Raw genomic sequence first — 72,089 nt, 5'->3', positions numbered from 1 at the left:
TATCGTGCTGCTGTTTGTGGCCCTCAGGGTGGGTCCTGGCTTCCTGTTGCAGGTGTCGTACCCCGTCGGGGGCTAAACGCTGATCTCTGCTCTGGTGTTGACCAAGAAGCAGCGTCCCGACTGTTTGTCCCAGACGTACAAGAGGCTGTCCTGGTGGCCTGCCGCCATAGTCATTAGCGGCAGCTGGCCCTGGCAGGGCGGGCGACAACGGCGGGCTTTTGTGCCCCACCGCTGGTGGAAGAAACACTACTGTTCACTGTCCTCCTCACTCCTGCCTCTGTGTTGTGTGCGCTCCCTTGCCGGGCCTGGTCTGGTCTGCTGTTGGGCGCGTGGCCTGGTAATCTGACCGATGGATGCCACGCTCTCCCTCTTGGCTTTCCACAGCATGTCTGCCCGGACTGCCACCTTCCGGGGGTCACTGAAATCTGCGTCGGCCAGCAGCAGATGTATGTCCTCGGGCAGTTGCTCCAGGAACGCTTGCTCGAACATGAGGCAGGGCTTGTGTCCGTCAGCCAGGGCCAGCATCTTGTTCATCAATGCTGACGGCAGTCTGTCTTCCAAACCATCCAGGTGACGCAGGCGGGCACCCCGCTCACGCCGTGAGAGACCCAAGGTCCCAATGAGCAGCGCTTTGAATGCTTCATCTTTGCCTTCTTCCGGGGGTGACTGTATGAAATCCGCAACCTGGGCGGCCGTCTCCTGGTCAAGGGCGCTCACCACGTGGTAGTAACGCATGGAATCAGAGGATATCTGCCGAATCTGGAACTGGGCTTCTGCTTGGCTAAACCACACGCGTGGTCGCTGCGTCCAGAAAGTCGGCAGTTGTAGTGAAACCACGTGAACAGATGAAGAGTCGGTCATCTGTGGTCCAAATCCTGTTTGGTCTGTTGGGGTCACCAATGTAGCGATGTGCTACACACAGCGCTGAAATAACGACACGCAGTCGGTAAGTCGTTTCGAGACTAGTTTATTCAAACTTCGCGATGCTGGTATTTAAATCCCTCACGCCCGCCCTCTCCAGGCGGAAATGACGTCGGAGGTGCATTACCAAAGTCTCCCCCCGCGCGCTGCCTATTTGTGAGCCGGTTTGCCTGCGCAGAAAGTGGGTCGCCACAAGCTCAGACTTTTGCACTGTGCTGGAGGTTTGATTTCTCCTGTGTGGAGAAGTCCACCTTGTGAACACAGCAAACAGAACAGTAAATTGGAAGGGATGCAGATGAAATGCTTCTTCACCTATAAGGAGCACATAGGGTATCTGAATGATGCCAAGGGAAGAAAGAAAACGGGAGGGAGGCGTTGCATCTCCCCCATGGCAAGGGATTTCCAAATTTTCCTAAATCTGATGAAAGACGATGGAATTGAAACGTTAACTCTGCCTCCTTCTTTACAGGTGCTGCCCGGCCCACTGAGAGTTTATATGAAGTACATGAAGACTGATATACTCGTGCAACGGAGAAAAAGAAGATACACTTTTTACACATCTTTCAACAGACTTTGTAGATTGTGTGCTCATTTTCTTCTAACAGAACCATTTAAAAAATAAATTTTATTTGAATGGAGACATTCATGACCTCAACACGTCCCCAAACACTTGGCAGCCAGTAAAATCCTTCTCAGTGGTAATCACTGTTAAAGTGTCAGTACAGCCTGCTCTCTTTTAAACAGAGCCATGGGATTTTTCTCATATCGACCTGAATGGGCAGACAGGCATCAGTTTAATGTCTGAAACAAAAGAGGAATTCAGCATGACCTCACTGAACACCTTTCCAATTAAATAATTTCTTGGATCACTACTTTACTTCCCCTGAGCATGGATTTTCAAAGTGCGAGTTGACCACGTGTCGCTGCAGTTCATCGTAAAGCTTGAGAAAAATAAAGAAATAGGGAACTGCCTTTAAAGGGGGAACCTCATGGGTAGATTTGACATTGGTGCATTTAATCAATTTAAAAAGTTGCAACAGCTGTGACAAGTTACCCTGCTTCTAGTTACTGTATGCACTCGTTAAAGACACAAGGTATTATTAATAAACTGCATCATGTTTGCATCACGTGATTGTTATGTGAAAGTTTTTTTTAAAGAAACAGATATTGAATGACTAGTTTATTTCTTCATCCTCTTGAGCAGTTCCCTTAGGATTAAGAATGACCTGTTTCCACTGAAGTTTTGCGGGTTAAAACCAATGAAGAACCCCAGACTCTTTCTCATATTCATATACAGTACCGTGCAAAAGTCTTAGCCACTTATACATCTGAGACGTTTGCACAGTACTGTAGATTGTCACATGGAGCAGAGAACAAGTTTGTAAATCTGGCCAGAGGAATGGCTGTTGGGAATGGCAAGGGTGGAGCACCGCAGGAGGGGTGTGGGACAGGTGGTAGAGAAGGGAGTGCCAGGGTGGTGGTTTAATTATCATTCAACCATACATGAATATAGCCAAACGAAACAGCATTCCTCTGGGGCCAGAGTGCAAAACACAGTACCAACAATCACACACAGCACAAATAGCACATATAAGACAGCAAGCAAACATCCCTGCCCACGTCCCTGAGTGATATGTCCTGTAAGTTAATGGTGCATGGGTGTTATTGGTAAGAACAAGCAGTTCTTGCAGAGGGACTACATATGCACACATGCAATCCAGCTTCTTTTCATTCCACCGAGCGAACACCGGAGGAAGCACCAGCGGGAAGGGGCAGCCCCCAACCAAGCATGGACACCTTGCCACTCCGTCTCCAGCATCTCCTCTTCTGGACTACTGCAACAGGCAAGCCCGTGGCTTGAGACATAATCCTCACTACAACCGAAACCACGCAACTCCCCCGTTATCTGTCTCACCAAAAACAAGGGAAACGGACTGGCAGCATTTTACATTATCAATGTCCAACCAGGTCAGACGAATGCAAGAGAAACATCCAGAACAATCACTCGCTCTTAGACTGCACACAGCCTTGGCGTCCCGACACCAATGACTTCCTGTAGCAGGCAGTAATATGGTTGATGCACAACAAGCTCAGCTCCTCCAGCTCCTCCACCAATGAGCAGCTCACTGATGGGGTAGAGCTGCAGTACCTGAAGCTCTTAATGTCCTGCGATCACAAAAAGAAGACTTTGCAAAAAGACAAAAACACCTTTGGAGAGAAAATGCCAGTTCTAACTCAACAGCGACACTTTTGCTTCTTTCAGATTAAGGTCCACTCCAGCAACCTCAAAGATTCAAAAGGTTCAAAGATTCATTTTATTGTCAAAGTATGCATGTATATTACAACTCTGATAATTGTCTTCTCCAGCTAGCCATTAAGTACAGAAAGACCATTGGTATTGATGAAAGAAAGACATCAAATCCCCCTAACCGGCATGAAAAGGAAAAGAAACAAAACTCACAGACCCCAAAATCCAGCCCCCTTGCCCACAGCAAAAATAAACAGCCACAATAACAATCAATGACCCCTTACACATAACAATCCCTGACCCCTTCACTTGCAGAATAGAAGTGACAGAAATATCAAACCCCACCTTGCACTCAAAAAAATTAACAGATCTGACAACCCAGAAAGAAAATACTGAAAAACTGAGAGAAACCAATATAAAGTACAGTCCAATGGTCACATCTATCTCGGAATATGAGAAATATCTTTTTGTCTGCATACCAGGAGAGTAGCCGCACAAACTCAGTCCTTCTATAAAGAGTGACCACAGACTCGGGTCCTAACGCTGATCCGGGGCTGAACGCCGATACAGGGCGGAACGCCTCTGACACCTCAACACCTGACGTTCCACTTGATACAGTCCAAAAGAGCATTGACTTGGAGGAAGTCCATTGGTGTTGATGAAAGAAAAGACATCAACTCCCTCCTTTCAGCTGAGATAATAACTGAGACAATGTCAATCCTCTCAAAGTGAAAGAGTAGAAGAATTCTTCAAGTGACAATACATCAAGAACAAATTAGCTGGTTATGTAATTAACCCTCACTCATCGAAATTGGCTATTGTGTCTTCCAAATTGACTTTACTTCAAAATTGACCATATTTTTAGGCAGCTTATGATAAGGAAAAATGGTAAATAATTGTTATGAATGCCTTCCTGTGACTGAAGTACTTACAGTATTTGATAATAAAACTTCATCCATAACTGCACTAGGCCCCTGTAAATACTCCTCGAAATCAAATAGCAGTGAACATACCTTGTTCTATTCTGACCTCTGAGTCTGGATAATTAAAGATTACAGATTAAAGATGATAGCTGATCTTTATTTGCCAGATATATATCGAAACATACAGTGAAATGCATAACTTGCAATCAAGAACGGTTTTCTTAGGCCTGGGAATCAGAGCTGTTCCTTTCTGGCAAATGCTATTATTCATGAAGTGATGACTCCACTTATGTCGGGTCTTCTCAGCGTTTTCAGTGTCTAATGCCGGTGGAATGCATGGAGCTCTGGGAAACTTCACATGCTTAAGTTATCTTAGATGAATTTCTTTCAGGCTGTGATTGGAGAGTGAATTCTGACAAATAAAGCTTTACTCCTTTATCGAACACAGAGTGACTGACTTGCCCCCTTGCCTCCAAATACTGACTCATCTACCGCCCATTACGCCACTGGTGTTTAGAACAGCAATGAAGATTCTGCATCTCTGCCAGTGATCAGGGCTTCCTTCTTCATGCCAGCAGCTTCCTCTCAGTTTTCACTACGGTCAGTCATGCAAGTCCTGGGTGGAGACTCAGGAATACTGTCATACTCGGATGTAGAAGGATTCTTCATTGCTGGTTCCATAACAGTTTTGTTTTACCAGTCAGGGTTGTTAGCCCTGAGCTGAACCCCAGAACCTGGAGGGCCGGTGCACCATTATTCATCTGGCCTCTACTATTAGTATGACTTACTTGGCACAGGTGTCCCTACCAAGCACCAAAGCATAAAGTCCTGGCAACATAACTCTCTGGGACATTGAGGCATGCAGGCCTCCAAACTCAACAACAATGTTGTGGTCCTCTTGGACATTGTCATTAAGTGAACAGAATCAAGCATCGGCTGACTTCCAGAACAGACAAATTAAGAGCCATGATGTGAAGGTGCAAACGACCTTGTAATCAAAATCAGTCGAGTTATCATATTGCAGTCTATCACCAACCAAATTTCCATTCCAATCCAACTCTATAGTCTAAATTATTTTAAATTATTATGTATAGTTTAAATTTGATGTTTCATTTACAAATAAGAAATATGTATGTATTTCCACTGACGTGAAAATAGATACTTAAATCTGACAAAAGATGTTTCCTCCAATTATTCTTTACAGACAAGTGTTCATATCATTATTTCATAGTGAACTGCTTAGCCTGGCTCTCGCTTTTTGCTTCTTAGCAAAACTTCTACAAATAATAAATGTAAACCCTATAGAATTAATTTCCCTTATGTGTTCATATTAAAATCCTACCTGCACTATTTTAATACTCTTATTAACCTGTTTATTTTAAATGGGCTCAAACCTATATTAAAATAGGGCAGGCACAAATTTAATGGCAATTCTTGTAACCATTGTGCTAAACATAGTACATATAGGAAATTGTACGGCCAGAAGGAGCCACAAGTAATGCATCTTGATCTGGTGCAGTTTGGATGCAGGAGCTGTTATCTGACCAGCGTATGGTGGAGAGTTTCATTCTGAATGGAAGCGAAGGCCTGTGGTTTTCACCTGAATAAATACAGCATTTTTTTTTTGCTGCACTCCTAAAATAGAATGGACCTTTGAAAGGGCAATCCACTGGAGCATAATGATTTTGTTTTTATCTTTCTATGTTGACCGTGAATGACAAGGTCTACTTGTGCAAGGTTCAAATGCACTTGAGAAAGTGGGTCAAGTGCACCTACGTGCTATTTGCAATGGATAGTTAGAGGAATGTTTCAGCCGCAGAATGTGTCTGGGTTTAGGAATTATAATAAAAACTGTTTACTGCCACTTTTTGCCTGAGTCATCATCAAAGTTAGCATCTAGGTCAAAGATATCTGATTTTAAAACAAAAGTAACAGGCACAAGAAGGCATAAACAGCACTTTATTGATAGTGCTGTGCATTCTCATCCTTAGCCGATCCTTATGTCTGATTTCCCCAGTGGAATTTACAACGTACAGGATTGGATAGTCCAGTCTCAGCCGTCCACCTATCTGGACAGTTTGTCAATATAAGTTGCAGAATCAGGATGTGAAGTTAGATAGTGCCAGCCAGGTAATAGGCATGGAGGACAGGAATTGACCCCTGTCCCAGAACAGGGGTGGCTGATGCACACAGTATGGGACCTAGGCCTCAGTAATATCTGATTGGGAAGCTACCCAGGCAACTTCCAAGTGTTGTTCTGGAGAAATCAGGAGGGTACACTGAGAGAAGGTGGGGCAATCAGGAGTGTATAGGTAGGAGCCGGTAGTCAGATGCAGGGTGCAAGGCCCTTACAGTATAAGGAGTGATTTTCCAAACTCTACATTATGTTACTATTTTAAAATCCTTTCAACAACGTCTCCTGGTGGCCTCTTTAAGGTTATTGGTTGTCTACAGTTTCAGGTTTATGTATCGCATGTAGCAGACTTGATGGGCTGAATGGCCCTAATCCTTCTCCTATCTCTTATCTACATGTAGCAAGCAGTGAAACACAGGATTTGCATTAGCAATGAACCAAAATGTGCTGGCGGCAACCCACAAGTGTCCTCGTACATTCCAGCACCAGCACAGCACATCCACATGGCTCGGCAGAGCCATACAGAATGCAGTAAGCAACAAAGTATCTGCAAGCTCCTTTCCTCCCTCCTACACAGTCAGTCCTCCAACTCCAGGGCAAGGTGCCGCCAAATCTGTGGATACTAAACACACAAAAGGTACCCACCTGCTGCATTCAGGATATTGACAGAGTTCTCAAATGGTTGTTAGTTACCTCTGCTTAGGGACTTATATCTTATCCAAGCTCTGCATCCGAATGCCTTTACTGTTGTATGTGCCACCCACTATGTTGTATGCTAATATTCCAATTTTCTGCTTATTAAAGAACACAGAAGAGTCAGAAATAGCATTTATTTGACTTCTCAAGATTGTTATAGCCGGGAGATTTAGTGGGGATAAGTTCCCACTATCTATTAAATGTTTCCAATGATGTGTGCCTCAAATAGCCTCTGGCAACCAAGGCCTCATATGTGGCTTATGTGGCTAAGCCCACCAAAACCGTTTCCACTGACAGAAGAGGGGTAATGGGGTTTTATTGCTGCCTTAAAACTAGCCACTTTGGGCAGATGGGGGTCATCAGCCATGGTTGGCAGCTCATCTTGGAGAAGGAAAACCCTGACCTCGAACTGTGACCCCTGACCTTGCATCTATACCTACTCATGGTGAAGGCTTCAGGAATAAGCCCAGAGGGAAAAATCCGGAGCTGGAGTCCCTAAGGCAGTCTTACATTGAGTTCAATGTTGACTGGCAACTCCTTGTGATGCTGCTCGTTCCAAACTGGGTTGGTCTCTGCTGTTCCTTTGGACTCAACAGATGTTTGGAGGTGGGGAGCTTGCTACATGGGGAACAGCTTGCTCTCCATATTGTACTGCTCAGGCTTGCATATCTAAACATCCAGGATGCAACATCCATGGCTGACCCTGACTGATGGAGGCCTAATTGTCAAATCAGCACGTATGAGTTAATATTACTTGCTCCTTCCCAAACCAGCTCCAGGTATTTGCTTCAACCTTCGAGTAACTTAAATGTTTGTCAAAATCTGTCCTAGAACCTGAATGAAAATAATTATAATCTTTGCGTTCAATCTCAGTCATGATATTTATTTGAAGAAGATACTTATAAGAAAAAGAGGATAAAAGATGATAAATTCCTTAATGATAAATAAAAAGTAATTTCCAATAATACTTATCATCTTTTTTTAGGAAGAATAGCTTCTACCCCGCAAAACACTGGAGGACAAAGATGAGAAAATCCTGAAGAAGGATCTCGGCCCAAAACGTCAACTATCTCTTTATTTCCATAGATGCTGTCTGACCTGTTGATCTTCTCCAGCATTTTGTGTGTGAAATACTGGAGAAACTCAGCAGCAGCTATGGAAATGAATAGATAATCGACGTTTTGGGCCAAGAGGTAAAAGTTCAGAGTGGGGTATAGAGGAAGTGGTGGGGGAAACTTTATTTACTGGAGTTTGCTTACTGCTTCACTGAGCACCTCTGCACCATCTAATTTCCGTTCCTGATTTGACATGTTGGTCCATGGCCTCTCCCTCTAGTGCCAAGATGAGTCCTTCCTCAGGGTGGAGAACACCCTATCTTCTGTCTGGGTAGCCTCCAATCTAATGGCATGAATATCAATTTCTCCTTCTGGTAAACAAATTTTACTCCCCCCCCCCACTTCTTCCTGTAATCCCCTTTTCCTCTTCTTCCTCTAATCTGACTTTTTACCTCTTCTCACCTGCCGATTACTTCCCCCAGGTCCCCTCTTCCTTCCCTTTCTCCCATTGTTCACTTTCCTCTCCCATCGGATTCCTTCTTCCTGACCCTTGACCTTTCCTTCACACCTAGCTTCACCTATCACCTTCCAGCTAGTCTCCACCCCCAACTTTTTTATTCAGGCATCTTCCCCCTTCCTTCTTAGTTCTGAAGAAGGGTCTCAGGCTGAAATATCGACCGAGAGTGGATACAGGACCGCAAGAAAATGAGGCTGGAGAAATAATAACGGGGACAAGGAGAAGGCCGATGAACTAAATTGCATCAATCTTCATTGTGGAAGACACAATCAGTATGCCAGATGTTGAAGGGTGTGAGGGAAGAGAAGTGATTTCAAAAATCATTGGACTCTGGCATGGTGCCAGAGGATGGGAAAATTCAAAATGTCGCTCCATCCTTTAAGAAAGGAGGACAGCCGAATGCAATCTCAGTGGTTGGGAAGATATTGGAGTCAATTGTTAAGAATGAGGTGATGGAGTACTTGGTGACACAGGACAAGATAGGACAAAGTCAGCATGGTTTCCTTAAGGGAAAATCTTGCCTGACAAACCTGTTGGAATTCTTTGAAGAGATTACAAGTAGGATAGATAAAGGGGATGCAGTGGATGTTGTATATTTGGAGTTTCTGAAGGCCTTTGACAAGGTGCCATACATGAAGCTCATTACCAAGTTAAGAGCCATGATATTACAGGAAAGTTACTGGCGTGTTTAGAGCATTGGCTAATTGGTAAGGAGGCAGTGAGTGGGAATAAAAGGATCCTTTTCTGGTTTGCTGCTAGTGACTAGTGGTGTTCTGCAGAGGCTGGTGTTGGGACCACTTTCTTTTTATGTGTATTTCAATAATTTAGATGGTGTAATAGATAGCTTTGTTGCCAAGTTTGCAGATGATACTAAGATTTGAGGAGGGGCAGGTAGTGTTGAGGAGACAAGAAGGCTGCAGAAGACTTAAACAGATTAGGAGAATGGGCAAGAAAATGGCAAATGAAATACAATGTTGGAAAATGCATGGTCATGCACTTTGGTGGTAGAAAAAAATGTGCAGACTATTTTCTAAATGGGGAGAAAATCCAAAAATCTGAGATGTAAAGGGACTTCGGAGTTTTTGTGTGAAACACCCTAAAGGTTAACTTGCAGTAGAGCCAGTGGTGAGGAAGGCAAATGCAATGTTAGCATTCATTTCAAGAGGTCTTGAATACAAGAGCAGGGATGTGATGCTGAGGCTTTACAGGCACTAGTGAGGCCTTACCTTGAGTTTTGTGAACTGTTTTGACTCCTCATCTAAGAAAAGATATGCTGGCATTGGACAGGGTTTAGAAGAATTTCACAAGGATGATTCCAGGAATGAAAAGGTTATCATACAAGGAACACTTGATAGCTCTGGGTCTGTACTCGCTGGAAATTAGAAGGATGAGAGGGGATCTCATTGAAGCCTTTCAAATGTTGAAAAGCTTAGACAGTGTAGATGTGGAATGGATGTATCCCATGATGGAGATGTCTAGGACAAGAGGCTACAGCCTTAGGATAGAGGGGCATTAATTTAAAACAGAGATCCAGAGAAATTTCTTTAGCCAAAGGATGGTGAATTTGTGGAATTTATTACTACAGGCAGCTTTGGAGGTTAGGTTGTTGGGTGTATTTAAGGAAGAGTTTGATAGATTCTATATTAGACACAACATCAAAGGCTATGGGGAGAAGGTTGGGGAGTGGGGCTGAGGAGGGGAAAAAAGTATCAGCCATGATTGAGTGGCGGAACAGACTCATGGGTTCACAGACCGATCTGAAATCTTATGGTGGAGGAGAAGAAGCTGTTCCTAAAACATTCAGTGTGTGAGTGCGTGACCTCAGACTCCTCTACCTCCTTCCTGATGGTAGCAATGGGATGAGGGCATGTCCTGGGTGATGGGAATCCTTAATAATGGCTGTGGCCTTATAAGGTATTGTCATTTGAAGATGTCCGCATTGACTCTAATTGATCTTGTTCATGCAATTGAATAGTCAACTGCAAGTACAAAAGCATCAGGACTTGCACATTAGATCAGATTGCAGGTACAATTTGAGGATTTAGTTTCTCTTTTTGTTTTAAATGTTTATTTATTCTGATTCTATCGTGACTGTTACAATCAGTATCTTGAAGTATTATTTCTAGTTCTGTAAAATGATTCAAATTCATATTTAGGATATAAACACTGGTGGCAAGGATATCATTAGTTTCCCTTGAGAGGTTAATGGTGAGCTGTCTCTTTGAATTACCACTGTCCTTCTGGTGAAGGCACTTCCACAGTTCTGACAGGGAGTGAGCTCCCAGCAAAAATGAAGGACTGGTCATATATGTCCCAATCAAGATTGTAGGGACATCAGAGGACACTTGCAGCTGGTGGTGGTAATGAATAATTAGAGTGGCTGATGGTGCAACATTTAAGATAGCTGCTATGTTCTGGAAGGTGTTGAAGATTTTGAGAAAGGTTGAGGCTTCGCTCACCTGGGTAAATGAAGAACAATATATCATACTCTCTATTCGTGCACTGCAGATCGTTTTGGAGTACCAGGAGGGGAGACAGTCACCACAGGGTTCTCACCGTCTGACCAACTCTCATGGTCATGGTACTTATGGAGCTAGTCTAGCTGACTTATTGTTTAATAGTGACCTCCCTGTGCATCCACACAAGTATGTTGAAAGTGCGGGCACAGTCACAAAGCGTATTGATAGCTGGATTCTATTTTAATGTTTTTATTTTGATTATCCTCTTCCAGAGGTTAACTTTGAAAGCTGAATTAACATTTGCCTCACCTAAAGTCAAGCTGTGCATGATTAATGAGTTGTACAATGTAAGCTAATGTTTTCATAGTGTCATGGAGTCATTGGGCACTACAGTACAGAGATAGGCCCTTCAGCCCATCTAGTCCATGTTGAAGCATTATTCTTCCTAGTCCCATTGACCTGTACCTGGACCATAGCCTTCCATACCCCTCCCATCCATGTACTTAACAAAATTTCTCTTAACTGTTGAATTCAAACCCATATCCATCACTTCTGCTGGCAGCCGTTGATACACTCACTATTCTCTGAATGAAGAGATTCCCCTTCAGGTTCCTCGTAAGTATTTCACCTTTCACCCTTAACCTATGACCCTAGTTTTAATCTTACTCGACCTCATGAACATAGCCTGCTTGCATTAACCCTATCTCTACCCCTTATATTAGGGAATTAATAATCATTAATGATGAAAAATATTTCACAAATACATATGAATGCTAGAAATTCTGGAATGAATACAGAAAATCTGGAAACACTCAGTACATCAGACAGCATCTGTGGAGGAAGAAGATTGAGTTATTGCTTCAGGTAGAGGAATGAGCTCTGTTTCTCTTTCCACAGATTTTGCCTGGCTTGCTTAGAGTTTAAAGATTCTCTGTTTCTCAATATGCCAAAGGGCCCTCTGATTTATTGTGTATGTCCTAGTGTTATTAATCCACTTAAAAGTCCATCACTCCCCAATTCCATTTTATGACTATCTGAACTGACAACTTCATTGGAGATATTTTCCATTACTGAAGCTTATGGAAACATTTTAAGAATCACAAAACTATATAAAAACGGAAAGATTATGAGCTAATAAGAAGAGTGTATCATAAGCCAGTTAGTGCACAGGAGTCATTTCTATCTTATTTCTAGTGGGGAGCCTTGCCAAGAATGCAAATTAATGAATACATTTTTGGATCAATTGGTTTACCTAATGATCACAACATCCACAGAGTGCTTCAAAATTGGCCTAACCTGCTCCCAGCAGGAAGCCCAACGTCAAAAATTAATTCATCACAAGGAACACAGATGTAGGCTTTGATTTGTAAGGGATGATTTATTAGTAGCAATTCTAAATTAAGGATTAGCATGCGTAACATTCTCCACTGCTGCCAGACAATTATCAGAAAGTAGGCCAATGAATCTTGAATTGAATCTTGCTGGTCTGTACTAATAATTTTCAAAGTTCAAAGTTCATACTTAAAAGTAAATTTAATATCGAAGTACATGTATGTCTCCATATACGACACAGAGAATCATTTGATAGGACTGGAAGACTATAAGACATTGGAGGACAATTAGGCAAATCTGCTCTGCCATTCCACCATGGCAGATTTATTACCCATGTCAACCCCATAACCCTGCCTTCTCCCCATAACCTTTGCCATACTTACTATCCCATCAGGATACTGGTGTTGGTACACACTAGTGCATAGTGGATAAATTGAGGAATCCGTCCATTTAAGCAAAGACTCTAAACATTGAGAAAGTGGATCAAGCATTACTAGCTCACTTAACATTCCTCTTTCCACTGGAACTGCCTGTGTACTTCCAGCATTTTTTGTTTTCAGTTCAGTTTTTTGTCTGATTACTCTTTCAAGGTGTTTTGTTTCTGCTTCATTCTGATTATGTACTTAAGTGTGCATTCACAATAGAACAGAGAAATACAGCAGAATCAATGAAAATCTACATGCAGACAGAGGTTATAAAGAAGGTTGAAAGAGTACAGAGAGAATTTACAAGGATACTGCCAGGTCTGGAGGATTTGTGTTATAAGGAAAGATTGAATAGGTTAGGGTTTTATTTCTTAGAACATAGAAGATTGAGAGCAGATTTGATAGTGGTATACAAAATTATGAGGAGTATCAATAGGGTAAATGCAAGCAGGTGTTTTCCACTGTGTTTGGGTGAGACTGCAACCAGAGGTCATGGGTTAAGGGTGAAATGTGAAAATTTTTAAGGGAACTTCTTCACTCAGAGGGTTCTGAGAGTGTGGAACAAGTGGTGCTTGCGAACTCAAGTTCACTATTTAAGAGAAGTTTGGATAGGTACGTGGATGGTAGGGGTATGGAGGGCCATGGTCCTGGTGCAGGTTGATAGGAGTAGGTAGCTTGAATGGTTTGGCATGGACTAGATGGACCAAAGGGCCTGTTTCTGTGCTATACTTTTCTATGACTATGACTCTAAAGACTAACAATCAACCAATGTGCAAAAGACGACAAACTAGGATAATATAAATAAATAAACAAAAGATATACAAAAAAGAGTGAACGAATAAATAAATAAATAAATAAATAAATAATGCTGAGATCATGGATTGCAGAGTCTTTGAAAGTAAGTCCATTGGTTGTGGCATCAGTTCAGTGTTGAGGTGAGTGAAGCTATCCACCCTGTTTCATAAGCTTGATAGCTGAAGGGTAATCACTGATCCCGAACCTAGTGGTATTCTTGCCTAAATCAAGAATTAACAATTTCCAAGTGTAATGTTACAGGAGCTTTGTAAAACATTGTTGAGCAGTGTAAAAGAATCATATTCCTTTGCGAATACTTCAAATGTAAATGAATATTTTATAGTTCTTTCACTACTAAAATTAGATTGCCTATTTCAAAAGGATGTATTTTGATGCCAATCGGGCATCAAACCGGGCACATCCATTGTCTACTTAGACAGACGGAGCCATTAATTAATTAATTTTGATGTCACTAGCCTTCCTATTTAAATAAAATACTGTAGTACACCTGACTGTCAATCAACTATTGTGCTCAAGGAAATTTATCTGTAACACAAGCCTCAGCCAGTAATATTAATGGACCCAGACAGACATGCTATCTAACTGAAAATAACATTACCTCTTTATCAGCTGATTGTATTCTGCGTTCCTTTCAGAAGGTTGGCCTCATAGGATTGGTTTAGTAAAATGGGTAATTAGACTTTTTTGTGTTATAAGGTCAGTGACAATTCAGGAGCTTCAATGAACTGCATAGTATTTTAATTCAAAATTTAATAGCCTCGAACTGAAACATGCATGTATGTAAATTTTGCCTGGTGATTACATTTTCACTCCAAATCAAATTTATTGTCAAGTGAGACTATTCTTGCACTGAAAATGGTATGAAACATGACCACACAAGAAAGCAGAAGCAGGAATTGATCAATAATCCAGCCCTGCCATCCAATATGATCATAGCATATCTTCTGCAGCTCTCAACTTTTCTTCAGTGCTAGTTCTACTATCCTTCAGTTTCTCAGCCTGTCAAAATGATCTAACTTCCCTTTCAGTACATCCAGTTTTCTAGCTCCACAACTCTCTAAAATAGAATAGAGAGTTTCGGCACTCTCCTCGACAAGAAATTCTTATGCACCTCAGTTTTAAACGGGCACTGTCACAAGGAAGCAGCGTCTGTCATTAAGGACCCCCACCACCCACCATGCTCCTTTCTTGCTTCTGCTAATCAGAAAAGAGTACAGGAGCCTTAGGACTCATACTACCAGGTTGAGGAACTATTATTACCCTTCCACCATCAGGCAGTTGCACCAGCGTGGACACTTCCATTCACCACAACACTGACCGATCACTGAACACAATCTTTGGACTCACTTTCAAGGCTTCTACAAGTCATGTTCTCAGTATTATTTGTTTGCTTGCTTGCTTGCTTATTTATTTATATATATATATATATATATATATATATATATTTATTAATTATTTGTTCTTTTTTTGTATTTGTATGCTGTCTTTTGCATAATGGTTGCTCATCAGTCCTTGTGCGTAGTTTTTCATTGATTCTACTGTATTCCTTTGTTCTACTGTGAATGCCTGCATGAAAATGAATTTGAGAGTCGTATTTGGTGACATGTTGATATTTGGATAGGAAATTTAGCTTGATCTTTGAACTAATCATGCTACCATATCTCTTTAAATGAGATTTTCCCACCGCCAGAACTATATGGCAATATCTACCTTCTACCACCCCTTAAGTTTTATAAGTTTCAACAAGCTTTTTCCTCATTCTTCCAAATCCTAAAGAACACATTCTAACTTCTTTAACAGATTGTGAAAGGTCAACACACTCATCCTACAAATTAACCTAATGAACCTCTTCTGAGCTGCCTCCAAAGCTACTATATCCATTTGTAAATAGGAAGATCAGAATTGTGCACAGTCCTCCAGGTGTTTCATCTGTACTGTCTACAATTGTGACAATACTTCTCTGTTTTGAAATTCCAACGCATTACTTAGTTAGTTAGCTAGTCAGAGCTTTATTGTCATTGCTGAGGATGAGATTGCAGTGCTGCTCCATTCAGTGCAAATCAGCGTAGTGACAACTCAATTACTAAAAGCACAATGACTACATTTAAAATAACGACAACACACACAAAATGCTGGTGGAACACAGCAGGCCAGGCAGCATCTATAAGGAGAAGCACTGTCGACGTTTCAGGCCGAGACCCTTCGTCAGGACTAACTGAAAGGAAAGATAGTAAGAGATTTGAAAGTAGTGGGGGGAGGGGGAAATGCGAAATGATAGGAGAAGACCGAAGGGGGTGGGATGAAGCTAAGAGCTGGAAAGGTGATTGGCGAAAGTGATACAGAGCTGGAGAAGGGAAAGGATCATGGGATGGGAGGCCTCAGGAGAAAGAAAGGGGGGGGGGGAAGCACCAGAGGGAGATGGAGAACAGGCAAACAACTAAATATGTCAGGGATGGGGTAAGAAGGGGAGGAGGGGCATTAACGGAAGTTAGAGAAGTCAATGTTCATGCCATCAGGTTGGAGGCTACCCAGCCGGTATATAAGGTGTTGTTCCTCCAACCTGAGTTTGGATTCATTTTGACAGTAGAGGAGGTCATGGCCCTTTCTTGATCTTTCTGTCTCCATCTCTGGAGATGGCTTATCTACTGATATCTACTATAAGCTTACAGACTCTCACAGCTACCTGGACTATTCCTCTTCCCACCCTGTCTCTTGCAAAAATGCTATCCCCTTCTCACAATTCCTCCGTCTCCGCCGCATCTGCTCTCAGGATGAGGCTTTTCATTCCAGGACGAAGGAGATGTCTTCCTTTTTTAAACAAAGGGGCTTCCCTTCTTCCACCATCAACTCTGCTCTCAAACGCATCTCTCCCATTCCCCGCACATCTGCCCTCACCCCATCCACCCGCCACTCCACTCAGGATAGGGTTCCCCTTGTCCTCACCTACCACCCCACCAGCCTCCAAGTCCAATGTATAATTCTCCGCAACTTCTGCCACCTCCAACGGGATCCCACTACCAAGCACATCTTTCCCTCCCACCCCCCCTTCTGCTTTCCACAGGGATCGCTCCCTACGCGACTCCCTTGTCCACTCATCCCCCCATCCCTTCCCACCGATCTCCCTCCTGGCACTTATCCTTGTAAACGGAACAAGTGCTACACCTGCCCTTACACTTCCTCCCTCACCACCATTCAGGGCCCCAGACAGTCCTTCCAGGTGAGGCGACACTTCACCTGTGAGTCGGCTGGTGTGGTATACTATGTCCGGTGCTCCCAGTGTGGCCTTTTATATATTGGTGAGACCCGACGCAGACAGGGAGACCGTTTCACTGAACACCTACGCTTGGTCCGCCAGAGAAAGCAGGATCTCCCAGTGGCCACACATTTTAATTCCATGTCCCATTCCATGGCCTCCTCTACTGTCAAAATGAATCCAAACTCAGGGTGGAGGAACAACACCTTATATACCAGCTGGGTAGCCTCCAACCTGATGGCATGAACATTGACTTCTCTAACTTCCGTTAAAGCCCCTCCTCCCCTTCTTACCCCATCCCTGACATATTTAGTTGTTTGCCTGTTCTCCATCTCCCTCTGGTGCTCCCCTCCCCTCCTTTCCTTCTCCCGAGGCCTCCCATCCCATGATCCTTTCCCTTCTCCAGCTCTGTATCACTTTTACCAATCACCTTTCCAGCTCTTAGCTTCATCCCACCCCTTCCGGTCTTCTCCTATCATTTCGCATTGCCCCCTGCCCCCACTACTTTCAAATCTCTTACTATCTTTCCTTTCGGTTAGCCCTGACAAAGGATCTCGGCTCGAAACGTCAACAGTGCTTCTCCTTATAGATGCTGCCTGGCCTGCTGTGTTCCACCAGCATTTTGTGTGTGTGTGTGTTATTTGAATTTCCAGCATCTGCAGATTTCCTCGTGTTTGCTATTTAAAATAATGTCTGAGTTATTTGGAGTGACATCTAAGTTACAACTGAATTAAAAACAAACAACTCTAACATTTAAAAATAAAGGCAAGTATGCCATTTTGCTTTCTTAATTACTTACCTGCTGATGGTTTGTGTTTTAAACCTTCTTTCCTTCACACATTTGCAGTCCCTCTCCATTTAGAAATGCTCTTGTGTTGCAGAAGTGAATGACCTCACACTTTGCTGCATTAAACTCCAATTGCCGTGATTTTGCTCAATCATTCATCTCAGCTGTTTCCTGGTGCAGAGTCCTAATTTGTCATTGCAGTAACTTATTTTTGTGTCATCAGCAAATTTGAGCAACTTAAAATTTGACAAAGATCTCTACGCGTCCCTACACTTCCTCCCTCCCCACTATTCATGGCCCCAAACAATCCTTGCAGGTGAGTCTGTCGGGGCCATCTATTGTATCCAGTGCTCTTGGTGCAGCCTCCTCTACATCAATGAGACCTGACATGGATTGGTGGAATGTTTCATCGACCACCTTTGCTCCATCACCACAAATGTTAGGATTTCCCAGTGGCCACCATTTCAATTCAACTTTCCACTCCCGTCCCTACATGTCAGTCCGTGACTTCCTCTATGGCCACACAAAGGCTGGAAAAGGAATATCTTATACTCCTTCTGGGTAGCTTCCAAACCAATAGCATGAACATCACTTTCTCCCACCTCCCTCTTCTCTCTTTTTTCCATTCCCCACTCTGGTTCTCCTTTCACTACTTCTCAATTCCTCATCTGTTTATCACTTCCCACTGATGTCCCTTCTCCTTCCCTTTCTCCCATTGTTCAATTTCCACTCCTATCAGATTCCTTCTCCTTTAGCCTTTCACATGAATGAATAGAAAGGACCTTATTCCCTGGGATACAGAGATTGAAGGATGGCCTGATAGGGCTACACAAGTTCATAAGGGCCATAACTGACTGAAAAAACATAGTTTCCTAAACACAAAGAATATCATATTTTTATACCCTTATGATCAAAGGTAACAGTTGCTGATTCAAAGCAAATTCAGTAGTTACAATGACATAATTTGCTTCACTAATTTTGGTTGACAGAACTTTCATTGAATTGCATACCTACACCAGTGAACGTTCAAGCATTTTGCTGGGATTCACACAAATGGTTCAGCAGCTTCTGGGGATTCGAGATCCCAAACTTCCAAAATTAAGATGTCAGGACGGTCTCCTTACACACTATCCAAACTTCTGATTAATCAGTTATACCTGTAACCATGCTAAGTGGCATCAGTCTGGTCTTCCAGCTTGAATTCAGTTACAATGACGCAAAATACTTAGCCCATATTGCCTGGATTGATGCAGGCCAATTAGCACAACTCCACTGTTTTCCATTAAGCTGATACATGAGAAAGATTCATGCTCACTTCACTTTGCAAACCATACCTCCGAGCAGTCAGCCCGTGTATTGTAGGAAAAGAATGTGGGACTTGAGAGGTTAAGTGGGGTAGTGGGTTGTTAATGTAGCAGAACGGATGGCGTCGGGCCAGGAAATGTGACAATGCAATCGGTCCCAGCTCGTCAACTGCAACGCGTCCTATATTGTCGCTGTGGTAACTGTACCATTTAGGCATGTAGAGGCATTGTACAGGATGTCATTGTTCTAAGAAGTCAGCATGATTTGCAGAGTGTGGGGGGATATATATAAGGGGCCAGGGGCTGTGAGGTGCAGAAGAAGAAGACAGGGAGAGGACGATATGCAGTCCGTGGAGAAGGACAACAACTAGCAAGACCAGAAGGAACCCCAGGTGGGGACGAAACATCCCAGGTGAAGACCGCGTTCGCTGGCGTGGGTGCTTCCATCACGCCTGTTCCTGGCCCCGTATGAGTCGTGTGGGAGTGGGATTAACCACACGTTGATAAGTATTGCTTGTATCGGGAAAAGGGCAGTTGCACAGCCGTGGATAGTTAAGCTAAGCCGCTTTCCGCAATGAAGTGTCATTTGTGCTACCAATAAACAAGTGTAATCCTGTGATCCGTGGTCTAGTCTCATTCTTGTCGCGGATACATTTTCTCTGATACCACGTTCCTGCTTGGTCGGATAACTTTCCGTCCATAACAGCCCTGTAGTGTGTCAGCAGCCTGTGCTTTGTAGACAATGGTGTTTGCAAAACTGTACTTTAACTTTAAATTGCTTGCAATTTACGTTAAGAGCTCAAGGCAGGTTCTCACTTGAATTAGTATCTGCTATATTTACATAATTTCATAATGAATGTGAATTTTAGTGTCCTTGAAAGTGAGTCCAATGAAGATAGCCTACGGATAGGCAGGGCATAAATCAGCTGGACGAAGCAGTGACAAATAAAATTAAAAATAAGGGTTAAGTAATGCACTTTCGGAGTCAAGTTCTGGTTGGAACTTGGGATGCAAATCCATAGCTCACTGGAAATGGCAAACACATGTAGAAAAGATATTGAATATATTTGCGGTGCTTGCCTTCACAGACCATAAGACCATAGGAGCAGAACTAGGCAATTTCCATCTCAGCCCCAATCTTCTGCCTTCTCCCCGTATCCCTTCATATCCTTACCAATCAAGAACCTATCAACATCTGCTTTAAGTAAGCATAAAGACTTGTTCTCTTCAATAGACAATAGGTGCAGAAGTAGACCATTTGGCCCTTCGAGCCTGCACCGCCATTCTGAGATCATGGCTGATCATCTACTATCAATACCCGGTTCCTGCCTTGTCCCCATATCCCTTGATTCCCCTATCCATAAGATACCTATCTAACTCCTTCTTGAAAGCATCCAGAGAATTGGCCTCCACTGCCTTCTGAGGCAGTGCATTCCACACCCCCACAACTCTCTGGGAGAAGAAGTTTTTCCTTAACTCTGTCCTAAATTACCTACCCCTTATTCTTAAACCATGCCCTCTGGTACTGGACTCTCCCAGCATCTGGAACATATGTCCTGCCTCTATCTTGTCCAATTCCTTAATAATCTTATATGTTGCAATCAGATCCCCTCTCAATCTCCTTAATTCCAGCGTGTACAAGCCCAGTCTCTCTAACCTCTCTGCGTAAGACAGTCCGGACATCCCAGGAATTAACCTTGTGAATCTACGCTGCACTTTCTCTACAGTCAGGATGTCCTTCCTTAACCCTGGAGACCAAAACTGTACACAATACTTCAGGTGTGGTCTCACCAGGGCCCTGTACAAATGCAAAAGGATTTCCTTGCTCTTGTACTCAATTCCCTTTGTAATAAAGGCTAACATTCCATTAGCCTTCTTCACTGCCTGCTGCACTTGCTCATTCACCTTCAGTGACTGATGAACAAGGACTCCTAGATCTCTTTTTATTGCTCCCTTACCTAACTCTACACCATTCAGATAATAATCTGCCTTCCTGTTCTTACTCCCAAAGTGGATAACCTCCCACTTATTCACATTAAACGTCATCTGCCAAGTATCTGCCCACTCACTCAGCCTATCCAAGTCACCCTGAATTCTCCTAACATCCTCATCACATGTCACACTGCCACCCAGCTTAGTATCATCAGCAAACTTGCTGTTGTTATTCTCAATGCCTTCATCTAAATCGTTGATGTAAATCATAAACAGCTGTGGTCCCAATACCGAGCCCTGTGGCACCCAACTAGTCACCACCTGCCATTCCGAGAAACACCCATTCACCGCTACCCTTTGCTTTCTATCTGCCAAACAGTTTTCTATCCATGTCAATGTCTTCCCCCCAATGCCATGAACTCTGATTTTACCCACCAATCTTCTATGTGGGACCTTATCAAATGCCTTCTGAAAATCGAGGTACACTACATCCAACTGCCTGTGGCAGAGAATTCACAAATTCACAACTCTCTGCCTAAAGAAATTCCTGCTCATCTCCATTCTGAAAGGATGCCCTCTATTCTGAGGCTGTGTGCTCTGGCCTTAGACTCTCCTACCAGAGGAAACATCCATTCCACATCCACTCTATCAAGGCCATTCACCATTCGATAGGTTTCAATGAGGTCACCTGTCATTCTTCTGAATTCCAATGAATACAGGTTCAGAGCCATCAAGCTCTCCTCATTATGACAAGCTGTTCAATCCTAGAATCATTTTCAAGAAACTCTTTCAAACCCTCTCCAGTTTTAACACATCATTTCTAAGATAAGAGGTCCAAACCTGCTCACAGTATACAAATGAGGCCTCACCAGTGCTTTATAAAGTTTCAACATTACATCCTTGCTTTAAATGCTAGTCCTTTTAAAAAGAAAGCTCACATTGCATTTGCCTTCCTCCCCACAGACTCAACATGCAAATTTACTTTTAGGGAATCCTGCACAAGGACTCGCAAGTCCCTTTGCACCTCAGTATTTTGTATTTTCTTTCCATTTAGAAAATAGTCAACACTTTCATTTCTTCTACTAAAGTGCATGACCATACACTTCCTGACACAGATTCCATCTGCCATTTCTTTGCCTATTCTCTTAATCTGTCTAAGTCCTTCTGTAGCCTCTTTACTTCCTCAAAACTATGTGCCCCTCTACCTATCTTCATATTGTCTGCAAACTTTGCAACAAAGCTATCATTTGGAGGATCAGAGGGATCTTGGGGTCCAAGTTCATAGGAGACTCAAAGCTGCTGCACAGGTTGATCCTGTGGTTAAGAAAGCATACAGTGCATTGGCCTTCATCATTTGTGGGATTGAGTTTAAGAGCTAAGAGGTAATGTTACAGCTACGTATATAGGACCCTGGTCAGACCCCACTTGAAGTACTGTGCTCAGTTCTGGTCACTTCACTACAGGAAGGATATGGAAGCCATAGAAAGGGTTCAGAGGAGATTTACAAGGATGTTGCCTGGATTGGGGAGCATGCCTTATTAGAATAGGTTGAGTGAACTCGGCTTTTTCTCCTTGGAGGATGAGAGGTGACCTGATAGAGGTGTATAAGATGATGAGAGGAATTGATCGTGTGGATAGTCAGAGGCTAATGGATCAAGGATTAATTTAATGGATCAGACTAATATACTCTTTTACTTTACTTTATTGTCACCAAACAATTGATACTAGAGCGTACAATCATCACAGCGATATTTGATTCTGTGCTTTGCGCTCCCTGAAGTACAAATTGAAGTAAATATAATAAAAATTTTAATTATAAATCATAATTAGAAAATAGAAAAGGGAAAGTAAGGTAGTACAAGTCAGGTCCGGATATTTGGAAGATATGGCCCAGATCCAGGTCAGGATCCGTTCAGCAGTCTTAGCACAGTTGGAAAGAAGCTGTTCCCGAATCTGGCCATATGAATCTTCAAGCTCCTGAACCTTCTCCCAGAGGGAAGAGGGACAAAAAGTGTGTTGGCTAGGTGGGTCGTGTCCTTGATTATCCTGGCAACATTGCTCTGACAGCGTGTGGTGTAAAGTGAGTCCAAGGATGGAAGATTGGTTTGTGTGATGTGCTGGGCTATGTTCACGATCTTCTGCAGCTTCTTCCGGCCTTGGACAGGACAACTTCCATACCAGGTTGTGATGCACCCTAGAAGAATACTTTCTACGGTGCACCTATAAAAATTAGTGAGGGTTTTAGGGGACAGGACAAATTTCTTCAGCTATTTTGGTGTGAATGCTCACTGAAAATCATAGGTTGCACTTTGGAGCTCAAATTCATGTTGAAAATAGAATTGCATATATAGTCATGACATAGAATTGCATATATAGTCTTGACACTAGGAAAGCATGAGGCACATTGATGGGAATAGTAAATATACAGTAAGGTCTCAGTCTCTTGCTGTGGAAATGATTGACTTTATGTGTGATTTGCACATAATAATTGGACATTAATTGACCTGGTTTCTAGGTTGACCTCTCAAAGATCAATTCCAATTTTCATTTTGGGAAGGAATTGTGCAGTGCAAACAGATTATTTCGTTACTTTCAAATTAAGCCACCATTTGAATGAGGTCTGGGAGGTCAGTTACCTGGGTAACTAATTCAGCCATATTTGTCACTTGCTCTGCTGAGCAGATCTCGCTCCTGGACTAAATTATCCCTTCATTTCATGTACGGCACAAAGTGGATGTTTCTGATCCAAGTGAGAATGTAATATGGACAATACTAGATTGGCCACTTTTATGCAACCTCCCAAATTTAAACTGGTAAAGAGAATGTAAAAACAATGACTAACCTTCATAGGATGATTTTGTAAAATTTTAACAGCAAAAGCATTGAGCTATGCAGAAATCAGTCATGATCACTCACCATTGTTCTTCAAGATTACTCTTACTGATGATGCAAATCTCTCCATGGCCCCATGACCATATTTCAGCTTCTCCCTGCTGCAGCATAATTTAGTTTTATTCTATCTCCCATCAAGTAATTAATAAGTTCTATAGACCTTTTAGTGTATTACATACCAAACCCAGCAGTTTATGCAGTGTCAATGGAAATGAATAAACAGTTAATGTTCCGGGCTGAGACCATTCTTGAGGATGGAATAGAGTCATACAGTTATACAGGAAACAGACCCCTCAACTCAACTAGTCAATGCCGACCAAGATTCCTATCGATGCAAGTCACATTTACCTGAGTTTGGTCTGTATCCTTCCAAACCTTTCCTATCCATTTACCTGTCCAATGTTGTTCATGCACCTGCCTCAGCTACTTCCTCTGGCAGCTCGTTCCATCTATGGAAGATGTTGCCCCTCAGGTTCCTATTAAATCTCTCCCCTTTGCATGACAGACCTAAGCACATTAAGTCTTGACTCCCAGTCCTGAAGAAAGACTGTTTTCACCTATCTATGCCTCCCATAGAGTCACAGTCATAGAAAAGTACAGCACAAAAACCAGCCCTTCGGCCCATCTAGTCCATGCCAAAACCATTTAATCTGACTACTCCCAGCAACCTGCATGAGGACCATAGCCCTCCCACGTCCCTATCATCCATGTACCTATCCAAAGTTGACTTAAATGTTGACATTGAGCTCTCACAACCTTTTAAGTGAAGACATTTCCCCTCATGTTCCCCTTAAACTTTTTGCATTTCACCCTTAAGTCATGATCTCTGGTTGTAGTTCCACCCAACCTCAGTGGAAAAAGCCTGCTTGCATTTACCCTATCTATACCCCTCATAATTTTATATACCTCTATTAAATCTCCTCTCAATCTTCAATGTTCTAAGGAATAAAGTCCTAACCTATTTAATCTTTCCTTATAACTCAGGCCCTCCAGACTTGGTAACATCCTTTTAAATTTTCTCTGCACTCTTTCAACCTTATTTACATCCTTTCAGTAGGCGGGTAATGAAAACTTCACACTATTCCCCAAATTAGGCCTCACCAAAGTCTTATACAACTTCAACATGACATCCCATCTCCTGTATTCAGTTCTTTGATTTATGAAGGCCAATGTGCCAGAAGCTTTCTTTATGACCCTATCTACCTGTGATTTTATAATCTCTATAACATCAGTCATTTTGTTACACTCAAATGAATAAAGTTTCAACCTGTTCAGCTTCTTTCCATAGCCCAGTCCTTTTGAGTCCAGGAAACATCCTTGTAAATCTCCTATGTACTCTTTCCAACATAATGATATCGTTCCTACAGCAGTCTATTCCCAGCTGAACACAAGGTGACTCAGCAACTTCCTGTAGAACTGCAACGTGACATCCTGACTTCTGGGCTGAGTGATAACAGACTTGATGCAAAAGCATCATTGAAGAGACCAAGATATCAAACAACCTACTTAACTTTAGGAATAAACCTTTGAGGTTGCTGTGATAGCAGGTTGAATCAAGCAGTTTACCTGTAAAGAAGTGCTTTGAAGCAATAATAATTACAGTAGTCTTCAATTGATCATCTGATCCATTTTCATGTGAATGAAAGTGGTCTTGAAGCATTACTCTGAAGAAGATCAAGGGATATACTTGTGGTGTGCCGGCTAATAATTATCCTTCAATTAGCAAGTAGAGTATTTTCTCACCTTAATGACATTTGTGGGAGTTCAATCTGGATCCTGTGTTTTCTAGATTACAAAGGGGATTGTGCTTCAAGAAGTACTTTATTGGCTGTACACACTTTAGGACCTCTGCATCTACTCCTAATCCCAGCCATTTCCATAGATGTCTGTACTTGATTGCAGTTAAACCTTAGGGACCTTGACAGGGGAGATGTGGAGTTGGTTTCCATTGGCTGGGGTATCTAGCACCTGGGGTGGAGGGAGGGGTTCACATTCCTTACAGAGGTGAAAAATGATTTCTTCACCCAGACAGAATAGAACTTTGTTGTCACTGCTCAAGATAACGAGATTGTAGTGCTACTCCAGTCCATGCAAAAGAGATATTTACAAAGCATGCGGTATAGTTTAATTAAGAAAAATAATGCCCATATTTACATGCAACAAGTGATTTGGACAGTCCATACCACTCAAAGGCCATTCACAAGCCGTGGTGTAACATTATTCATCTGTACACCAGCCCTCAGGAAGAGGCTGTATTTCAATCTAATTGTTTCGGCTAAGATGTTTCTGCATCTCCAACCAGATGGCAGGAGGTTGAATAGACAGTGTTCAGGATGGGATGGGTATTTAATGATGCTACAAACATGCCATAGGCATCGAGAGTTCTAGGTTGTTTCCAGTCTGGTAGATGAGTCCCAATGAAGTGCTGAGCTGTCTAATCACTCGTTGGAGTGCTTTGTGATCTGTCTTGCTGCAGTTAGAGTACCACACTGTCACTCCATAAGAACAAACATTAGAACATAAGAAATAGGAGCAGGAGTAGGCCATCCAGCACATCGAGCCTGCCCCGCCATTCAATAAGATCATGGCTGATCTGTCCGTAAACTCAGCTCCAACTACCTGCTTTTTCCCCATAACCCTTAATTCTCTTACTATGTAAAAATTAACTGTTTCTTAAATATATTTAGTGAGGAAGCCTCAACTGCTTCCCTGGGCAGAGAATTCCACAGATTCACCACTCTCTGGGAAAAACAGTTTCTCCTCATCTCTGTCCGTCCATATATTCCATATGTCAGTATGCTCTCTATCGCATGTTGACCTCCAATTTTTGGGTGAAATGGTAAAACTTATCTAAAATTTTTCACAGATGATCTTTGGAACTCACTATCCAGGGGAGCTATGGGGGCTCATTCACTCAGCATATTTAAGACAGATGAATAGATTCATGGGAAATGGGGTTAATACAGGAGACAGGAGAGTGCTTTTGTGGTTAAAAATAAAATCAGTCACAATCCTATTGATCGATGGACAGGATATGAGGGATTGAATAGAATACTCTTGCTTCTATTTATTATTTATCGTGGCCATGTTACGTTAGCACTTGATTATGAAGTGACACTTGCAGGATGCCCCTGGTTGTATATTAATGCATACACTACATTTCACTGTATGTTTCAACGTACATACGTGCATAGGTTCCTTAAGGTTGCTATAACCAGCGATGGTATTGGGATAAGTGCCCATACCTATTAGAAGTTCCCATGGCGTGCATCTCAAATCGCCTCTGACAACAAAGTCCAGCTCCTGGCCTTTATGTGTGTCTTAGCTACTAAGCCTAGAGGAACCATTTCTACTGACAGCAGAAGGGGCAAAGGCGGGCTACTGGCCACATAAAACCAGTTGCTTCAGGCAGATAGGGCTCATCAGCCATGGTTGGTAGCTCATCTAGGAGAAGGAAAACTCTAATCTCAAACCTCTGCTGCCTTGTGGCTATACCCGCTCACGGGGAAGGCTTTGGGTGTAGACACCGAGTGAAACATCAGGAGCTGGAGTGCCAAAGGCAGTCCTACACTGAGTTCAACACTGACTGGCCACTCCTGCAATGCTGCTGGCACCAAACTGTATTGGTCTCTGCCGTTCCTTTGAGTTCATCAGGTGCATGGAGGCGGGGAGCTTGATACATGGGCAACAGCTTGCTCTCCATATTGTACTGCCCAGACTTGTGTACCTAGACAGCTAGGATGCAACATCCATGGTCAACCCTGACCAATGGAGCCCTGAACAACATATGATTTATAAATAATTATAATCTAATCTACTAGGTAGTCCTGGAAGGCAGATATTTTACCGCTGGTTTGCTTCAGGCTTTCAGAAGCAGTGATAACTATAATTTTATAAACTTTATATTTTTCTCAGTGTCAATGAGAAATCATCACATTGAATATAGAATAAGATTAGTTTTTTAACTTAAGAATATAGGTAAATCCCTTTCGTCAGAAGAGACCATTAGCATGTAATTTTCTGATGCCCTTTAAATGCTGCATGATGAGATTCTTTATGACAGATACAAGTTTGAAATATGTATCCAACTTTATTTGGTCTGTAGCTTATCCTCCTTTGCTGAGAAAACTCTTCCCTATTGCTTTCAGCAGACAGTAGTAAGCACTAATTAATTATTTTATTCGGATCATGGAAAACACTTCTGGAGGTTACATATACTTTACAGCCAATCTAACAATAGTTTAAACATTGTTCAATTTTGCAAATTCTAATACATGCTCCAACCTGAACAGAGCTTTTACATGCTGAAATTAGCTCTTGGATAATTTATTTACAGTATTTGGTTGAGGTTTAACATTAGTATTCAGCGACCACAGAAAAAGACAGATAGCATGTAGTGCATTCACCTTAGTTATCTGTGCTGTCTTATAAAATCTAATACAAAATCCTCTTCCAGTAATTACTAGTTTCTAAAAATATTTGATTCAAAGGCAAAGTACATTGCTGACAATGTTTATTAAAAAAAATAAATAATAGCCACAATAAATAGTACCGATCTATTTAATCGAATGGGCAGACATCTCAATAACCATGCCATTTTCACTTAAGCCACCCTAGCCTTCAAGGCGGAACAGTTTTAAAGGTCAAAATATCTATGTTGTAAATTTGAGGGGCACTGCCATTTCCTCAGGTATGCATTAGCAGGTATGTCAGCCTGCAAAGAGTGGTCTTGTGAAAAGCCAAAACTATTTCCGTATCTGTCAACAGAATCCAGGACCTTGTGAATGTGAACAGGCATTGAGCTGGCTGGTTTCTATCAACTCAGTATCATTAGACACACCAGTATTGTGAATTATATCTTCTTGCTGAGACCTGAACTGAAATCAATAATAAATAAAACTATGTATGTAAAATTTCATTTTAATATCAGTGTAACGAGCAGCCACATGCAGATTTGAAACACTGCAGCTTTTGCTAGTTTGGAGTTATCCACTAGATTAATTAACAAGAGAAAGCACAACCAGGCAGGTCACCATATGTCATCTCCAGCACTGCTTCGGGTGCTGGCTCTTTCCCTGTTCTTGATCCGTAACATTTCCATAATGCTGCGAGCATAAATATCTCGCAAGTTAACGTTGGCAACTGAATCGAATGCTGAATTTTTGGTGAGCTTCTTCAGAGCATCATGGTGTCGCAGGGCTGCCTCTTTCATCTTCTGGGTGATGTAGCAATTAGAAAACCTATCATTTATAATAGCTATGGGCAGTGACAAGACCAGGATACCTGTCAAAATACATAAAAAGGCAATTATCTTCCCACTGGTGGTTTCAGGTCGGATATCTCCATAGCCGACAGTGGTCATGGAGGTTGTTGCCCACCACCACGCACAGGGAACACTAGAGAACGTCGTGCCTGGGACGCTGTGCTCCACAGCATACTCCACTGTCGAGAAGATGGAAATTCCCACAGAGAGGAAAAGTAGAAGAAGGCCAACTTCTTCATAACAGAGAGCAATTGTCATTCCTAGAGATTTCAGACCTGTAAAATGAACAATAATATGCCAGTGAAGATCCAACATTCCATAAATTATGCCAGATAATTCAATAGTACCCATCCGATCGATACCCCACTACATCCCAGATATTTCAATAGCACCCGTCCGATCGATGCCCCACTACATCCCAGATAATTCAATATACCCGTCCGATCGATACCCCACTACACCCCAGATAATTCAATAGTACCCATCCGATCGATACCCCACTACATCCCAGATATTTCAATAGTACACAGCCCATCGATGCCCCACTACACCCCAGATAATTCAATAGTACACAGCCCATCGATGCCCCACTACACCCCAGATAATTCAATAGTACCCTTCCGATCGATACTCCACTACATCCCAGATATTTCAATAGTACACAGCCCATCGATGTCCCACTACACCCCAGATAATTCAATAGCACCCGTCCGATCGATACCCCACTACATCCCAGATGTTTCAATAGTACACAGCCCATCGATACCCCACTACACCCCAGATAATTCAATAGTACACAGCCCATTGATGCCCCACTACACCCCAGATAATTCAATAGTACCCGTCCGATCGATACTCCACTACATCCCAGATATTTCAATAGTACCCGGCCAATCGATGCCCCACTACACCCCAGATAATTCAATTGTACCCATCCGATCGATACTCCACTACATCCCAGATATTTCAATAGTACCCGGCCAATCGATGCCCCACTACACCCCAGATAATTCAATAGTACCCATCCGATCGATACCCCACTACATCCCAGGTATTTCAATAGTACACAGCCCATCGATGCCCCACTACACCCCAGATAATTCAATAGTACCCGTCCGATCGATACTCACTACATCCCAGATAATTCAATATACCCGTCCGATCGATACCCCACTACACCCCAGATAATTCAATAGTACCCGTCCGATCGATACTCCACTACATCCCAGATAATTCAATATACCCGTCCGATCGATACCCCACTACATCCCAGATAATTCAGAAGTTTCTGTCAGATTGATGTCCTACTATATGTTCCAATCTGTAGAGCAGTTTTAGCTGTTCAGAATTTTATCTTTTGTAATGGTATGTACACTGTGAATTTGCTGGATTGTGAATAGATAGGTTTTTTAATACCTTATGTAAATATCCTTAATGTTCCTGGCATTCAGGATTATAAACATACCATTGAGTCATAGAGCACAGAAACAGACCCTTCAGCCCATCTAGTCCATGCTGAAATATTATTCTGCCTTGTCCCATCGACCTACACCTGATCCATACCCCTCTATATAATTGTTATTACAAAATTGTAATACTTGAGTTAATCAATTATATTTATTTACATATAAGTAGTAATTGTGAAACAGAATTGAAAGTCTTTCGAAAATAGCAGCAGTATTCCACTTTGAGGACTGTGGCCGGCTTTGACAGAAATTTTTATAAACAGCTGTTTTGTTCAGATTTCCCTCCACGCTTGCTGTAACTTCTCTTGTAATTACTCATTTTCACCTACAGATTTGGGACAAGACTAACTCCAAGTGAACATTAGTTCTATAACATACCCATTGCCAGTACAGGGAAAATGAAGGAAATCCAAATTAAACCCTGGAGTTATGACTCCCAATACATTTGGGTGCAAGGTACGATTTTCAGTGAGAGTTTCTTTCTAAAAATGAAAGCTAAATGGAGGAGTGCGGTATTAATAAAATGGAGCCAAAGCAGTTGCTGATAGTACTCCATTCTTGCGATTTAGCAGCTGTGCAAATCGAGCAAATAATTCCTCGCAAAATGATTCTCCATGTTTATAATCACCCTCATACATAGTAAAAAAAATCTCTCATATCACTGATATTAATTGGATGCTCTTATACTTGGCTGATGTGTTTAATTATCCAATTAGCCCTGTCTCCTGCCACACACTGCACTCAGTGGAACAGAGGAAGACCATTGCATGATTTGCCATACTATGTAATACATTGGCTAATTACCTTGAGGGCAAGACAAAACATTTAGTCTGCTCTGATATCAAAAAAAGATAGACATTTAAATCTACAAAGTGAACAGCAAAGTATATTTTAATAGTCAATCTGCTGCGTGACTATGCTGCTTTTGATTTGAAGCTCACTTGATGTACAGTATTATTTTAATCAAGATAATCAGAAATATTCTACCTTCAGTACGATCAGATCTGTTACATTATGCTTTTGATTTACCACCACTACAAACACATGACCCAACATCACTTTATGTACATACAATGTCTATCTATCTACAAACCCCATTTCCAGAAAAGTTGGGATATTTTCCAAAATGCAATAAAAACAAAAATCTGTGATATGTTAATTCACGTGAACCTTTATTTAACTGACAAAAGTACAAAGAAAAGATTTTCAATAGTTTTACTGACCAACTTAATTGTATTTTGTAAATATACACGAAGTTAGAATTTGATGGCTGCAACACACTCAACAAAAGTTGGGACAGAGTTAAAATAAGATTGAAAAGTGCACAGAATATTCAAGTAACATCGGTTTGGAAGACTCCACATTAAGCAGGCTAATTGGTAGCAGGTGAGGCATCATGACTGGGTATAAAAGTAGCGTTCATCAAAGGCTCAGTCTTTGCAAGCAAGGATGGGTCTTGGCTCACCCCTTTGTGCCAAAATTCGTGAGAGAATTGTTCGTCAGTTCAAAAGGAACATTTCTCAACGCAAGATTGCAGAGAATTTAGGACTTTCAACATCTACAGTACCGGTACATAATATTGTGAAAAGATTCAGAGAATTCAGAGACATCTCACTGCGTAAAGGGCAAGGTCGGAAACCACTGCTGAATGTACGTGATCTTCGACCCCTCAGGCGGCACTGCCTAAGAAACCGTCATGCTACTGTGACAATTATAGCCACCTGGGCTGGGGAGAACTTCGGAAAACCATTGTCACTTAACACAGTCTGTCGCTGCATCCAGAAATGCAACTTGAAACTGTATTACACAAGGAGGAAGCCATACATCAACTCTATGCAGAAACGCTGGCGAATTCTCTGGGCCTGAGCTCATCTCAGATGGACTGAAAGACTGTGGAACCGTGTGCTGTGGTCAGATGAGCCCACATTTCAGCTAGTTTTTGGAAAAAAACGGCCGTCGAGTTCTCCGTGCCAAAGATGAAAACGACCATCCTGATTGTTATCAGCGAAAGGTGCAAAAGCCAGCATCTGTGATGGTATGGGGGTGCATCAGTGCCCACAGCATGGGTGAGTTGCATGTATGTGAAGGTACCATTGACTCTGAGGCATATATTAGGATTTTAGGGAGACATATGTTGCCATCAAGGCGACGTCTCCTCCCGGGACGTCCATGCTTATTTCAGCAGGACAATGCCAGACCACATTCTGCACGGGCTACAACAGCGTGGCTTTGTAGACACAGTGTGCGTGTGCTTGACTGGCCTGCTTCCAGTCCAGATCTATCTCCCATTGAAAATGTATGGTGCATCATGAGGAGGAGAATCAGACAATGGAGACCACGGACTATTGAGCAGCTGAAGTCTTATATCAAGCAAGAATGGACAAAATTTCCAATTGCAAATCTACTACAATTAGTATCCTCAGTTCCAAAACGATTAACAAGTGTTATTAAAAGGAAAGGTGAAGTAACACAATGGTAAACATGCCTCTGTCCCAACTTTTGTTGAGTGTTTTGCAGCCATCAAATTCTAAATTTGTGTATATTTACAAAATACAATTATGTTGGTCAGTAAAACTATTGAAAATCTTTTCTTTGTACTTTTGTCAGTTAAATAAAGGTTCACGTGGATTAACATATCACAGATTTTTGTTTTTATTGCATTTTGGAAAATATCCCAACTTTTCTGGAAATGGGGTTTGTATATATGTAAGACAGATACTTGTACATTGTATTTTATAGGATTTCTTTCATATTTATATATATTTTTGTATTTTTTGTGTGACTGTATTATTCTGATATCTTATATGTGCTATATGTGCGCTGCACTGTGCTGTGTGTGACTGTTGGTTCTGTGTTTTGCACCTTGGCCCTGGAGTAATGCTGTTTTGTTTAGCTGTATTCATGATATTCATGTATGGTTGAATGACAATTAAACTTCAACTTGATAATAAACAATCTTGAATCTTGAAACTTGAATTTGGTCTCACCCTGTTCGGGATATTTCCCTTTTCTGGCTCATGTGGTACTAAAAACTAACTTGCTTTCCAAACACAAGAAAATCCGGAGATGCTGGAAATGCAAGGCAAAACATACAGAATGCTGGAGAAACTCAGCAGTTCGGGCAGCGTCTATGGAAATGAATAAGCAGTTGAGGTTTTGGGCTGAGACCCTTCATCAGGACTAAACTTCTCACCTACTGTTTCCACACCTGATGAAGGGTCTCAGCCCAAAACATCGACTGTTTATTCATTTCCATAGAAGCTGCCTGACCCACTGAGTTCCTCTACCTTTTCGTTTGTTTTCCCTAAACTGTTTTCTCGTTTCCAGTTCTGATAAATAACCTCAAACCTACGACATTAACTCTTTCCCTTTCTAATGATACTATCTGATATACCGAGAGCTTCCAGCATTTTTCCTTTGGTTAGAAGTTGCGTGAGGATATGATTGGGAAGCTACACAGTCACGTACATCAACATACTTCATGTCTCCCACTGTACTGCTGCTGCAAAATAACAAATCTCATGACATACGGTATGTCAGTGATAATAAAACCATATCGACCCCCAGACGAACCCCTGCTTGCAAGGACATTTGGTCTGAAGGCGCACTTTATTCAATACAATTAGTGCACTTTCTTGCTCCCTACCCATATCTATTGATTTTTTTGATGCAGGAAAATCCATTACTCTTCAATGACTGATCTTCCCCTAACCCTCTGAAGAAGGGAGCTCCAACGATTCCTAATCCTGTGTGAAGAGGTTTCTTCCCTTCAAACTCCAACATAGCTGATCTCTTGTTATAGGAGTCTGACAACTGGTTTTAGAAAGCCTAGTCAACAGAAAGATTCACTCCAGATTTATTTAGTCAAGAAATTTAAAATTGCTGTATATTTTAATGAGTTATGTATCCATATAGCAAAAAATCGATAATTTGTTGAAATGACCCATCACTTTCCCATGTACGCATTAACTTGTAGCAATCTTTGTAAAGGATGAGTACATTGAAACCGTTAATTAAAGGCTCAAATACCTTTTGCTTCCACAAGCGACCGTGCATGTTTTGCCCAAGTGAGCTCTCAGAACAAAGGTTAATATGGAAGTAGATGTGATATGAATTAGTCATGAAGGCTAAGTGACCTCCAGGAACTTTTAGGAGTTTGACCTTGTTTGAAATGAGATTCAGCAAATTGATTTTGGGATTGGAAGTCTTATATGAGGAGTGCTTGATGGCTCTAGGCCTGTACTCACTGGAATTCAGAAAAATGAGAGGGAATCTCATTGAAATTTATTGAATGCAGAAAGGTCTCGATAGAGCGGATGTGGAGAGATGTTTCCTATGGTGGTGGGGTCTAAGACCAGAGGGCACAGCTTCAGAATAGAGGGATGTTTATTTGGAACAGAGATGACGAGAAATTTCCTTAGCCAGAGAGGGTGAATCTGTGGAATTCTTTGCTACAGGCGTCTGTGGAAGTCAAGTCATTGAGTATACTTAAGGCAGAGGTTGGTAGATACTCGGTTAGTCAGAGCAGGAAGAGATACAGGGAGAAGGCAGGAGATTGGGGCTGAGAGGGAAATAGATCAGCCATGATGAAATGGCGGAGCAGACTCGATGGGTCAAATGGCTTAATTCTTCACCTATAGCTTATAGAAATGAGAGGTTTCCTGCTTGCAGAATGTTCAGTTGTTTATTTGTGTAACACTTACCCAACAGGCTGGTATATGTCTAGGGGAAAAGGAGATCCAGCCACTCACCAACCCCACCTCCCGTACACGCAGGGGCTGTGGGAATCAAGGTTATGCCGCGCGTACACACACAATATCAAACTCACACCAGATACCGTTACGGAATACACTTTAAAGAGTTTACTAAAACTAAAAGAGTACTAGACAATACAATATATATGAAAGAAAAAGCAAAAGGCGCCAAACTTATCAAAGTCCAAACCACTTCATGCACAATCGTTGGAGCTCAATTATTGAAGTCTTTTGGCCACCATTCGACCCCCTCTGAACTCCTCAACTCGCAGCTTAGGACCATCCGAAGTGGTCAACCAAACACATCTATCTTCGTCTCCTCTCCTCGGGGTACCTCCTAGCCTCGGACCCCCGCTTGAGGTCCGTTCCTTGCCCAGTTTACAGTATCACGTCCTCTCTCTCTCACCCCCTTGCGCCGATCTCCCAAAAGCCCGCCAACAATAGTTTACAGACTCAGAAGAAAGAACAACATTAATCCCAATTGGTTAACCAAGGAATACAATTCTCCTTATCAGTTAATTTTTAACCCAAACAAGCTTCCAGCACTCTCTCGCAACAAAAAAACATTCCTACTTTTAACAAAACAAAGAAGCCATTCTGAGTAACATACACAGTAACAATGAAAAAGAAGATACCCCCTTTACACTTGCATACTCATTTTCTGTGGTTATTGATTTTACTTCTGTGGAGAAAACTTACATTCTATTCCCTTTCAATTGGAATGTTTCTTATATTGACTACCTTGTAGGTTTTTTAAGACTAGAACACAGAACATATAATACTATAGGCCCACAATACAGTGCTGATCTTTTAACCTACTCTAAGATCAATCTAACCTTTCCCTGCCACAGAGCCCCTCATTTTTCTTTCATTTATGAGCCTATCTCAGAATTTCTTAAGTGCTCCTAATGTATCTGCTTCTAGTCTACCCCGGCAGCATGTTCCACACTCCTACCACTGCCTGTCTAAAAATCCTGCCTGTGACATCCCATAGAGAGAACCATCGAACACTACAGCACAGTACAGGCCCTTCAGCCCTCCATGTTATGCCGACCCATATAGTCCTAAAAAAAAAAGTACTAAACCCACACTACCCCATAACACTCCATTTCTTTTTCACCCATGTGCCTGTCCAAGAGGCTCTTAAGTAGTCCTAATGTTTTAGCCTCCACCACCATCCCTGGCAAGTCATTGCAGGCACTCACAACCCTATGTGTAAAAAACTTACTCCTGATGTCTCCCCTAAACTTCCCTCCCTTAATTTTGTACATATGCTCTCTGGTGTTTGCTATTGGTGCCCTGGGAAACAGGTAGTGACTATCCACCCTATCTATGCCTCTCATAATCTTGTAGACCTCTATCAAGTCCCCTCTCATTCTTCTACGTTCCAAAGAGAAAAGTCCCAGCTCTGCTAACCTTGCTTCATATGACGTGTTCTCCAAACCAGGCAACATCCTGGTAAATCTCCTCTGCACCCTCTCCATAGCTTCCACATCCTTCTTATAATGAGGTGACCAGAACTGAACACAATACTCTAAGTGCGGTCTCACCAGAGATTTGTAGAGTTGCAACATGACCTCTCTACTCTTGAACTCAATTCCCCTGTTAATGAAGCCCAGCATCCCATAGGCCTTCTTAACTACCCTATCAACCTGTGCAGCAACCTTGAGGGCTGTATGGATTTGAACCCCAAGGTCGTTTTGTTTATCCACACTCTTAAGTAACTGACCATTAATCCTGTACTCAGTCTTCTGGTTTGTCCTTCCAAAATGCATCACCTCACACTTGTCCAGATTGAACTCCATCTGCCATTTTTCTGTCCAACTCTGCAGCCTGTCTATATCCTCTTGTAACCTTCAACAACCTACAGCTCCATCCACAACTCTTCCAATCTTCATGTCATCCGCAAACTTACTCACCCATCCTTCCGCCTCTACATTCAGGTCATTTATAAAAATCACAAATAGCAGGGGTCCCAGGACAGATCCCTACGGCACTCCACTAGTCACCGACCTCCAGGCAGAATACTTTCCTTCCACAACTACACTCTGCTTTCTTCCTTTGAGCCAATTTTTTATCCAAACAGCCAAGGTTCCACTTATCCCATGCCTCATGACTTTCTGGATGAGTCTCTCATGAGGGACCTTGTCAAATGCTTTGCTAAAGTCCATGCAGACCACATCCACTGCCCTACTCTCAACAATTTCTTTTGTTACCTTTTCAAAAAACTCAATCAGGCTTGTGAGGTACGATCTTCCCTTCACAAAGCCATGTTGACTATCCATGAGTAGACTGTACTTCTCCAAATGCTCGTAGATCCTATCCTTAAGAATCTTGCCCTATACTTTGCTCTCAAAACCTTAAAAGTATGCCCCTTGTGCCAGCCATTTCTGGACTGGGAAAAGCATCTGGCTGTTCATTTTATCTATGCCTCTTATCATCTTATACACTATCTTCTCAAGTCACTTCTCAGGCCTTTCTCTCCAAAGAGAAACGCCGTAAGTCGCTCAACCTTTCTCCATAAGACATGCTTTCTAATTCCAGCAGCATCCTTGTAGATCTCCTATGTGACCCCTCCAAAGCTTCCACATACTTCCTATAAAGAGATGACCAGACCTAAAGACAATACTCCATGTATGGTCCAACATGATGCAGAGGTACATCCTAGGATGTTCTGGGAGGGATAATCAGTGATGTAACCTGGGGTGATCGAATATTTCAGGACTTCCAGCATCAGACACTCTCACCCAGGTGACCCAGCCAGGTTCTGGCATGTTCCAGCAGCACTGGCCCATGGACAACACCTCTTGATCCATAGCCATCAGGAAACTCTCTCAGCAGCCTCTGTGACGGTCCTGATGGCTATTTTCTTTGCAGGCACCATAATGCCAAGAAGGAAGTAGGTTCTATACAGCAAGCAGCCAGAAAAACCTTTACACTCCACCTCTATGAGCTCACATCATGCCCTCCACCCCTGTCTCTGGCACTGCTCTACCAGCTCCAGGTATCTGGCTTCCTTATGCTCAAACTCCTCCTCAATCCCAAGGAACTGTCAGCTCTACCGTGACCACCTGCTTTGAGGTTTCTGACTGAGTGACCATGTCAGTCTTCTGGGTTGACGATGTGATGAAGTCAGGGAACTTTAATTGCTTGCCAAGATCAACTTTTACCTCACGGCTTGTGATCTCAATCTTCAGACTAACTGGGAGAAAGACTGCATTGGGAGATCTTTCTGAATTGGCAGAAGAAGGATGGGTTGCTGGTTGTAGGATAATAACTGTAGATGAACTTGGTGGTATTGAACCCAAGGCTCCTGCACATGCCCGAAGCTGAAGAAACTTGGCCTGGATAGTGAGGGTCCTTGATGATGGGCACTGCTTTCCTGTCACAGCACTCCTTGTCAATGTGCTCAGTGACAGGGAGGACTTTGCCTATGATGCACTAGGCTTGATCCACCACTTACTGTAGACTTTTCCATCAATAGGCTTAAAGACTGTAAATTATTTCATGAAGCAACTGCATTAATTAAAAAAAAATTAAACGAGTACTTATTAGAAATAGCATTGCACAAAATGGCGGTGTATGAAATGTGGAACTTACCTGTTGAGTGTCTTCCAAGTTTCAACATGCGCAGTGATCGCATTAATCTCAGAATCTGGACAATTTTCCCAACGTTTTCCAGTTCTGTAGAACCTCCATAAAGCTGCTCCACCAGCATGGTGATATAAAATGGGACCACAGCAATGAGGTCAATAACATTCACCAAACACTTAACAAATCTGCACTTGTTCTTCACACATAAGAATCTTAGTAGATACTCTGCAGTGAACCAAGTTATGCAAATATACTCGACTGCATTCAACAAGGGAGGATCCAGTACGTTATATTCAAGAGAAAAGACAGCCATATTTGCAATGGAAATGAGGACAAATGCCACAGAAAGGATTCCAAATGTCTTAGCTAGCTTTGAAGAATCAGGTTTTTCCATTATGACCCACAGTTTCTGTCTCAGTTTTTCGCAAATCACTCCAGAGAAATCTTCCTCTTCATTCTCAATCAATTCCGTATCGCGTTTTATATCTAAGGCTTCATTAATTTCTTTCCGCCTGTAATATCTTTCTCGGCAGCAAATGTCAATGTTAAGTTCATCTATTCCCCAGTACTCAATTTCCTGCAAAAATGACATTGCACAGAGTTCTTCGTTTACATGCAGCTTTCCAGTCTTGTAATAATGTATAATGTACTTAAATGTCTGTGAACTCCGATCAAAGAAATATTCATTGTCCACAAAGTTGGCATCGTCGCATAGATCCAGCACGGAGTCCTGTTCAGATGTAGCCAGCTTCCCCAGGCGTGTTTCAGGATAGCACAACAGAGTTTCATGTGACAGAGTGAATCTGCTGCCGCCAACATTTATTATAAAGGTGTTTAAAGGATTTTTATTCAAGTGCTCTTCACTGCAAAACACACTGGATTCCAGAGAGAAGACAGAAACATGGTCTTCATTCTGCTCAACGAACCAAGAACAGTTGGAAGACTTCATGGTACATGTTCATTGATGATGACCTGAAAATTAAACTGAGTTATCATCATTACTTTCCACTAGAAAATGACTGTTCGTAACATTGGAAGGCAATCACTGAAATTTGCCTTTCACATTTTAATTGGAACATGCTAATAAAGTTAAAATATGTTATGATAGGCACTTCATGCTTCATCACATAGTATAGGTCATTCAAGCTATCAAACCATTTTTCTGTGCAATACTATTTCCTCCCTACAGTATTTCCTTTAACCTATCTTGTCTCACGTGCCCATCAACTCTCTCATCCACAGAATGCTGAGGGAACTCAGCAGGCCAGGCAGTATCTATGGAAAAGAGGAAACCGTTGATGTTTCAGGCTGAGACCCTTCATCAGGACTGGAAGGGAAGGGGAGGTCGGAGTACGAAGGTGGGGGGAGTGGAGGAAGAAGTACACTGTGGGAAGTGATAAGTGAAACCGGGGGGGGGGGGGGGGGGGGAGGGGGGCAGGGTGAAGTAAGGAGCTGGAAAGTTGATTGGTAAAGGGGATAAAGGGCTGGAGAAGGGGAAATCTGATAGGAGTGGACAGAAGACCATGGAAGAAAGGGAAGAAGGAAGAGCACCAGAGGGAGGTGATGAGCAGGTAGGGAAATAAGCAGAGAGAGGAAAACTGGAATGGGGAATGGTGAGGGGGGGGGGGGCAATTACCAGAAATCGATGTTCATGCCATCAGGTTGGAGGCTACCCAGATGGAATATGAGGCATTGTTCCCTGAACCTGAGTGTGCCCATGGACTGACATGTTGCAATGTGAAGGGGATTCCCAGCATCAGCAGATTTTCTCCTGTTTCTCCTGTTCTCCCATCTATATGCTCGTGGTAATTTAAAGCTGCCAATTAACCTACCTTTAGAATATGGAGTGCCTGGGGGAAACCCATATTGACTCAGGCAGAATGTGTGAACAGAAAGCAGACAAGAACAGAGGTCAGGACTGTACTCAGGTCACTGGATCAAAGCTACCAGCTATTCCCCTCATTAAAATCCAAAAATAGATTCTATGAAACACTTAGTGAAATTAACCCCCCCCCCCCCCAGTGATGTTCAAACTAATTATTTTCAAGGCTTAAAACCCTTAAGAAAATTGTGAAGGTCTCCTATGCTACTGGCTGCTACTGTGAAATAGGATGCTGATTGAGGCAGTGGAGTTCTCGCCCAACAGGAGCACAGGACATTTCAGTTTTACAGTGCAGCTTTAATGCACCTATGCTAAAACAACTCAGTGCTATGTTGGGCCATTTCAGAGCTGCATTTGTATTGCATTTGTACTTTTCACTGGAACACACAGAATTAATGTTCAGCCAGGATTGTTGAAAAATCTCCAGTGTGCTGACTCAGAAAGGTGTGTTTAGAGTTCCATTGTATTCCTTGGCAAAAGATTCTTCACCGACTGATATGGTTGTCACATTTCGAAACTGCTCATCTTTGAATGATACATTACATAGTATTTGAACTTTAAAATAATTGAATACTTGGGATATGCCACTTTCCAAGTGCCAATGATTTACCATCAACCCCAATAACTTCCAAATTTATTGAAATATGTTCATACCAAGTGTGCAATGTGACCCATATCAATTTACCCTTTCCCCCAAGGTGTTTAAAGTATTTGTCTTTGCGGACTGAGAAGGCATTTTAGAGATTGTTATCACAAGAATCCAAGAGCAAAATTAATACTTAAAATATATATTCCTGGCCAAATCAAGCGAAAAGAGGAAATGTGGAACAGATTCATCATCATTGATGGACTAAACCTTCAGCTGTGACTCTGTCCTGAATTGAGGGGAAGAAAAGATGAGAGATAATTGAGAAAATTTGATATCTTGAGAACTAGTTAAAATTATCTCAATAAGTTATGAAGGAATAAAGGCTGTGAAAATAGTTAAGTAGGGCAGAGAAACTAAAGCACAGAAGCTGAAGAGAAGTAATAAGCAAATTGCAGTGGATGCAAGGCATGGCAATGTTTCTAACTTTAAGGTAGGTCACATGCATAATGTTACATTTTCTTTTATAGATGCAATATTGCAAATTCTCAAAAGTTGTTGGGAGTTTTAATAGTATCTCTGAGTTTTCAGTGCTGCAAGTCTAATTGATTTATTTTAGGAAGCTGTCATCGCACAGGCCTTAATTTCCCACTCCTAAATGCCATTCCTTCCTAGAAATGCACAACAACTGAATCATTGAACACATGACCAAGAGTTTCACCACAAACTGCAATATTTAACTTTTAAGAGTGAATGGAGTTGTAGGTACATTCAGGCTTTGGTTTATCCAATTTTAGCAAGTTGCATTTTAATACTTGTATCATCCAGTCTTGTCACTCTCCGAAACTCCACTGTCTTCTGTTTGAAAACAATTTGTGTTTCACGTGTCCATCTGTATAGACAGAAACAAACATATTGAGATTCAAAGAACATGTATTATCAAAGTATGTATGCAGTATGCAACCCTCAGATTTGTCTTCCCACACACAGCCATGAAACGAAGAAAACCATAGATCCTGTTTGAAGGAAATCATCAAACACCCAACGTGCAAAAAAAAAAAATCATGCTAACGGCAAGAAAAATGAGCAAGAAACACAGAATACAAAACTCCAAATCAAAAGGACATTGAAAGATTCTGGGTATATTCAGTTTGGTTCAATGCAGAGCCAGGTCTCTCGTTGTCTGCAGGCGGGCCGATCAAAATTGCACAAAACAGCGGCAAAAAAAACCAGCAACCAGAAAGCTGATACACTTCATAACATGATCTACAGAGTCGATATTAGATCCAAACTGCAAATATCCTTTTAATTTAGAGGTAAAGTAACCCTGCAATTGCTTATTAAAGTAAGCAAAACCAAAAAAGCACGATAAACACTATTGAGTTCTTCACAGGATGTAACTCAACGGAAAACAGTGAAAACACTGAACAAACTGTAAATAGCATCTTTCTTAACACTATGCTGAGTTGAAGCACAGCAACAGAAAATTTAGAAAGTTGCAGTAATATATATGTTGAAGTGCATAATTATAAAGTTCCCAACATAATATGTTGGGAAATTCTAGCCATTTAAGACCACAGTTAAGAGTTCATTGATTGATTCAGGCTGTCCAGACACCAATAAGATAGTAGATTTGTGTTCTAAGTCAGTGATAACATTTAAGCCTCATACCCACTAATCATAAATCTTGTATTATAAAATAATTGCAAAGGACAAGTTAATTTAAATCTGTCTCACCAGATGGCTCGGCTGCTTCAGTTATCGAGCAGATGTTAATGTCACATTTTAAGCTGTGGAGAAGAGTTATGATACCTCCACACTGTGACAAAAACATACCAAAGAACATTAAGTTTTAACTGTTAATTGCCTCCAATTTTATTTTATGCATTCCATTCTGCTGACCTTTTGATCTTCTAAATTCAATTTTGGCAACTCATTAGCAATCTGTACACCTTTCACTGATAGCTCTTACTCAAAAATTATATTGAGCAAACATTTAGCCCATTCCTCTGAGTCAAAGAAGTTTTGCTTGCATTCCACTTCTGCAATTCCGTAACTGAAGGATTGGTAGAATGAGATTTAGTGAGACATTACAAAAGTGAACAGGAAAAATATTTGAACGAGAAAATGTTAAATGCAAAGGAGTCATTTGCTATTTTGGCCATCAGTCAAGATGTTGACTGTGTACTCCTCTCATTGCCATTGATACTGTCTCCATTGATACTGCCTGAAATGCTGACTTCCTTCAGCATTTTGTGCTTATTGCTCTAGATTTCCAGCATCCACAGAATCTCTTGTGTTTGTGGCAAAATAATGTTGGGGATAAAAAAATTGGTGAGAATAATTGCTTAGGCCTTAGAAAGACTGGCACAGGATTGACAGACTGAATTCTATATTTAGTAATTCTGTGATTCATAATTATATTCTTGTTCATCCTTCTCTCCAGGAATACAAATATTTTTCTGTTTGATACCGTAGATCTTTACAGATTTCAAATATTTAGCAGTAGAGATGACACTGAAGCTTAAAAATTCTTTTTTATAACTTTGACGAGAACATTGCAATTTAAATTCAGTTCAGTTTGAAGGTTCAGAGACATTTCAGGTCTCAGCATCTAGTGGGAAATTGAACTCCTGACTGTTGGACAGGATTTAGTTAGAACAAGACATTTCTTTTTCTGGCCTGTTGTTTTCCCAGCTGACATCAACAACACAATATCTAATGTTTACAGTCAGCAAGATTTGCAACCTCACTGGTATGAAAAATGGCAATTTGTACTTATTCACTGAGCATCCATCTTTTACAAATTGCATTTTCCCAAAACCATGCTATTTTAAGTAACTTCTTTGACATGCACTGAGATCTGTGCTCTCTTGTTCCTTGACAGCTTTCCCAGTGGTGATCCGGGTCGTATTATTCTCAGCTTCCCGGCCTCAGAATCATTCCAGGCTGTTGCTACATCTCTCTGACACAGTTTGCTGCATTCTGCCACAGGCACGACTAGGAAGTTCGTTCAACCTCCATACTCAAGGAGAAAGGATTTCAACTAATTTTCCTTTAACTCTTTAGAAGACTGCTATTGCAGTATTCTTCAAAGTGCAGGCACATTTGCTCGTTTTCATGTGAGGCATTTAGATGTTCATATAGACCGAGGGGCCCCTGTCAATATCATTCTTCTTTATCCTGGCCAGGATTTGCTGACTCCTGGGATCATCTTCCCTTCCTTTTCCCAACCACCCTTGAATTAGCTTCACTTTCAGGTAGCTAAGAGTGTACTGTTTGTTTTGCACACACATCCATTTACGGGCTGGCTGCCAAGATCGCAGCTGCAAGTCTGAGTGCTGGCAGCTTTGAGAACTTCCGATTGAAGAATACTCCAAAATCTTCACACCATGGGGGATCACAAGTCTTCCAGGAATCTCATAACTGAAGTATGTGATCCTTCTGGGACTTCTAAGAAAGCATTAGTGTGATAGACAAATCTGTCAGCATTAAACAGTAATTTCAAGGCCAAAAAACCCCTATAAGATCCCGCTTTTAAAATTAATTAGTAATACCATATCACAGTGGCGAGTGAAACAGAAGGTCATTTTCGTGGTACTCTGTCTATTTCCAACATTGTAAGTAAGGATACAGCTGGAAGAATGGAGTGTTCTTGGAAGACTGCAGGAACAGAGAATGTTAAGGACACGGATTGGGATAGCATTTAAGATTTCAAACTTGAGAGTGAGTATTTAGAATGTGAAGCATGTAGACCAGGAGGTGAAATGGTTTAATGAGCAGTGATACAATAATCCATTTTGTGGTTTCACCAAAAATGTATGCAATTCTCTGAAGTGAATATATCACAATATCTCCGCATAAGCGAGTTTCAAATAATCACAATATTGAGTAGTTTGTTTCAATCTTGTAACTGTAGTAGGACTTGGCAAGGTATTCACCACATATATAAGTTATCTCTCTGGATTTCTTTATGTGAGGTCCTGATTTCTAAAATGAGGAAGGAACTTTTGTTCATACAACACACACAAAATGCTGGTGGAACACAGCAGGCCAGGCAGCATCTATAAGGAGAAGCACTGTTGATGTTTCGGGCCGAGACCCTTTGTAAGGACTAATTGAAGGGAAAGATACTAAGAGATTTGAAAGTAGTGGGGGGAGGGGGAAATACGAAATGATAGGAGAAGACTGGAGGGGGTGGGATGAAGCTAAGAGCTGGAAAGGTGATTGGCGAAAGTGATACAGAGCTGGAGAAGGGAAAGGATCATGGGACGGGAGGCCTCGGGAGAAAGAAAGGGGGAGGGGGGAGCACCAGAGGGAGATGGAGAACAGGCAGAGTGATGGGCAGAGAGAGAGAGAAAAAAACGAACAACTAAATATGTCAGGGATGGGGTAAGAAGGGGAAGAGGGGCATTAACAGAAGTTAGAGAAGTCAATGTTCATCCCTTCAGGTTGGAGGCTACCCAGCCGGTATATAAGGTGTTGTTCCTCCAACCTGAGTGTGGCTTCATCTTGATAGTAGAGGAGGCCATGGATAGACATATCAGAATGGGAATGGGATGCGGAATTAAAATGTGTGGCCACTGGGAGATCCTGCTTTAACTTTTGTTCATTAAACTTTTCTTAATTTTGTAACTTTTATCTTTTCATCGAGATTTACAAAACACTATTCAGCCATTGTCAATAATATAGAGATATCTCATTGATATCCTGGCTAAGAAGGTACTATTTGCAAGCAAAACTTTGATAACAAGAGGATTTAAATGTCTCTTGTCAAGGCTTTAAATTTTCTTGTATCTATCTCTGCAGTGTGGTTTAGAGAAGTTAATTTTCAAATAGGCATTAAACCGGAACAGGTGATGCAAAAGGAAGTATAAAGATTAGCTTTATTTGTGACTTGTTCATTAAAATATCAAAACAGACAGTGAAATGCGTCAATGACGCAACTGTCGCCATGGTTACAGCATCAACGTATCGTACCCATAACTCTCTAACCTTAAATGCAGGTCTTTGGAATGTGAGAGGAAACCAGATTACTCAGTGGAAACCCACACATTCATGAGGAGAACATACACGTTTTACACACAGTGGCAGGAATTGAACCCCCTTGGTGATCTCTGGCTTTATAAAGTGATTGTACTAACTGCTACGCTACTATACAAGAAAGCCTGAAGCTGGAAATAGAGGCAGGGACTGGCGCTGCTGCAGGTGACTGAAGGGGCAGAATGCAATGAATGAGAAAATATTCTCCTTGAGGAGGAGTTCCTAAATATGATTCATAAAACATTCACTGATGATACTCACAGCGAATATAAGAGAATCTTCATTATCCAAGGAGTGACTAAGCTGTGGAACAATTCGGAATAGTTGTGGCAAATATTGTGGATGTAAGACTTGAGGGAGTCTAAGACCAGAAGACATAACTTCAGAATAGAGGGACGTCCATTTAGAACACAGATGAGGATGAATTTCCTTAGCCAGAGAGGGTGAATCTGTGGAATTCATTGCCATAGTTGGCTGTGAAGGCCAAGTCATTGGGTATATTTAAGGCACAGGTTGATACAGTCTTGATTAGTCAGGGCATGAAGGGATACATGAAGAAGGCAGGACTTTGAGACTGAGAGGGAAAATTGATCAGCCATGATGAAATGGCGGAGCAGAGTCGATGGGCCAAATTGCCTAATTCTGCTTCGCTATCTTATGGTCTTGTGTATCCAATGTGAATATAATTTGATTAATTCCACAGGAGTACAGAAGCAATAGCTGGCACTGATGGGGATAGAATTTCAAATGCACTTCTATTCAATCCGGCTTAATAATTAGTATCTGCACTGCAAATTCAATACAAAATATTCTTTTAAAATTATGAAATTCAGTCAGCTTCAATTATTAGGTAAACAATACACCATTCACTGTGATCTTTCTCTCAGCATCTCATTGAAACTGTCACTTGAGTTCTTTACAGGAATTAGTGCTCTGCTATTTTTACACAGGATAGTACAAGGGTTTTTAAGGTGAGAACCTTGATAAAACAAACAGTTGCAACACACTCTAACAACTGTCAGTAATGTACTTAAATAGTTACGTTTATTTCTAGGACACCAGCATAAGGAAAAATTGAAGCAATCCTCAAATCTCTTTTTTACTTTTATCTTGAGCTGTACTGAAAATGACTTGGAGGAGGCAATCTTCCCCATTGGGTTCATGTCGGCTCCCAAATCTCATCAATGCTTTTACCCCATTTCATTTCTCTATACCCCGTTCAACTTGCTCTCTCATGCACTGATGAATTCCCCATTGATTCTTTTTGTCATTAACCTGCAATAATGGGCAATCTACAGTAGCCAATTAACTAAGCAACACACCTTCGGGATGTCAGGAGACACTGGATCACCTGCAGGAATCCTACACAGCTATGGGAGAATATTTGTAGGATTTTGTGAATAAAACTTGCGAGAGTCATTTTAGAATTCACCAAATCCAGCATTGTATGTCTGTCTGGTGCTCATACATGCCCACATGGCTCAGGTCCTATGTTACTTAGTTGGAGTAACAGCAGGTATATCCAGGAGTGTGCTGACACACATATGGTCATGTCATGATGCAGGGGGTATGGTAGTGAAACTACCCTGGTCTTGGTGGGTCGGTTTAAGGCGATCTATGGAAGTACATTCAGGTTTACCCTTCCTGCCAACAATAGAAGTCTTTTTGCTCCTTTCCAAAATGCAGAACAGGCCATCAAGGTAGAACGTAGGTCAACTGGAACTCAGGAGTGCTGTACGTAACGTCCCAGAATTGTGTTAAGGAATTGTGTTTATTGATGAGGGTGGAATGCTGTTGAGATGCCAACCAAGCAGTCACGGTGTCAGGAATAAAATCACCTGGCACCCATAGCGGCTGTCTGTACACTGACTCAGCCATGGAAGACTGCAAGTCCTCTTTTGGAGCCGTTCTGGGCTCCAGCCGGGCCTAGGAAGGACAATCATGCCAGTACTCAGCCATCAGGGACACCTTCACAGCAGTCTTTAAGGAACGGTGAAACCGCTCACAGAAGCCGTTGGACTGCGAGTGATACATCATGGTGTGATGCAGTCTTACACTGAGGTTCTGGGCCACTGTAGTGCAGAGGTCTGGTGTGAATTGAGGATTGCAGTTGGAAGAAATATCAGATGGGTGGCTGCTGAGCGGAGCAACCCAGGTGTTGATGAATGCCCGAGCCTCGTCCATGGCCTTCGCTGATGCTATAAGGACGACTCTGGTGGTGCGGTCCACCAGGGTAAGGAGATGCATGAATCCGTGGTGTTAGAGGTGTGGGAAGAGGACTAATCAGGTCCACATTGACATGGTGAAACCATTGCTCAGGGACCTCGAAAGATGCCGATGGTACCTGAACGCGACAGTTAATTTTTGCCTGCTGACGCACAGCATAGCTGCATTCCAGTTTTGTACGTCCTTCCTAAGGCCGTGCCATACAAACTTTAAAGCAACCAGTATCCGTGAAACCTTTCCATGATAAACAAAATGAAAAGCACCTGCTTTGTGCTGACGTCATTCCATCAGACATCATCTCTCAAAGTGAACACAACAAGTCAATGATGATGTTTGTGACTTACGAACATAGCCATTTTGCCTTCAGAATTGTAATTGACTACCTCATGAATTTATTATTTATTTATATAATTCTTCCCCTTGGTTGGGGTGGCACAGTATTGTAGTGGCTAGCACAATGCATTACAATACCAGTTACCAATATTCCTTCTAAGGTGGGTGTGCGGACTCAACTTTTGCCACGAGCGCACAATTGTATTTAAACTGCGCACAAAAGGCTGTCACCCTCTATCTCGTTGGCATGTTAAGTATATTTCACGATTGTACACAATCACATATCCTTTTCTGTTTTCTGATGCAGACAGCGCTGGCAACGTGGGATTTGCAATGGTTTTTCTGCAGATTTTAAAACTGGCTTATTTATACTGTTCTTATTGAAGAAATTATTCTGTGCGCACATGTTATTGTCACTGGGCAATAAATTGCACAGCACAAGATTTTTCACACACTGGTCATTACAAATTAGAAGGAACATTGCCAGTGACCCAGATTCAATTCCCACCACTATCTGTAAGGAGTTTGTGCATTCTACCATGAGCATGTGGGTTTTCTCTGGGTGCTCCAGTTATCTCCCACAGTCCAAAGATGTATCAGTTGGGAGACTAATTGGTCATTGTAAATTGTCCTGTGATTAGGCTAGGCTTAAATGGGGGTTGTTGGGCAGTGTGGCTCGAAGGGTTAGAAGGGCCGATTCCGCATTGTATATCAATAAATAAACAAAAATTAAAATTTAAGAAGTATTATTATGAACAATATATGTTAATTGTCATGTATTACATTACCATAAGACCATAAGTTATAGGAGCAGAATTGGGCCAATTGGCTCATCGAGTCTGCTCCACCATTCCATCCTGGCTGATCCAATTTTCCTCTTAGCCCCAGTCTCTTGCCTTCTCCCTGAACAAACAAGAAACTATCAACCTCTGCCTTAAATATACATAAAGACTTGGTCTCCACACCTGCCAGTGGCAATAAATTCCACAGATCCACCACTCTCTAGCTAAAGAAATTCCTCCACCTCTGTTCTAAAAGGATGCCTTTCTATTCTGAGCCCATGTCCTCTGGTGTGAGACTCTCCCATCATAGGAAATATACACTCCACATCCTCTCAATCAGGCCTTTCAATGAGGTTACCCCTTCACCCCTCATTCTTTTGAATTCTAGTGAATACAGGCCCAGAGCTATCAAACCCTCTTCATGTCAAGCTGTTCAATCCTGGAATCATTTTCATGAACCTCCTTTGAATCCTCTCCAGTTTCAGCACATCCTTTCTGTGGTAAGGGGCCCAAAACTGCTCACAATACTCCAAGTGAGGCCTCACCAGTGCTTTATAAAGTCTCAACATCACATCCTTGCATTAAATGCTCGTCCTCTTGATATGAATGCTAGTATTGCATTGGCCTTCCTTACCAAAGACTCAACCTGCAAATTAACCTTTAGGGAATCCTGCACAAGGAGTCCCAAGTCCCATTGTACCTCAGTTTTCTTGTATTTTCTTTCATTTTTCTAAAATGCAAACTCCACACAGACAGCTCATGAGGTCAGGATCAAACCTGGAGGCTGCGAAGCTGTGAGGCAAATAGTTTCCAGTGTCTGCCTGTTATGGAAATGTAACAACTGGACAAGAATGCTTCATTTCCATTTCAACAGCAAGACCCAACTAAAAGCAGAAGGCAGGATTGCACGAGTTGATAACATGATCTGGAAGAAGAAACGTCCGTAAAATATCACTCAGATGGGATTAGAACTTATTAACACTAAAGCGAATGCTGAGACAGAACAAGCTGAAAGTGCTTTTAATTCACTTGAGCTTTGAAATAAACACCTGCCAAAGAGAGATTAGAACAGGATATACAGTACTGCATAATGTGTGTGAAGTACAGAACAGGAAATCATTTGTTAAATGGTAACGATGAATTACAAAGAATTATAAAACATCCACATTGAAATCTAACAATGAGGAAGGAAACCATTTCAAAATATGTGTTGCAATAAGAAGATACTTTGGAATTCATTAAGGTAGTCCGAGCCAAATGCTGGCCTCAGTGCACTGAGGATGACGAGCTACAGGTCCAAACAAAATCTTTTGTTTATAGAGCAGTTGTTCTTCATACATGACTGTACTGAGCTGAATCATGGACCACCTACACTAGACACTGAAAGTCCTGGAACAATACCACCAAAGACCATTACAAAATATTTTGAGGATCGTCTGGAAGGACAGATGCACTATTACTTTTAAGTTCCTTTAAACTTGAAATTCCTCGATCCTTGGTGTTATCATTTCACAGGTACCTCTCCTGGGCCAAGCACGCTAGTGCAATTACGAAGAAGGCATGGCAGTGCCACTACTTCCTTGGGAGTTTGTGAAGATTCAGCATGACATAGATAGCTTAGATTAACTTCTATAGATAATAGACAATAGACAGTAGGTGCAGGAGCAGGCCATTCAGCCCTTCTAGCCAGTACCGCCATTCACTGTGATCATGGCTGATCATATACAATCAGTACCCCGTTCCTGCCCTCTCCTCATATCCCTTGACCCCGCTATCTATAAGAGCTCTATCTAACTCTCTCTTGAATGCATCCAGAGACTTGGCTTCCACTGCCTTCTGGGGCAGAGCATTCCACATATCCACCACTCTCTGGGTGAAAAAGTTTTTCCGTATCTCTGTTCTAAATGGCCTACCCCTTATTCTTAAACTGTGGCCTCTAGTTCTGGACTCACCCATCAGCGGGAACATGCTTCCTGCCTCCAGTGTGTCCAATCCCTTAATAATCTTATATGTTTCAATCAGATCCCCTCTCATTCTTCTAAATTCCAGTGTATACAAGCCCAGTTGCTCCAATCTTTCAACATATGACAGTCCCGCCATTCCGGGAATTAACCTTGTGAACCTACGCTGCACTCCCTCAATAGCAAGAATGTCCTTCCTCAAATTTGGAGACCAAAACTGCACACAATACTCCAGGTGGATTCTCACCAGAGCCCTGTACAGCTGCAGAAGGACCTCTTTACTCCTATACTCAATTCCTCTTGTTATAAAGGCCAGCATGCCATTAGCTTTCTTCACTGCCTGCTGTACCTGCATGCTAGCTTTCATGTGCGATGTGCGGTGGAGAGCATATTGAGGGGCTGTACCACAGCTTGGTGTGGAAATACCAATGCCCTTAAAATGGAAAATCCTACAGATTTCCTTCCCCACCACTGGGCCCATCTACATGGAGTGTTGTCACAGGAAAGCAGCATCCAGCATCATGGATCCCCCCCCCACCCCCAAAAACCCAGGTCATACTTTCTTCTCACTGCTGCCATAAGGAAGAAGGTACAGGAGCTTTAGGACTCCCACACCCTGGGTTCAGGAACAGTTATTACCCCTCAATCATCAGACTCTTGCACCAGAAGGGATAACTTCACTCAATTTCACTTGCCCCATCACCGAAATGTTCCCACAACCCATGGACTCACTTTCAAGGACTCTTCGTCTCATGTTCTTGTTACTTATTGCTTATTTATTTATTATTGTACTTCTTCTCTCAGCTGAATCTGGTAGAACCTGAGGTACAGACATAGCAAGCGCACTCATTTCTTAACTGCTAGGAATTTTCAGACTAATCTAGTGATGTTTAGTATTGTTGCTCTCTGAAGATTTACATAAATATTACCGTGTAGGCCTAATTGTTTAATGTCATTGTGCAGTGACTTTGTGATGATATTAGTTGTAGATATTACTATCTTGTAGCGATGTGCTACACACAGAGCTAGAAATAATGACACACAGTCTGTAAGTTGCACTCGAGACTAGTTTATTCAAACTTTGCGGCACTGGCTTTTACGCAGTCCCGTTCCTGCCCCCTCTGGGCGGAAATGACATCAGAGGTGCTGTATCGTGCTGCCATTTGTGGCCCTCAGGCTGGGTCCCGGCTCCCTGTTGTGCGTGTTGTACCCCGTCGGGGGTAAGACGCTGATTTCTGCTCTGGTGTCGATCAAGAAGCAGCGTCCCGACTGTTTGTCCCAGATGTACAAGAGGCTGTCCTGCTGGCCAGTTGCCATAGCTATTAGCGGCGGCTGGCCCTGGCATTTCCTGGGAACTTGCAGGGTGAGTGACAATGGTGGGCTTCTGTGCCCCACCGCTGGTGGTAGAAACACCACTGTTCATTGCCCTCCTTATTCCAGCCTCTGGGTTGTGTGTGCTCCGTTGCCGGGCCTGGTCTGGCTTGCTGTTGGGCGCGTGGCTTGGTAATCTGTCCGACGGACGCCCCGCTCTCCCTCTTGGCTTTCCACAGCACATCTGCCTGAGACGCCACCTTCCGGAAGTCACTGAAATCTGCATTGGCCAGCAGCAGATGTATGTCCTCGGGCAGTTGCTCTAGGAATGCCTGCTCAAACATGAGGCAGGGCCTGTGTCCTTCAGCCAGGGACAGCATCTCGTTCATTAATGCTGACGGTGGCCTGTCTCCCAAACCGTCCAGGTGCAGCAAGCGGGCACCTCGTTCACGCCGTGAGAGGCCAAAGGTCCCTATGAGCAGTGCTTTGAATGCTTCATATTTGCCTTCTTCTGGGGATGACTGTATGAAATCCTCAACCTGGGCGGCTGTCTCCTGGTCAAGGGAGCTCACCATGTAATAGTAACGCATGGAATCAGAGGATATCTGCCGAATCTGGAACTGGGCTTCTGCTTGGTCAAACCACACGCGTGGTCGCAGCGTCCAGAAAGTTGGCAGTTTTAGCAAAACTGCATGAACTGATGAAGACTCAATCATCTTTGGTCCAAATCCCGTTTGGACCGTCGGGGTCACCGATGTAGCGATGTGCTACACACAGAGCTAGAAATAACGACACGCAGTCTGTAAGTTGCACTCGAGACTAGTTTATTCAAACTTCGCGGCACTGGCTTTTACGCAGTCCCGTTCCTGCCCTCTCCGGGCGGAAATGACGTCAGAGGTGCATTACAAAAGTCTCTTCCCGCGCGCGGGCTTTCTCCCCTTGCTGGTGAAGAAGAAGGCCCAGCGCCATTTTGGGCCTGGCCTCTCTGCCGACGCGTGCGCCATTTTGTGAGCCAGTTCGCCTGTGCAGGAAGTGGGTCGCCACAATCTGACAATATATACCCTGTTCATGTTCCATAGTCTTTCAATTTCCTCTTTTATTTCACCATATTTCTGGAGTTTTTCACATTGATTTCTATTAGTTATGTGTGCTTCGAATGACTGTATCTATTGTTACGCCTGCGCCCCAACTCTGAGGGGCCGAAGGGTAGAAAGTAGCCCCCTCCTTTTTGAGAATCGCAAGATCGCTATTAATTCAGGTCAGGAGACCCAGGAAATGAGAGAGAGACACAGAATCCACAGGGGGTTTGGAATGTCCTGGCCCTCAGCGATTTCAAAGCCACGGGAACCGGCCATTGTCTTTTGGAGACGGAATTGTGTATTGAGCGCTGTGCTATTCATCGACGTCCTCAAGGAATGAGCAACGTGGGCTGGTTGGGGGGATGGCATCCTCCCAACCTGATTGACATCTGAGACCCCATGAGTAAGGATAAAAGAAGGTCTGGGGAACAACCCCTTTAGACGCACCAGGAGAAACGATAGAAATCCCGTGACAGCGTTTAATAGCGAAAGCCGGTGGAAAGCCCACGTGCGTCCTTTTCCATTTGCCTCGGAATTGGTGGGACTGACCACGGAAGACGGATTAGCTAAAAAGGAAAAGGACACCGACGACATTTCGAAGGATCGACATCATAGAAAGGAAAACGGGCAAGTTCTAAACTCTGTCTCTCTCTCCAACCAAAAGCTGCAGCTTGAATGAACTTGAGTGACTTTTATATTTCCATCGGACAATACATTATCACCTAGACAACGATAGAGCTATTTCTTATTGATTATTATTATACCCGCGCTTTTAGATTTATTATTGATGATGTATATTATCTGTATGTTTGCATTGATATTATTTTTGTGTATTTTTATCAATAAATACTGTTAAAAATAGTACCATCAGACTTCAACGGACCTCTCTACCTTTGCTGGTAAGTGACCCAGTTATGGGGTATGTAACACTATTAAGTAAGTTGTTCTTGCTTGTTTATCTTGTAATATTACACCTGACTGGTTATTATGGATTCTCCTATCTGTAATAATAGATCTGTCACAGAATAATTTGTTGGATTCTGACTCTGAAACTGGATCTGGCTTCTATTTATAGTAAGGCATGGTTTCTTTTATGTGTTTATATTTTAAAGCAAGATTTTGTTTCCCACTTGATTTTGCCTGATAACATCAGAATCTGCCTGAAGAAATTCAACACTACATTTAAAAAGTGGGAAGACATTGCGCACAATAGACACACCAGAGGGAAATCTGCTCAGGAGGGAGCTGTGCTACATGAGGACGACCTCCGTTGTGTTGGAGAGGACATGCAGCAGTTGTGAACGGGGAGACTGAACAACCAAAAGATCCAACCGCTGACATCGGCCACCATTTACTCTTGCCCACACTGCACCAGAATGTGGGTCCTAGATCTGCTTCTACAACCACCTGAAGGCCCACCAATAGGCAAGCCCTGGGGAGAAGATCTTACTCGACCTGAATGATCACACTAGTATTACAGAACTCAATTATCTAATGCAATTTGATTTACACAACACACGAGAAAACAAAAATGGTGGGTGTTCACTGTCATAAAAAAAAATTGCTTTGAGCTTTTGTAATATATTGTTACATAAATTTGCCCTTGTCATATTCTACCACCCCTTCTCCAAAGCCCGTGAATGTGTCCTTATCTTCAAAATCCACAACTCTCTGTATTTAAACTCATTTAGTCCACATTAACCCCAAACTGAAATGGTGCATATCAATGTACCAGAGGATTTGCTTGGAGATAAGGACCATAACAGAGTGTCTCTCGTCGTCTTTAACATGATTGAAATTTAATGATAATCAAATAGGATTACTTTTTGCCCAAGCAGATGTGAAGGAAGTGTGCCTATTATCGAGCTGTTAAGAGCGGAGTCCTCTGAGCACTGCAGATGGTCAGTGTGGACTTAATGGGCGAAGGGCCATGTACGAGTATGACTCAGTTGGTGTTGGATTCGGGTGTGGAATTGTTATTTTTCTTGCATTTTCCTTGTAGTTTAACTTTCCTAATTGCTTGTATGATCACGTCTATACACATAAATGTACAGTGAAGTTTCCATCAATCACAGTCCAGTTGCTTCTGTATTTTCCTAGGTGTCACGCAACTTGAATCTGGTTCTAGAATCCCCCATGGAGATCATTGTTTCCATGTCCACTCTATCTGAACTGTTCAATATTTGATAGGTTTCGATGAGATCCCACCCCTTCATCCTTCTAAACTCTGTGGAGTACAGGTCCAAAGCCATCACTGACTCTTTCATTCCCGGATCATTTTCTATGAAGCTAACCACAGCAGAAGGGGAAAAGGAGCAGGAGCATCAGATGGAAAGAGTAGAATGCAGAGTTCCTAAGTGATTACTCTGTGCCAGTATGTACAAAGGAGAAGGATGTGATGGCTAATGAGAGCAGTGTGCAGGTTACTAATAGAAACTTAGAAAACCTACAGCACAATACAGGCCCTTCAGCCCACAAAGTTGTGCCGAACGTGTCCTTACCTTAGAAATTACTAAAGGTTACCCATAGCCCTCTATATTTCAAGCTCCTATGGCAGATGATTCCAAGAAAAAGAAAGAAATAGTGTTAGCTCCCTTAAAAGGAATTAAGGTGGATAATTACACGGGGCCTGATGTAATATAGCCCAGGTTATTGAGAGAGGCAGGAACTGAGGTTGCTGAGGCCTTGACCTAGATCTTTGTACCTTCTCGAGACACAGGCAAGGTCTTAGAGGAAAAATATTGTGACTAATATTGTTCATTTACTCAACAAGTGAAATAGGGATAATCCTGGAAACGATAGACCAGTGAGTCTCACGTCAGTGGTAGGGAAGTTATTGGACAGAAATAATGAGGATTGGAAAACTATGCCCTAATTAGGGGCAGTCAGCATGGCTTGTGCAGGGCAAGTCATGATTTATCAACTTCATTGACTTTTTGAGGAGGTGACATGGGTTATTGAGCTAAGATAGAGCTATGGATGTTGTCTATATAGATTTTAGTGAAGTGTTTGACAAGATCCCTCATGGGAGACTAATTGAAGATTAAGATGCATGGAATCCAGGGTCAATTGGCCATTTGGATTCAGAATTGATTTGCCTGTAAAATACAGGGTGCAGAGCTCATTGGGACTTATTCTGCTGGTGGTCATGACTACTGGTGTTCTGCAGGGATATATATTGGGACTTCTGCTGTTGATATTACCTATAAATGACTTGGATAAAAATGTGACAAAAGGTAAGTATTAGGGGCAGAATTCACACAGCTGAGGTGATTGCTACAGATCCCACTGCTCCCAAACTGCAAGGGGAAGTGGTGTGGAGAAAGAGTCAGAGAAGTAGAGCACATAACCAGGCCCTTCAGTTCATCCAGTCTGTCCCGAACTATTTAAGCTGCCTGCTCCCATGAAACTGCAAACTTCTACTATCCCTGTGCCTATCCAAACTTCTCTTAAACATTGAAATCGGGCTCACATGTATTACTTGTGCTGGCAGCTCATTCCACACCCTCACGACCCTGAGTGCAGAAGTTTTACACCATATTCCCCTTAAGATGTTCACCTTTCACACTTATCCCATGACCTCTGGTTGTAGTCCCACCCAACCTCAGTGGAAAAAACCTGCTTGCATTTATTCTATAATCTCCTCTCAACCTTCTACATTCTAAACCATAAATTCTTAACCTATTCAATCTTTCCTTAATATTCAGGTCCTCCAGACCTGGCAACATCCTTGTAAATTTCATCTGTAATCTTTCAATCTTATTGACATATTTCCTGTAGGTAGGTGACCAAAACTGCACACAATACTCCAAATTAGGGCTCACCAATGTCTTATACATCTTCAACATAGCATCCCATCTCCTGATTTAGGAAGGCCAAAGTGCCAAAAGCTTTCTTTATGACCCTATCAACCTGTGACACCACTTCCAACGAATTATCGATCTGTATTCCCAGATCCCTTTGTTCTACCACAAGCCTCAGTGCTCTGCTGTTCACTGTGTGAGACCTACTCTGGTTGGTCCTACAAAAGAGCAACACCTTGCACTTTGCTGCATTGAATTCCATCTGCCAGTTTTCAGCCCATCTTTCCAGCTAATGCAGATCCCTCGGCAAGCCACGACAGCCTTCCTCCCTGTCCACTACACCCTGAATTTTGGTGTCATCTGCAAATTTGCTGAAACAGTTAATCACATTTTCATGCAGATCATTGATATAGATGACAAACAACAAATCAGACCCAGCACCGATCCCCGTGGCTCTCCACTAGTCACAGATACTTGACTCCATTCCTTCTGAACACTTTGGCAAATTCAGCACGAGTGAAAGGTTTTCTATCACCTCTTACATGTACATCTGGAGGACACTATGTAGCTAAGGTTATTGTCAACTTTTAAGAAAAAGCATGAGATGCAGAAGTATCTGATATGGTGTAAAATGGCTGCACAGGTTGATAAAGTGAAAAATAAAGCTATATGACTTGATTGCTTTTATGGGTGGCGGAGTGGACATACATTTCCACCAAAGGAGGTGAAAGATGCTCTTTCTGAACATACCTGACACGCTCTCTTTCAAAAGCTGAATTTAATTCTATTCTACTACTCCTGCGTGCAGCAAATTTCAGCTGTACACTCAATCTATGCCTCTTATAATCTTATACACCTTATCCCTATCATTATAATTGATCTGTGTACTCCGGGGTGGTATGTCTCTACCAAAAGGAGATGTAAGCCTTTCCTTCCCTTGACCAGCCTACAGGTAGCCCTTGGGCAAGGTTCAGCCCCTGCTTAGCCCTCCTGAGCAGGGTCAAGTGAAACCATGGGAGAAGGTGGTGGATGGTCGTATGAACAGCTGGTGCACATCACAGTTCCTGGTTATGTGACCACTGATGCCAGGCAGACAATCATTGAAGATCATTGATAATGGCTGGGGTCGTCCATCTTGTAAAGATACTACCCAGAAGAAGGCATGGCAAACAACTTCTGTAGAAATATTTGCCAGGAACAATTATGGTCATGAGACCATGATTGTCTACATGATATGACATATGATGATGATTCTTTATTAGTTGGGACACCGAGCTCAAGAGTCAGTAAGTTATCCTAAAACAGTTTTAATGATTTGGTAATAGTATTTTCTGTGAAGCACCGTTGTTAGCTGTTTCAATGTGTTGAAACAAAATAGGTTTACTACTTTGTAAATATGTACAGAAGAATCACACAAGTGTGTGAATCAACCTGCTAGAGAAATCAGATTGGTACCAGAAAATTACTCTGCTACTCATTTTCAAAAGGATGTTTAGAATTAATAGGGCAAGAGAGTGAATGAACTACTGAGAGAGACCAACAAATTGAGGGTTAATTATAAATGTCTCACAGGTAAAATGATTCTTTAACACACTACTAGACATTACCAAAGTGTTTCTGCTCAAGTACACAGGATTGTAGCAGATGGTGCATCTACAAGAGCTGGTTATCATTAACCCAGTTTAATGCAGGTGACTTATCAAAGATAATTTTGGAACGAGCGAAGCCTGAACAAGCCCAAGGTAGCTGTGACATTGACATAGCTGTTCAATTGCAGAATGGAAAGTGTGCTTCAAATGCCATCACATTCATCCCCTCTGACTTAGAATGTCCCACAAACTGACCCATGTATTTAGCACTTCCTGAGCATGAAACATTGATTTTACATTTTGGAAATTACTAATGCGGATTTATCTGTGCTGGCTTCAAATTAATTGCAGACTTTGAGCAGTTTTAAAAGTGATTTAAATATTAGCTTTATTTCTCGAAACATCAGAACATATAGTGAAATGCATCTTTCGTGTAAAATCAAATCGATGAATACTGTGCTGGGCAGGAATAAGTGCCACCACTCTTCTGGTGCCACTCTGCATGCCCACAACTAACAGTGCATCTTTAGAACGTGGGAAGAAACTGCAGCACCCGGAGGGACCCCACATGTTCATGGGAAGAATGTGCAAACTCTCCACAGACAGCAGCAGAAATGAACCCGTGCCGCAGACATTGTAATAACATTATATTAACCATTTCGCTACCATGCTGCTGAGATGTTGCAGAGTCACAGCAAATAATTTTTTTTCTCCTCCTTCCTGCTTCCAATCTAATTCTGCAGGTCATGAGGTGCCTGATGAGGCCACTGTGGGTCAGGGGCTGCTTGAAGAGGTGGGTGAATGGGCAGCTTCAGAGAGGTTATGTGTCTTTCACATCCTCCTGATAACCATATAAGGCTGTCAGTGCTTTTTCTGTCTGCTCTTCCATCAATATGAGTGTCCTTGAGTGGGGTTTCCCACAGGTCAGTGAGAAGGTTTCTCTTCTTTCTAATTTCAGCATTCCCAGAAGACGTCAGTAATATGTAGTACTATGATAGAGAATCTTTTTTAACCAGTGAAAAACATTGATAATTAACCACTGATTTGTTGTTCTCTCTCTCTCTCTCTCTCTCTCTCTCTCTCTCAGTAATTTAATCACTTCCATATATTCTAAGTATCTTTCTAAATTTGTGACTCCCTAGATCACCCTTCCATCTCCATCAACATGATCTCCCCCCGGAGATACTTTCTCTCACAACCTACTGGAATTACAATGCCTGCCCTTGATCTCTTCCTTTGGCATCCACCAGGGACTAGAACACTCATTTCCAGAGAAGAAATTGTTCACTTGTACCTCTTCCCAGGTGTCAATATCTCTGAGGATCTAACCTGGACCAACATATCAAGTCAAGTCAATTTAAATCACATTTTATTGTCATTTCGACCATAACTGCTGGTACAGTACACAGTAAAAATGAGACAATGTTTTTCAGGACCATGGTGCTACATGAAACAATACAAAAACTACACTGAACTACGTAAAACAACACAAAAACTACACTAGACTACAGACCTACCCAGGACTGCATGAAGTGCACAAAACAGTGCAGGCATTACAATAAAAAATAAACAAGACAATAGACATAGTAGAGCACTGTAAATTGGTGTCAGTCCAGACTCTGGGTATTGAGGAGTCAACTGTTACATAGTCTGGTCGTGAGAGCCCGAATACTTCAGTGCCTTTTCCCAGATGGCAGGAGGGAGAAGAGTTTGTACGAGGGGTGCGTGAGGTCCTTCATAATGCTGTTTGATTTGCAGATGCAGCGTGTGGTGTAAATGTCCGTAATGGCGGGAAGAGAGACCCCCGATGATCTTCTCAGTCTCACTATCTGACTGGAGCTACAAAGAAGACACAACAGTGGCTATATTTCATAAGGAGTTTGAGGAGATTTGGTATGTCACCAAAGACACTTACCAATTTCTACAGTTGTGCTATGGAGAGCATTCTAACTAGCTGTATCACTGTCCGGTATAGGGGGGCTACTGCACAGGATCAAAATAAGGTGCATGGAGTTGTAAACTTAGTCACGTCCATATAGGCACTAAACTTCATAGTATCCAGAACATCTTCAAGGAGCGATGCCACAAAGAGGCGGTGTCCATCATTAAGGACCCCATCACCCAGGTCAGACTGTGCTCTCATTGCTACCATCTGGGGGGAGGTACAGAAGCCTGAAAACACACACTCAACAATTCAGGTACAGCTCCCTTCCGCTTGCCATCTGACTTCTGAATGGACATTGAACCCATGAACACTACTTCTTTGTTTCTTTTTTTTCACTACTTATTTAATTTAACTGTTTAATGTTAAATGTGTGTGTATATACTGCAATTCACAATTTTTTTCTCTATTATTATGTATTGCATTGTACTGTTGCCACAAAGACAACAAATTTCACAACATACGTCAGTGACATTAAATGTGACTCTGATTCTCATTCCAATTTTGCGCACTGCATTTGGTGTTGATCGACGCACAGCAGGAAAACCAAACAGAGGTTGGATGACTGAGGCATCACAGGTAGATAGGATCATGAGAAGAGCTCTTGTTACATTGACCTTCATAAATCAAGGCACAGAGTATAAGACAACACGAGTGAATCTGCAGATGCTGGAAATAAATAAAAACCACAAAATACTGGCAGAACTCAGCAGGCCAGACAGCATCTATGGGAGGAGGTAATAACGACGGTTCGGGCCGAAATCCTTCATCAGGAGTGAAGTAACATGGGATGGTCGAGCGGGGATAAGAAGTGGGGGGAGGGATAAAGTAGAGAGCTGGGAAGTGATAGGCTGGAGGGAAATGGGCTACGGGGGAGGTGGAGAATTATGAGAAATAAAAGAGAAGGAAAGGTAGGGCTGGGGGAGAGATTATAGTGAGGGGGGAAAAAGAGAGAGAAAGAAAACCAGACTAAAATAATAGATAGGGATGGGGTAAGGGAGGGGACAGGGGTATCAACGGAGGTCTGTGAGTTGGATGTTCATGCCGGCAGGAAGGAGGCTACCCAGGTGGGAGATAAGGTATTGCTCCATCGACCTGCGTGTGGCCTCATCTTGACGGTAGAGGAGGCCATGGACAGACATGTCGGAGTGGGAGTGGTCTGTGGAATTGAAATGTGTGGCCACAGGGAGATCCCGCCACTGCTGGAGGACCGAGCGCCGGTATTCGGCGAAACGGTCTCCCAGTCTGCGGCGGGTCTCCCCAATGTATAAATGGCCACATCGGGAGTACCGGATACAGTATATCACCCCAGTTGACTCGCAGGTGAAGTGGTGCCTCACCCGAAAGGACTGTCTTGGGCCAGGGATGGTGGTGAGGGAAGAAGTGTGGGGGCAGGTGTAGCACTTCTTCTGTTTGCAGGGATGAGTGCCCGGAGGGAGGTCTGTGGGGAGGGATGGGGGGATGAATGGACAAGGAAGTCGCGTAGGGAACGATCCCTGCGGAAAGCCGAGAGTAGGGGGGAGGGGAAGATGTGGTTGGTGGTGGGATCACGTAGGAGGTGGCGGAAGTTACGGAGGATTATATGTTGGATCTGTAGGCTGGTAGGGTGATAGGTGAGGACCAGGGGGACTCTATCCCTGGTGGGCTGGCGGGGGGATGGGGTGAGGGCAGAGGTGCGTGAAATACGGGAGACGTGATGGAGGGCAGAGTTGATAGTGGATGAAGGGAAGCCCCTTTCTTTAAAAAAGGAAGACATCTCCTTTGTCCTAGAATGAAAGGCCTCATCCTGAGAGCAGATGCGGCGGAGGCAGAGGAATTGAGAGAAAGGGATAGCATTTTTGCAGGAGACAGGGTGGGAGGAGGAATAGTCTAGGTAGCTGTGGGCGTTAGTAGGTTTGTAGTAGACGTCGGTGGATAGGCTAGACAGAGTATAAGAGTTGGGATGTAATGTTGAAGTTGTATAAGACATTGGTGATGCTGAATTTGGAGTACTGTGTGCAGTTCTGGTTACCTACTTACCAGAAAGATGTCAGTAAGCTTGAAAGAGTGCAAAGAAAACTTACAAGGATGTTGCTGGGACTTGAAGACCAGAGTTGTAGAGAAATGTCACAAACCCTTCTTTGCGGCTCACAATCACTCAAATTCCATATGAAAGAGACCTCAGTGCAATGTATACCATAGATCCTCTGTGAACCATTGATTTTTCCCAACCCTTTTCTCATGGAATTCAATAACTGCAATCCCACATATACCCATAAGACATAGGAGCAAAGTTAGCCCATTCACACATAGATCCATTTCCCTCTCAACCCCATTCTCCTACTGACTCCCTGTAACCTTTCATGCTCCAACTAATCAAGAACCTCTGCCTTAAATGACCTGGCCTGCACAATTATCTGAGGCAACAAATTCCAGATTCACTACTCTCAGATTAAAGAAATTGCTCCTCATCTCCGGTCTAATGGAGTTTGTGTCCTCTGATCATAGACTCCTCCCATATCCACTCTATCAGGGCCTTTCAACAATGTACAGGTTTTAATGAAATCCACCCTCATTCTTCTAAATTCCTGCGAGTACAAACCCAGAGCCATAAAACACTCCTCATATAAGTATTTCATTCCTGGATTCATTTCTGTGAACCTCCTTTGAACCCACTCCAATGTCAGCACCTCCTTTCTTAGAAAAAGGGTCCAAAGATAGGGTCCACCTATTTTTGTATCATTCACAAAGGTGGCCACAAAGACATTGCTTAACACTTCATGTTGGGAATCATGGATTTATTCAGTTCCTAAAATGCCCAATTGGGGATCTAACTGTTTTCTTATCTAAGGAATTACAAACAAGGACAGAAAACTGCACAATCTTCAGTGAATGTTCATAATTCTGTCATTCATCCTTGAAGTGGTGGGAGGTGGGATCGTGTCCAATGGAACTCCTGTAGTGACGCCCTCAGACTAGGATGATTGAATTCCACAAAAGCAGCACCATCGTTTTCTCAAATGAAAAACTTCCGCCTTTCTAGTTTTAAAAAATTAATGGCAATTTCTCTTACTTGACATCTTCTTGGTGTTTGAAGACAGTTATTAGAATTCTGGAGGCAAATGATCCCGGAGAAATCAGACTGAGCATCCAATAAACTACCGGCAGATTTTAGTGAAGGAAGTTGTCCAGCATTTTAGGAACAAAAATTGTATTACAGGTATACAAATTACTACAGTGGGTTTGTAGTAAGGCAAACTGTAATTTATTTTAGAAGTGCAGAATAAAAACAAACAAGAGACCAATATCCTCCCAAAAGTACCAGTTTGACATTTATGGCACTGAGTATTGATGTTGTTACATCCTCATTTTGTATCCATGACTTTTCTTGCAACAGTTGATTCAAAGCTAAGTTTGTCAGTTAACAGGGATGGGGTGGGAAGGTGGAAAAATAATTGACTTTGAAAATGAATATGGTCAAAAATAAAGTCTGAAGATAACAAGCCTGAAGGAAAAGGCATGCCAAGGTAAGAAAATGCAACGATGACAGATACTAAAGGTGTAATCTTAGAATAAAAGGACAGAAAAGTCTTTAAAGTCAAATGAACAACTATTAAAGACAAATCAAATTGCTTGCTTATACCCAGTATACAAAATAAAGAAACACAGGAGGAACTGAAATACAGTCGTGTAAAAGGACAGGTGACAAGTAAAATATATGGGCTGGAAAATACTTAGGAAAGAGGGGAGGGACAAATATTAATCCAAGGGCTGCAATTAAACACTTATTGCCATTCTTAAAGGAACACTCCACTCACTAAAAGATGGAAACATAATTCTTATGGATTCAGAGTCATCATCATTACGTGCCATGTCATATCATGTAGGTAACCATGGTCTCATGACCATGATTGTTCTTGGCAAATTTTTCCCCAGAAGTAGCTTGCCATTCCCTTCTTCTGGGCAGTGACCCTACAAGATGGGTGACCGCAGCCATTATCAATACTCTTCACAGATCATAAACACAAGAGAGTCTGCAGATGTTGGAAATACAAAGCAACACACACAAAATGCTGGGGGAACTCAGCAGGTCAGCCAGCATCTATGGAAATGAGTAGATAATTGATGTTTTGAGCTGAGGGGGAGAGAGATAAAGATAAAGATATGTATCACGGTACAATCCCTTTGGAGATGGTGGAACTTGTGGAGGATAATATGTTGGATGCTGAGGCTGATGGGCTGGTATTAAGTTGGCAGGGGATTAAGCAGGTGCTACACCTTGTCCAAGGGTAATCAGGCTAATGGAGGGAAGGAGCGCCTGACACTTTATTTGGTAGAGACACCCCACCTCTCTGGAGATCAACTTATGGAGATGGACACACTTATAGACATGAGATGTACAAGATTAAAAGAGGCATTGACAGAGTGGACAGCTAGAATTTACTGCATCCAGGAGTAGTAGAATAGAATTAAATTAAGCTTTTGAAAGATAGCATGTTAAACACTTGAGATGACAAATTGTAGGATGATGGGGAAAGAGCAGGGAATGGGGCCATGAAGTGTCATAGACCTGCTGGGCCAACACCTACACCTGTTGTATTAATTATACGAGTCTGTGAAGAAGGTGGCAGAAAGCCAGTTGTTCCAAATTGCTCATTTTCTGCTATAAATACTGTGTATTTGATTTGTGATATGGAACCTCATTCAGAGGAGTTTACACAGATTTATTTAACATGCTCAATGAAACAAACATGCTAGATGGCTCCCTTCTTACAGAGATCGTCTGAACACCCCTCGGAACACCTCCATGTAGACTTCAGAAGGTGCAGGTCCACCACTCTCCATTGTATATCAACGCCCTGCTGCGGAGAGAGTGAAGAGCACTAAGTTCTTTAGTGTGGACATAAAGGACAATCTAACCTGGACCCACAACACCTCCTCATTAGCCAAGAAGCGACTGTACTTTCTGAGGAGATTGAGGAGTGCAAGTCTCCACGCCTCTATTCTAACAGCTTTCTACAGGAGCACCATCTAGTGTCCAGTCTGTCTGCCTCATTGTCAGGTATGGAAGCAGCAAGCCATCTGACTGCAAGACCCTACAATGGATAGTAAAAGCCATCAAGCGAATGACCGGGGTCTTCCTCCTCACTATTTGTATACAACAGGGAGTGTTGTATAAAAAGGTCTTACGAGTTATTGAGAATCTCTACCACCTATCCCACAATCTCTTTGATCCACTACCATTCGGAAGGAAGGACAGAAACATCAGGACTAGGACTGCCAGTCTGGGTTACGGCTTCTTCCCTCAGGCTAGGACACTAATGAATACCTTGCCACCACTGAAGTCTCATCATCAGGACAGTGAGCTGTTTACCTGTGCTGTGCACTACATGCACTTTGAATGATAATTTATTAACTTATTTTTGATAATCTCTCGATTGGAAAAAGCTGCAGAAAGTTGTAAACTCAACCAGCTCTGTGATGGGCACTAGCTTCCCCAGCATCATGGACATCATAAAAGGCGATGCCTCAAAAAGACGGCATCCATCATTAAGGACTTCCATCACCTACATCCTCTTATCTCAGTGCTACCATTGAGGAGGAGCTACAGGAGCCTGAAGACATGAAGACATTCAATGTTTCAGGAACTGCTTCTTTTCCTCTGCCATCAGATTTATGAATGTAAAATGAACACATGAACATTACCTTACAATGTTTCTCTTGCTCTCGTTTTGCATTACTTAATTTATTTTTTTCATATATACTTCTTATCTTAATTTGTAGTTTTTAAATTATTATGCATTGCATTTTACTGCTGATGCAAAACAACAAATTTCACGACATACACCAGTGACATTAAACCAGATTCTGGTGTGCTGTGTGATATACTGTTATGTTTAGTGAGTTCATCATAGTCCAGAGGAACAATTTCATTTGGTTGTATATATGTACAGTCAGATGGCAGGAAACTTGAATGTAAACTTGAACTTGATTTTTTCTTGCTAACATAATTTACATTTAACTTACCTTAACTGGATATACTATAAACAGCAATGGTGTTTCTGTATAATCACTTCAGAACGTGTCCCAATTGGTAAAAATATTCCAAAACAGATTTCTTGTAAGACGATGAAACTTCAAATAAAAAAATCTCCAATATCCAATAACAATAGAGAAAAAGAAAATGTTAAAGGGGACAGGAATACAGTGAATATGATAGGAAATTATTGGAGCAACAAGCAAGAAGTTTATATGTGAGCAGACACAGCCAATATTTTGCCAAGGACTTTAACAAGTTGACATTATACGCTAAGCAATTAAAGCTTCAGTTGCCGATACAAGACTGTGCCAATATATATAGCTTGAATGCCTAAGACTTTCACTGACTCTACTGAATTTTAACCGATACTAATAAAATGTAATAATCACATATATGCAGAGATTCAACATGTCATTGGAAACCTTGGCAAACTTCTATAGATGTGTGGTGGGAAGTGTGCTGAGTGGTATGTAAAGGTCAATGGCTTTGAATGGTAAATTCGACAAAAGATAGTGGATTCGGCCCAGTACATCACAGATAAAACCCTCCCAACCATTGAGCACATCTACTGTACATGAAACATTGCCATAGAAAGGCAGCATCCATCATCAAAGATCCTCACCACCCAGGCCATGCTCTTTTCTCATTGCTGCCATCAGGTCAAAGGGCCAAGTGCCTCAGGACCCCTCACTGTCAGGTTCAAGAACAGTTACTACCCCTCAACCATCAGGCTCTTGAACAAAAGGGGATAACTACATTCATTTAAGGACTCTTTATCTTGTTATTTCATGCTTGTTATTTATTTATATCTACATTTGCACAGTCCATTGATCCTGTTTACAGTTACAGTTTTATAGATTTGCTAAGTATGCCCACAGGAAAAGAATTTCAGGCTTGCATGTGATGACATGTATATACTCTGATAATAAATTTTACTTTGACTTTATTACCGTTTCAAGGGTAAATAAGGAGAGGGTGGAGATGGATGTCTTTTCACCATGCGCATCAAATCAAATTAAAATTAACCCATGCAAGGAAAAATATTACAGTATTGTACAAAAGTCTTAGGTACCCTAGCTATATCAATGTCCCTAAGACTTTTTAAAGGTACTGTTTAAGGGAACTCCAAGTCCCCTCCACTCACCACTGTTATCGCTGACGTTTGCCTATCTTACCTCAACTTGGCTCACTGTTTGGTACTACCATGGCCTTAAGCTCATTGTGGCTTCTACTCCCCTCTTGCCTACCTGTGTGTTACACCATTAGACTCCCAGAATTCAGCAGAACTGCAAAAAGGGTTCCCACCTCTCTTGTTACAAAACTGCCCAGCGGACCGCAGCCAGATACATCCCCTTTCAAATGACTGAGATGAATCCTTGTCAGGAGAAAAGTAAGTGCGGCTTCCTTCAGTTAGCTGTTAGTTTTTAAGTTAAAAATGTTGATTGACATTGTAAAACTTTGTGGTTGTGCCTTAGTTCATTGTTGCAGATGGATTGTCAACAGCAGTTCAAACTGCCTGCAAATTCAGCCCTGCTGTTTGCGCTAAGACAGTCTCTGTGCCCCAGCCAGCCAGTGCAGTCCGGGCTCCCAGTGCCGAGCTTGTCCCCGGGCCAAGCTGGGAGAAGTGGCCCATGAACTCTGGGCAATGGAAGATCAGCTTCAGTGAAGCATTCAGCCAACGACAACCAGTAACACGCTGTTTCGAACATTCCGAGGCACTTCACCGAAGCATTGTCGAGGCCTCGCTGAACAAGGAGGTAACAGGCAATTGCTCAAAATCTCAGAGGTTCATTTTAAAGGGCACCGCAAGAAAATAAGAGTGGCAGAGAGGTGTTCCTCGTTAGGGAGTGAGTTTTAGAGCTTCAGTTGAAAGCAAGGCAATCAATGGCAACGCTGGGGAGTTTGGTGCGGATCAAGAGGGGAGCATTGAAAAAAAATGTGGATTGCTCAGAGTCTGGGAGGAGGCTTGGTGGGTCAGAGGGGCAAGGGTGTGGGAAGCATTTGCTGGTAAGCTTGACTGTGAAATTCAGTTATTTCTTATTATCTGCCCACAATACAGTTTCCCAGCAACACTCCATTCTGTATTCTGGAGCTGCTTTCCCCTTGTACTACCTGCAAGTTTTATGTTTGGAAACGGCCTGCACAGACGATTTGCCAAGCCAAGTGTTTCACTGTGTCTTTTTGTTTATATTTTTATTGAGATACAGCACAGAGCAGGCCCTTTCGCCCCCTGATTTAACACTAGCCTAGCCTAATCACGGGACAATTTACAATGACTAACTGACCTACCGACCGGCTGGTTTGTGAATTGCGGGACAAAACCGCATCACCCTACGAAAGCCACATGGTCACAGCGAGAACATACCAACTCTTCACAGGCGGAATCGATCCCGGGTCGCTGGTACGGTAAAGCGTTTTTGCTAAATGTGACAATCATACACTAAGATAAGTAAAACAGGAGTGGATATAAGCCACCCAAAGGTTAGGGCTCACCTTTTGAAAATAACCTCGTGGCAACGTTACTCGACCGCCTACCGCGACAATTCACAGAAACGCCTTCCGATAAACACTCCAGGCTGCTTCACAAGAAAGTCGTCAATTAAAATGTCACGAACACAAGGAGGTATTGGAAGCAGTGATCACAAGCGAGGTCAAATGCTAGTTTAGAGACTAGTTTTGGGTTTGAGAAACTAAGGCTGAATTTCCTACGTTTCCATCCTGGGACAGCAGAGAGCCAGTACCAATTTCTGTCAGGTCCAGAGTAGGGAAAAACACCAGTCTGTGGATTCCCCGTATTGTCCGCTCTGCCGTACGTTAAAGCCCGTTGGAAATTCGAGTTATTAGCGTTTATTTAAGATTTGTTTCTTTGCCTCAGAACTGCCGAAACCACGAGTCAGCAGCGGGCAGGATTCAGGAAGCATTTACTATTATCAGAGTAAAACAGTATAAAGTGCGTCTATTTAATGTGACGGAGAGTTAAAATTACTTCGCTGTTCGATTTCTTAAGCGTCTAGTCCTTAATGGTTTCGCTTTCAGATCTCGTTCGATTAATTTTCTGCGTAAACACAGCCGGATCGCGTTTAAAACCTTCGGAATCACATGCCCGCCACAACTCAAACCTTCACGGTTACCTGGTCCGTGGGGTGGTTCAACGGGATCGCGCGCGGGGTATTCACAGATAAAAGAAAAACGCAGGCCAGCAAATTTCAAGTGCACCAGAGTCGATGCAAGACATGCAAAAGTTTACAACGAAGTGATAGATTGGGAGACAGAGTTCAGAGAGAAGCTGAAGGCTGCGCTGGGAGACGTACCTCGCTGGAGGTCCCGGGCAGAAGCCGGTACTGGCGTGAATGGCGATCCCTTGCCCAGCGTTATGAGCTCGGTCTGAGAGCGGTTACCCGGGCAGCTCCCCGCTCAGCCCCTTTCACTCCGATCCACATGGTCCTAGGGGAAAGCGTATCGACATCCTTCCCGGCAGCTGCGGCTGCATTTGAACATCGAATACCTGTCACCGTGAGCCTCCCTCGTTGGGAGCACTCGGCGGACCCGCATCGAAGTTGCGATCAAATGCTCCGCCAGGACATTTTCGATGCAGTTGTATGGCTCCTACAAGTCAGCCCGACAGGCGGCACCTCCGAACTGCCCGGCGCCAGGAGTCACTCTCCCTCCGGGACGGTAGCCGGAGATCGCCCGGGACCTGGGCGACCTTTCCCGTCAGGCGGCTCCCTGCAGTGGGTCGGCTCTGCTCTGACCGGTCCCTGTGCCTAATCAGCCTGCGAAAGCCAGAGAAACCAAACACCCACCTTCATGTGCAACTCGGTTGAAATGAAGAGAGTTCCCAAACCCCACGTCGTGTGGCACACGGTGGGTTCGATAAAGTGCAGCCGTTCCGGCTCCCGCTTCACAGACAACACAAAGAGGTTTCATTAAACCAAAACATTTGAAACCTCCACTCTTCTTTCTGTTTTTATCCGATCCCAGCTCCCCATTGTCACAGTAATTTTAAAACCCAAATTAAAATTTTAGAACTATTTTGTCGACGCCACCTTCTACCTCTTACATTAGAGCTAAATTACTCGTTAAAATCTCTTACATTAAAGCTAAATTACAGAGGCTGCGACTGCCACTTCGGAGTCATAACCTCGAGAAACTCTGCAGATGCTGGAAACCCGAAGCAACACACACTGTAGGAACTCAGCCCGTCGGGTAGCATAGATGGAGAGGAACAGTCGACGTTTGGGACTGAGGCCCTTTCTCAGGGCAGAGAAGGAAAGGGGGAGACGCCAGAATATGAAGTTGGAGGGCGGGGTGAGGGTAGAGGTTAGCTAAATGGTGATGACTGAAGCCAGGTGGGTGGGAGAGATAAAGTGGAAAATACCCAGACTGGCTCAAGGTGACATGAAGGCGAAAGGAACTCATATAGCCACGTATTATAACCGTGGTGTGCTGAACGTCATACCTTGAAGTGGATGGGCTGCAGCAACAGAAGAACGTTAGCATACACTCAGTGGGCACTTTATTTGATACGGGAGGGGAGGTACCCAATAAAGTGACTGCTAAGTGTATATGAGCAGGAGGGATACCTTCAATGGCTTGAAACCAAATAGTTTAAATGTGACAGTCCAAATCCGATTAATATTTACTTCTTATGTGATAAAACTTAGTTCAGACCATATTGCATGCATCTCAAGAGCCAAGATTCAAATGTACGTTGGAACATACAGTGAACTGTGTCATTTGTGTTAACAACCAACACAGCTGA

The 72,089-nt window shown here is 42.5% G+C and overlaps 1 protein-coding gene across 1 annotated transcript; it reads right to left on the bottom strand.

Moving 5' to 3' along the window:
- Positions 1-27,798: 27,798 nt before the first annotated feature.
- kcnv1 (potassium voltage-gated channel modifier subfamily V member 1) lies at positions 27,799-70,933 on the bottom strand. The gene is made up of 4 exons (XM_073038981.1): positions 70,639-70,933; positions 42,009-42,131; positions 38,778-39,743; positions 27,799-29,232 (listed from the first exon to the last, which is right to left on the bottom strand). Exons 3-4 carry the CDS (start codon positions 39,718-39,720, stop codon positions 28,724-28,726), a joined length of 1,452 nt encoding a protein of 483 aa, XP_072895082.1. The 5' UTR covers positions 39,721-39,743; positions 42,009-42,131; positions 70,639-70,933; the 3' UTR covers positions 27,799-28,723.
- Positions 70,934-72,089: the final 1,156 nt, after the last annotated feature.

The sequence above is a fragment of the Hemitrygon akajei genome, chromosome 1 (genome assembly GCF_048418815.1).
Source record: "Hemitrygon akajei chromosome 1, sHemAka1.3, whole genome shotgun sequence".
Classification (NCBI taxonomy): Eukaryota; Metazoa; Chordata; class Chondrichthyes; order Myliobatiformes; family Dasyatidae; genus Hemitrygon; species Hemitrygon akajei.
This window is presented reverse-complemented; position numbering and strand designations above follow the sequence as displayed.

Excerpts from the sequence above, each read along its gene's own strand:
- kcnv1 (XM_073038981.1), bottom strand. The coding sequence starts at position 39,720 with ATGAAGTCTTCCAACTGTTCTTGGTTCGTTGAGCAGAATGAAGACCAT. Across the intron at positions 29,233-38,777 it reads ACTTGGAAGACACTCAACAG|GTCTGAAATCTCTAGGAATG; the intron begins GTAAGTTCCACA and ends TTCATTTTACAG.